The 55,810-nt window shown below is 37.7% G+C and overlaps 2 protein-coding genes across 2 annotated transcripts; one reads left to right on the plus strand and one right to left on the minus strand.

The window, feature by feature from the left end:
* Positions 1-4,510: 4,510 nt before the first annotated feature.
* On the minus strand, positions 4,511-20,983 carry LOC139700433 (oxaloacetate tautomerase FAHD2B, mitochondrial-like). Its single transcript, XM_071599032.1, has 6 exons — positions 20,563-20,983; positions 20,220-20,454; positions 19,654-19,870; positions 6,109-6,452; positions 5,287-5,374; positions 4,511-5,146 (listed from the first exon to the last, which is right to left on the minus strand). Exons 1-6 carry the CDS (start codon positions 20,780-20,782, stop codon positions 5,084-5,086), a joined length of 1,167 nt encoding a protein of 388 aa, XP_071455133.1. The 5' UTR covers positions 20,783-20,983; the 3' UTR covers positions 4,511-5,083.
* A 1,163-nt stretch (positions 20,984-22,146) lies between these two features.
* tko (technical knockout) lies at positions 22,147-51,513 on the plus strand. Its single transcript, XM_071599020.1, has 3 exons — positions 22,147-22,299; positions 22,689-22,769; positions 50,725-51,513. The coding sequence occupies exons 2-3, from the start codon at positions 22,700-22,702 to the stop codon at positions 51,138-51,140; spliced, it is 486 nt and encodes a 161-aa protein (XP_071455121.1). The 5' UTR covers positions 22,147-22,299; positions 22,689-22,699; the 3' UTR covers positions 51,141-51,513.
* Positions 51,514-55,810: the final 4,297 nt, after the last annotated feature.

Consider the following 55,810-nt stretch of genomic DNA (forward strand, 5'->3'; position numbering starts at 1 on the left):
TGATTTCTCTATTACGCCAGTCCTAAAGTGCAATTTTCAAACATGTTTCGCCCAATATTTGCAGGTTAATTTTTTTAGATATTGTAAGACTAGTTTTATAACCCCTAATTGCCTGAGTTTGAAGATTAAACTTAATAATCTTTTAATCTTCGTTGTACACGTAGCCCTGCGGTCGTTGGAGCCAATTTTTCTACAGTCAAATCGAATAGTCAATAATGTGTTACCGAAGAAAGAAATTTCCCTCGCTCAAGCAGCAGCGTTTTCTTCTCACTATTCGCCTACGATTTTTTCTCTAAATAATCTGTCATTCAGGTCGCCACTGTTACATAACTCTTCCTGGTGAGTATTAAATTAACTCGTGGTTTCATCTGTAAACTATTTTATACCAACATGACTAATGCAAAGTTTTTTATTAACAGGCTCAATTTCAAATTCAATACTCCTATCATCCAAACTAGTATCCGACCTTTGACTAAGTTTTCTTTAAGGAAAGGGAAAAGGAAAACAGTTAAGGCTGTAATAGCGCGATTTTATCGCTTGGATTGGTAAGAACTCATTTTTTTAAAGTATGCTGTCAACATAGCATCTAACAACCTAACTTCTTTCATTTGTGTTTGAGCCCTTTTATATATACCCGTTCATGAATAAATTGTGCATTGTAACTTTACCTTTCTCAGAAATGAAGTAGCTAATAAAATTATGCAGTATCGGTATAATACCAACTTTTCTTTGTTAAGAAAATTAGCGTAGCATTTCTTCTTAAAGACGTTCTGCCCTCACATTCCAGAAAATGAATGAGTATTAATGTTGCCAAGCCAGTGAGACTATTGCTGATTGTTATTTTGCAATTTTGAACTGTCCCATAGCATGAATTTACAAAATACCTAATAGTGTGGGTAAGGTAATTCCTTCTTTAGCAAAATTTAAATGCCATGTGTGCAAGACAGAATAAATACAAGAGTTGGGGAGTGGAAATTAGTGATAAATCTCGTTATTCTGAAAATTAATCCTATTCCTCTCATCGAGAATAATGAAATCTTGCATGCTGATAAATTATATTTGGTGAAATTAGAGATATCAAATGTAGAGCAGGTAGATTTAATATGCCATTTTTTCCACGAACGATAAGGGATTAGAATAACATCGTCCGACCGGAGAGCTAGGGTCATTCTCTGGTCAAAAATAGTCTGGTGTGTATTCACCTCCTGCCACACACCATTATGATGGCTTGTACGGTACTAAAATAAATCTGTTTGTGTGGAACTTTCACTTGGAGAATCTGTGTAAATACAGAAAGGGAGTTCATTATGATATTCCCGTGTTTTCACATTTTCGTTATGCCTTAAATTCATGGAAAACAGACTGTTTAGGTTTATATCATTAAGTATTCAATCAATTTCCTTTTGGAAATATATAGGCCGTTTTTATGTACCTCAAATTTTTCTTCATTGTGGGCTCTTTCCCAGAAATCTTGGGATATCTGGGAGTGGAATAAACCTATACTTTTTCATACTTAAGAGGCATCACTGGGGAAGTACTTCATACACGTAAGAAAATTGGAAAGCCAGTATGACGTTCGTGAAGAAACTAACTCCTCTGCCGGTATTTCATTTGACCCAATGGCCATCTAGAGGATGGTGGGATGTTTTACAATGAGACACAGAATATGGAAGACAACCATAGTGAAGTATGGATTGCGATAAGTTGATTTTGAACCAACCTTACTTCGGATGAGTCCAACCCTTGGTTACCGTCCATACTTTGCTGTGGTTGTTTTCTTAATGTTGAGTGTTTCATTATAACACATCCATCCCCCTTGCGATGGTCACTTAGACAAACCAAGTACAGGTATAAGAGTTATTTCTTCATTGTCATCATTTAGGCTTATATTCCTTCTAACAACTCACTTGCCAATAGCTTAAAAAGTTGCAATGCCATGTGTGTTGAGTGAATGTGTATATCAAGCATGCAAGCACCTCCCCTACAGCTGTGTGTGTAAGCATGCACTTGAGTTCAATTTTCACTTGATTATAATGCATCTACGTTGAAACCCAAGTCTTATTAAAGTTTGTTTTAAATAGTGAACAATTGCAGTTATATATATTCTGATTATTGATATTTCAGTTGTGCACCATATAATCAGAATCTTTTGAATAATATTTTAGATACTTAAATGTGGTACATTTATGTTATATGGGTTTCTTAAAAGATCAATGAATCTGATAAACCAACTATTCCAGCCAACAGTGTATGTATTAGTGCTTTCGGGGCCCAGTTAGATGGGTATTTAAGTATACCTCTGGGTTCTTCACCCGAATACTCCCGCCCCTACGTACTTGTTCTGACTACCAAACAGATACTCGCATATATGATTAGTCCTTTTAGTGACAGCTTATTTCCCTGGGTAAACGTGAAAAATGCCAGGACTGATTTGATGAATTTGTAAGTTTGCAATTGGAAATTTATATAAAACCTAGTTTGAATGTGTTTTAGCTAATTTTTTAGTACACTTGAAATACTTACAGGTACAATAAAGAAATTCATCTGTGTTGTTTTCTCTTTTAAACATTTGGAAAAAAATAATAATTTTAAAATTAATTTTTGAAAATTTTCAACTTTTACTTTCAGATTGGGAAATTGGTTCTTAATATTTTTTTTGATTTGATGATTTTGTCAGAATTGATTTTTACTGCTATTACGTAGCTTACACAAAAATGTTATTGCTTATGACCTAATTTTTAAATTAGTTACTCTGAATATCCTAAAATATGTATTAAAGTCCCATGCATGTAATTTATCAATCACACTTATGTTTGGAATAACATGCTGCACCATTAAGACCTTTCTCATATTTATTACATATTGTTCAACTTCGATTTCCCTACTTCGCTCCTCTTGCTGCACTTAGAAGTCCTATTTTTCATGTATTTTTTAATGGCTTCTTGTCTTGTCTAACATGTTCCTCACATTTGTTATTTTTTTCTGGAAGCCATTCATTTCCAAGATCTTCTATAATGCTAGTAGTAAAATGCAAAGGAGTCAGGGTTTTTCTCTGATGGGAGGTTTTCTTTGACCACTATATAGCTTTTGAGGATCATTTGTGAAAATATGTGGAAGCATATTTTTTTTAGTAGTTCACAGTCCATCTCTTATCAAGTTGTGCATGTAAAATCATATTAGATGTGTCAATGCCACCCATGTATACAACATGTACTTTTATAATTGATGGTTTCTCTAACACCTTATTCTTACCTCTGTATTGAGTGTTTACTGTTTTCTGCTCTGAAAATGGTGGATAATAAGAAAACTGGAAAACGTTGTGACTTTTTGTCGCATGCGGTAGCAGCAAGAAGAGGGCCTTGGCAGAAATACCCTTTCATTCCTACAGCTAATTTTTGTTGTCAGTTGTTCGGGTACAAATGCCCTACTTCACAAATGGTACCTGTAATGTAATAATCAAGCTCATGCAAGTTATTTGCTTCTATATAAACTTCCATTGATATGGCATCTGCTATTCAGGAAGATACGCCACAATGCAGAAAACTCCTTATGTCCTTCTAACCAAAATGTGAACATATATTTCCTTTTCATTTATTTATAAAGGTGCAAGCAAAAAAACACCTGGCCAATAGATCAGCCCACTGGCACTGAAAGGGTTAATGACTCCTTATAGGGGGCTGGAAGGGAACCCATGGTTTTTAGGATGTGCAGGTTTTACAACCCAGATTTTTCTACAGCACTCAAGTGTAGTAACATTAGTAAAACTGGTTGCTGTTAAAAATGCTGACTTACGGGATATAAGCTCTTTCCTTTAGCTAAATACTTACCTTTATATGTCATGCTGTTGACATTCTAATTTGAGTAATTAGCTATCTTATAATATGAATTAAATTGAGTTATTTACTCAGAAATTTTAAAGTCTCTTAGCTATTGCCCAAGAAAGATCTCACAATAAGAGATCACACCAGAAAAAGTTTTATTCTTTTCAAATGATAAAAATTTAAGCAACAGGCTACATCTTTAAAAATTACTATTTTTAATGGACTGCAAATAGTGTCTGGTTTCCAGCAAAAACCTATCAGAGTACAGTGTCTATCATTTAATGTATGTCCTTTTTTTCAGCAGCTTTTAAGGGATCTAGAGAATTTAGAATAAAAGTGGTACTGGACAGTTATTGAAAATTTAGGGAGAGGGTCTGGAAATGGATCCAGACGCTTAGTGTTCATTCAGCCTTATTGCTCCCAGCCAATCTTTCTCAAGGATCATCTCACTTCAGCAAAGATATAATGCATTCTTCATTCCTCAAATCAAAGTGGGTGATAAAACTGATCTTTGATATGTGGCCTGCAAAATTATAAATTGTCATATTTTTATTTTCCCCTTAGGGCGTATCCCATAAATCAAGAAGTGATTTGAAATAAATGTGTTAGACAGTTTAATTAAGTACTTTCTGTGTAAATGATGTTCCACATTGTGTAAGCTTTCATGGCCCCTGCTTTTTTTAGGGGAATTTGGATTCGGACCAAGGCAGGAAGACAGAAACATTTGTGGAGAAAAACTCCTGAGCGTAAAAGGCGACTGCGCCAGCATGTATTTTGTAATGCCACACAGAGTACATTATTGGACAAAATGGTGACACGTTTCTGGAAAAAACGTCGCTATTACATAGATGACCCGTATGAACCCTATCATAAGCGAGAAGAATTCCCAATTACCAGGAAAAATCCAATTTGAGCCAAGGACCACACCTGGTGGATGTAGTGTGGGAGAAAAAAAGCTGTTTAGTACTGTTAATGTTTCCTTTTGATATATAATAGTATGTAATCACTGCAATGATGTACAATAAATGTTATTAAAGGAGCCTTTTTACAAGAAAATTTAAATGATTGCTTTATACAAATATCATAATAACCCTTAGTCATCAATACTGATTAGCAAATAAGTATTCTGTAATTTCAATGTTAAGTAACTTTATGAAAGCCAAATTTCAGCATTAACTGAGATGACAGTAAGCAATTTTCCTAGTCTTCAGTACAACCTTAGCATTCTTCTTCTGTAGCTGTATTTTTAATCAAAATATCCTTCAGATTATTGTATTTCTCATTTTTCCAATTCCAGCCACTTCACTTTCAATAACATCTCCTTTCTGAAAGAAAATTTATTTTTTTAGTTTTAGAAGGTCAATTGAAAGCATAAGATTAAAAAAATTGAGTAATTAATTTAAAATAATATCATTTAAAAATACCAATTTTCCACTTAAAATTTCTTGAAATGGAAAAAACTTACATTCAGAAACTCTGGAGGATTCCTAAATACGCCAACACCTGCGGGTGTCCCTGTCAGGATGATGTCCCCAGGTAATAAAGTGCAGCAACTGCAAGTGTATTTTAGTACAATCGGTTAATACTTTACATATATCTCTGCAAACAATATTATACAGGATTTGTCAAATGAATTCTTTTCTCTCCCGCATAACTAACTTCATTTGAATAACAAAATCTTAACATTCATCAAATGAACATTATTATAACATACATATATAACTTTCCCTTTAAAAAAAAATAATCTTGAATACACACTACTCCAAAGAGCAGAAATAACAAATCAATTAGCATAATTATCAAATTAAGAAAAAACATTTGGAAAAGTTCTGAGTGACATCCAATATTAATACCATTCCGGCTACCATTTATATATCTACTTGGATATACAGGGTGCAGCACTTTGATTCAGACAAATTTCAATTTGAATTTCTCTCCATAACGAAGTTCCACTGGTGGTTGCGATTGGCATTCTTGAAAGCTATTGGAATCTAGTAAACAGTTATTACCTCAAAATGGCCGTGATGTTACGTACAAGTGCTGAGTACAATCAAAGAGCCACTATTATCAAAAGTATTTGCGCTGGGCATTATATTTCAAAATAGTTTGATTCTTCTGGTACCCAAGATCAACTGTTAACCATATTGAGGCTAAGTATAATGCTTCAGAGAAGTCTGGTTAAGGTTTTGCGAACCCGCCGAGGAATTCTCATGCAAGGAAACGCGTGATTGTCCGGATTTAAGTACCACACCCTGTTAATATTTATAGCAAAATCATAAATACTCACTGAGATAAGAAAGAAACAATTTCTTCAAAGGGGAAGATCATATTAGAAGTACTTCCCTCTTGCTTTAATTCCCCATTGATGTGGCATTTTAACTTCAAAGCTTTGATGTCAGAAATGCTTGATAGCTGTACCACGGCAGGGCCCATCGGGCATGAATAATTAGTAGCCTTGGCAATCAACCACTGTCCACCATTGCGAGATCCAGGTCCTCTTCCCTGCCAATCACGTGCAGTGATATCTTGAGCAACACTTAATCCAAACACATAATCCATTGCTTCACTTTTGGATACATCTTTAGCTTTTCTTCCAATGACCATAGCCACTTCCACTTCAAAGTCGAGGTTCTGGGAAAAGTGATGAACAAAAATGAATTAATTTTGAAAAAAATCAACTGATAAATTACACGGTGCCAGTCCTCAACAAATATAAAAATGAAGACCATGCTTTTGATGGCAACTTAATAGACTTTTAGACAGTTATAACTGTCATTTATGGATAAAAGTAGCACTATAATATAAGCAATTCCACATCACACATTTATACTCTTAACTGGTGACCTTAATACCCGTTTCCCAAAAAAATTATCTAATCAAGACATTCACAGCTGTGAGTAATCGCCTACCTCTACTTGAGTGGTAGGCCATAAAGGACCCTAAATTGAAGAAAATATCATGCAGTGGACCATAATGGAGGGCTAAGCAACCTCTTATAGATGATTACCCATGCAAAAGGTAACAGTTTCGAATCTTTCTCCTATTATATAAAAAAAAGTATTCCATATTAAATATGCCTAAGTTAAAATAATCCCAATTCATACAACTACACACATTTATGCATTCTCATTTTTCGCAACTTTGAAAAAAGGATCAAAATAAAAATTGCACTTCCAAAATTGTACAATGGGCAGAACTGGAGAAAAGTAAAATTCATGCAATGTAAAATAAGGTTGGTATACTTTGTGGTGTGGTTCAGCATTGATTAAGACACAAGAGTTAAAATTCTCACTTCATTAGTTCATTCTTGGTGATGTTCTTGGCACTCAAAATGTAACATTTCATTAAAATCTCTTTTATATCATTATGGACAAGTTGGTTTGATCAAAATTGATGCTTATTCTGCCCTGCAGGTTAGTATGAATTATTTTTAAATGTGAGACAGAATGCAAACTTTGCTGTGATATTATTTCTTTAGCAAAGGGTTTCACATTCATAGAGGCTACATAAACTGGATTCTATCCCTTTTTCCATAGATTACTTTCTCTACATTTCCCCAATTTAAAAGTTTTGGGAAAGAGAGCCAATCATAGCCCACCCTTGAAATATTATCCACCTATATGTAGCAGTGTAAAACTTCACACAAATCAGCATTTGTAACTTAGGACATATTACAGAAAGCACTTGTAAAGATGTTAAAAACAAGAGAAAAAAGTACCCACTGCAACATTTAATAAAATAATGCACATTTTGGTTAAATTTAATAGAAACTCTAGGTATCATACCAATCCAATAAATCCTGAATCAACAAATATTGAGGGGGTTAAACTCTTTCATGTTGATAAAAAATAGCAGGGGTCCATTTCTCTTGGCTATTTTAAGTTAAGGTCTTTACAGTTTGAGCAAACAAATTTCAATGGAAATAAAGCTGTAACAGCACTGATTTTGTTCTATTTTGAACAATGATGTTTAGAATGAATGCTTCATGATGTATTTAATGAACTTCTAAATTCCTTGCAGATATAAGGAATGAATTATTTGGTACCTCGGAGGTATCAAACAGAATCTTTTGACTGATTTGCTCTTTAATGTACTTCTTAAAATAGCAAACTTTAGACAAGAAGAAATTATATCACAAAAATATCAAAACTTGAATACATAAATCTTTCATAATCACCCATAAATTATCACTTGAGCTTGGTCAGCACTGGAGTAACTAACATATGGCAAAAATCCAAGGAAGAGATTATCGAGATGAAAATGTCATCACTACTTTGAGGTGTGTAAAAGCAAAATGGTAGTTCCAAATTTCCCTTGAATTTGGCAAAAAGATATTTTGATCTCATAATCTCTATGCATCTGTGGAAAACAATTTCAACTCACATCACTACTTTCCACAAATTCAATGGACTACTAAACAATAAACAAGGGAGCAAACATAACAAATAAAAAAATGGTAAACAGAAGTATTGTTAATATAAAACACTCCTCTAGTAAATATGCTATGTCTTTTCTGTTAGGCATTCTTTGATTGAACACTATCTCTCACTCTAGCTTCAGTCAGCAAGGCCAGTTAAAGGATGTAATGTGAACCAATTGGTCAGTTAACTGAAAGTGCATACTTCTAATGCCGATAACAGATCAAAGAAGAAAACTTACTGCATATCAGTATTTTTAAGAAAAAGTGAAAGTCATAAGGGAAAGAAAAATTTGTAGTACAAGAAAAGGGATTTCACCAGTGAAGAGTTCCTGTCCACATTAATTCACTTAAAATTGGACAGTGGCCTAGCAATGACAGCTTTCAATGTCCATCTCTCAACACATATTCCCTTTCCAATGACTGTACCTTCTTTCCACACCTTGAGACATAACCTAGTGAGATTGGAAATAGAGTTCATCATGTAATATATGCATGGAGCATTAACTGGTGAGATATGATTGCATGTTACTTTATTGACAATGATAATGGTATTTGAGTGACATCTCATCGTACATAATTACTCGTCGGAAAACATACCTTTCGGTAACATCCATCAAAGCTCATACTATGCCACAGGCAAAGAATGTTATTTTTGCTAACTATTCCGTTGCCCTGATTTTACAATAGCTTGAGTATCATCCTTTATTCACAATTCTCCCAGATATTTACTTGGATTTTAAAATTTCCAAAGATTTTCCTAATTTACTCTAATAAAGAACTTTTACAGACAGGGAAAGGTATTCGTGAAATACAAAGAAAATACCACTATCACGGAACTATGAAGACCAACATAAATTCAAAATTTAATTTTCTACTTTGTCCAGACCAGTTTTCAAATTTATCCCCAGCATCTAAAATACCTGCTTACTCTCACTTCCAATATTTCTCAGATTACTACATTATACCAATATCCTACCTATCTTCAAACTGTCAGATCAGAATAAGAATAAAATACTGGGAATGAAAACATCTCCAGCACCAAACTGTCATGTTTTTGGCTGGCCAATGCTGGTCATGTGCATCTTGGATAAATCCCTTCACACATATTTACAGTGGCTCCCAATAAGCACAAGTAAAACCTTCCACAAATATCCCTCCTTGAAGGCTCTGATAGAGGTAATCAAATGACTTGATGAGAACTACACAGAAATGACTTGCTGTGGCCAGCAGGATGAGACCTATCAGGCGATAAGCTTCCAAGTGAGCTATATGCGCTCATCAATGCAGTGTCCAGTAGAGTTAAAGGCTCTTCGACAGTGAGCACCTGGTCAATCTGGCCACGACACGTACAAGATCAGATGCAAAGCCATACTCATTGGATTCTTTCATCTGTTGAATAATCAGATGAGAGGTCATTACCAATATCATTTTATTATGCGATGGTACCTTGGTACATGGGGAACCACCTTTCTAGAAGTGTTACCCATAGCAATCCCTCACAAAGAACTAGAATGAAACAATTGCGATTAAACTTGTCAGAATTTGAGGAAGAATAATTATCCAAAACATCATATTCATTTATCCACTGCTTTCTGCAACAATTATGTCAACATAACCTTAGCAGTCAGTTAATAATAAAGAACTACGCGCTATAAACTATTCAATGCATTCTTTTCATATGAATACATATACTACACTTTAATGCAATTTCTTATTTCCCCAATAGAATTGTAATAAAAGCACTCAGTCCATTACCACAAACCTATTTTACTCCAATAATAGCCAGACCATTCATTGTAATTGCTACATCAAAGCAATTCACAATTACGAAGCACAACTAAATCGGAATACATAGCTTAGCTCTGCCTTTGTTAAATGAGTCTTAAACAATTGGGTAGCAAGGAATTGTTTTGAAGGCACCAAGATAGCCACAAGAGAATAGAGTGAATTTCTACCATCACTCTAGCACTAATGGCTCTCAACAAATTATTCACATGGAATATGGTAGCAATACGACATAATTTCATGTGCTTAAGTTTTAGCTCTTGCAACAGAATTAAACAATAGTGTGAAATGATGTGGATGGTACCTTGGGTTGACTACACAGCAGTGACTTCACAGTTCAACTGTCAATAATATTCTGCTAAGGAAACAAGTGACATCACAACACAGCCTTAACCCAGTCATTTGGGATACACTCCACTTATGCTAACACAGCAACAAGTCTGCCATTCCACATTTCAATGAGAGTCTTAAATCAATTTTTCTGATTAAGGATTTTTTTAATATCTAGCTATGGAAATAACTCGGCATGAACAAATACACAGAACTGATAACTACTACATATTATTTAATAGTGTTTTATGACAGTTCCCATCATTTTTTGTTTTCAAAATGCAATTTTTCATAGTGAAAACAATACATGCACAGAGGCCAGCTATCTGGTTCAAAATCATTAAAGATTGATGAGAAATTACTAAATTCCCATAAACAAATGGAAATGGCCAACACCCACCCACAGTAAGTTTTTATGCGGGATCACTGCACTAACAGTCTTATTCCCAAGATATTGTTCGTGAAACAGGTTATACTGTCAAAATATAAATTAGGGAAGAGGTACTATTTGAGATGTAATTTCTATTGCTGTTTATTATTTCAAAAACTAAGATTTTAGAAAGACTGATTCTGGTTCCCGAATAATGCCACATTAAAATTTTATGTGAAAATTGGTATTTTATATACAGGGTGCGATGCTTAAACCTGGACGAGCACACGTTTCCTAGAATGAGATTTCCTCGCCGGGTTAGCAAAACCTTCCCCAGACTTCTCCAAACATTATACTTAGCCACATTATCGTACACAGCTGATCTGGAGTACCAAAAGAATCAAACTATTTTGAAATATAATGCCCAGCATGAACATTTTCGATAATAGCAGCTCTTCAATTTTACTCCGCACTTTTACGTAACATCTCCACAATTTTGAGGTGATGACTATTTACTAGATGCCAATAGCTTTTAAGAACACCAATTGTGACCTCCAGTGGAACCACAATATGGCAGGAAATTAAAATTAAAATTTGTTCGGATTTAAGCCCTGCACCCTGTATAGTGTATATATTGTACATCACTTTTTAAACATTTTTTTGTAACAATACCATTAGAATCATTGGCACCATTAATGCTAACAACTCCTATTGTATTCTTACAATGAAAGATTTACAGAAAACATCATAATGATACTCCAACAAATTTGCTGCAATGAAAATTAGGATAAAACTTCAAATATTTATTTCTGTCAAAAGTATTGTAAAACTCTAAATATGGAGTAATGTTTAATTCACCATTATACTCCATATAATTCTAACAGTGAAACTTCACTATTCACACTATAAAAAAAACCATAAACACAGTAATCAACCCCAAGGTCGGTTTAGTAGGTGATGGTAGAGTTCACCCAGCACTAAGCCCAACGGCATGTGAAATTCACACATCAGGGTAGGGGGGCAGTCCCTTTCCTTGTGCCGGTTAAGATTTCCCAGGAAGAACTGGTACCCGAAAAATCACATAGCTTGGGTGGAGCTGTAGGGGAGCCCTGAGTGCCTTGCCCGGGAATCGAACCCGGGACCCTCCGGTCAGCAGTCCAACGCTCTACCCCCTGGACTACCGCGACCCCTATTCACACTATGATGTTCAATTAAATCCTGAGGATGGATTGGGTCATGAAAGTAAATAATAAAAAAAAAGGAAAACTTTTTTTAAATATTCATAGTTGTAGTTTTTAGGGGAGGCGACCGACAACCGAGGTCATTTGCTCCATAGGGGATGGACAGGAAAGGATGAAGGGTGGAGAGAAACCTGGCGTCGGCATTAGCCTACTCTTTACGATAGGCGCCAAGGGGTCCGCAGCGTAACGTCCCATCCGACGGACGGCGTACTCACTCGAAGTGCCCTCCACAAAGCACCTCAAGAGGGGATCAAGATACCACTGAAAAATATTCAACACTGCCGGGATTTGAACCCGCACCCTCTGGGTGGGAAGTCAGTACATTAGCCCCTGCACCATCTTGATCCCCTTAAAATATTCATTGATTATTAAAATACATCACCATGAAATAAAAAGACACACCAACATCACAAATACATTGTGGTTTAATAGATTACATATTATAAAATAATCTAAATGAATTTCAATACAAAATTTAACAATTTATTTTAAAATAATCTAAACATAATAATTCATAAATATTAATATTCACGTATTTCATTGGAAGTAAAAATTCATCCTAGGCACCTGGGACATCCAAAACTAAATTGACTGGTACTAACTAAGTAATACTTTCAACTTGTCCATTGTAGCTACACATTTCTTTTGCCTACATTCCACACAAAATTTGCACAATGATAAACTCTTCATCATTCAGCTGTCATTTTTGGCCGTGCACATGTGTATAGAGCTCAAAGTAGAAGTGGTATTGATGTAAGATTATTTAAGATTTCATTTACCACGACTATATTTTCTCCAGATGTGCAGAACATACCTTCTGAAGCAATCCCTGATGCTTCCTCCACAGCAGAGATTCAGCAGCAATACCATTTGCCTGAAAGAGCCATAAGAACTGCTGCATTACCAAGTTTTGTAGCAATTCAATAGATATATTTATTATTCCCCCCCCTTCCAGAGAGTAACGATTCACTTTTAAGTGTTCATAAAATAGTAGCATAAAAAATTAATTAATTATCTTATTAAAAAAAACAAAAACTCAAAATCTACAACTAGGAGAAAAATAATTATGTAAATTTTAACACCCAAATGATTAAATTATGATTAATACTTCAGTAAATAAGGATTAAATCAAAGAATAATATATTTTCCTACCTTCATTCTGATGAAAAATCTTATGGAATACAAAAAGTTGCTTAAGAGCAAAATTTAGATATTTTACCGCATTATGCCTCAAATATTTGACATTTTATGCATACAAAATTCACTAATATGTTCCACATGGTTGACATGTGTTCAAAATTTCATGGAAAACTGGTTTCCTCAAATAAACAGGAAGGATTTCAATGCAACAATTTCAGAGTGTAAAAATCATTCACCTTGACCGGGATTCGAACTCGGATCCCTCGATGTCCCGCCGAGTGCTTTAGCCAGTTAAGCCATCAAGGCGTCCTCCCAAACTCTGAAATTTTAGTAATTTAGCCTTGATGGCTAAACTGGCTAAAGCACTCGACCGAACATTGAGGGTTCCCGGTTTGAATCCCGGTCAAGGTGAATGATTTTTACACTCTGAAATTGTTGAATTGAAATGCACATTAGTGGATGACTCCATTAAAGTTACTGTTGTGGCATCTCCCGCAGTTTCTTTTAAACAGGAAGGAAATAGAAATATCATAAAACATATGGAATAAACTTCAAAAACTTAGGACCTGGCTGGGAAAGAATTAATTTTTACTCTGAACGTAACACAAAGCAAAGCCATTCAGCATTCGCCAATTATTTAAGTACTGTGGCTTTGGAGTAACTCAATGTTCAAGAATTAAACATGCTAGTCTCAATATGTGAAAGAATAAATGTCATGCAAGTTCAATGCTTGACTGAGACAAAGGGAATAATTGTAACAACATATTCACAGATGTAATTACCAATAGAAACTAAGGGACCCCTCCCCCCCCTGCCACATGGTCCTGTATTACAGCATGGATGTAAATGCAGTAGTTTAAAGCGATTGAGGTGAAACTAATTAACCCCAACAATCGCCTAGTCAAATGGAATTTAAAATACACTGTGAAGGCCTTTATAACTGTGGGAAAAACAAGAGTAAACTGGAGGAATATAGAATTGATAAACAACTTTTGCATGGGTCAGAAAGTAGCAACAAGGAATGGAGAAAATATGATAGGAAGAGGAGTGAGGTAAGGTGCTGCCTATTTCTAGCACCCTTCGATGTGTATGCAGAAGAAGTGGCAACAGAATGCTTGAAAAATTTAAAGGAGTGAGTTTAGGGGGGAGGAAGGTAGTGCGCATACCACTTCTGATGAAATGATACTATTTGTCAAAGACCTCAAAGCTGAGAAGGAAATGTCCAAACATTTAGAGAGAAAAGTATGGACTAAAAATTAATCATGCAAAGAAGTAAGGAATACAGATGAAGAGGAGGATATGGGTATGTATGTGATCTCAGAGATTTAACAGGTGAATTGATATGAATTCTCGGCAGAGAGATGAAGGGGAATTGGAGAAGTCGCAATGAGATAAAGACATGTATATAAAGATAAAAACATGTATGGCAAAAAAAGGAAACAGGAAGAAAAGTAAGATACTGGATATTAAATCTGACATTAACCTATAGAAGAGAATTGCCATGTGTTTTGTCTGGAGCCCAATAAAAACAGGCGTAAATCATGGACAGCAATAATAGAAGAAATAATAGACGCATTGGAGATGTATGTGTGATGAAGGAGAATGCTGAACGTGAAGTGAAATAGACAAGGTGAAGAATGAGGAGGCATTACAGAGATTTTGAGAGAACAATGACAGCAATAACAATTAAGAGAAAAGAATCTGATGGGTCATGCACTGTGAAAGGACTGTCTGCAATGGGATGTTATGGAAGGAGTGGCAGTAGGAAGGGCAATAAGAGGAGGAGAATGGACAAAGATAGTGGGTGGATGATCTAACAGGAAGAGGGTATGGAGATACACAGATAAAAGTGAGGAACAGAGATAAATTTAGCAGATGCACAGAGGATCTGCAGAAGCAGAGCACTGGGAAGAGGAATTCACTCTATCCACTTTTGAAATATGCAGTAGGAGAAGCCATGAATGCAAAAAAATTATACAAATTTAATTATAAAAGCAGGAATGAAAATTACAAACCTTTTTCTCAATTGCTTCATCTGGGTAACAGCCACCGTATGAATCGATTTACGAAAGGTACTCTGCACACAAGATTATTCTTCTCTCAAGATGAGCCATGACAAACAGCAGGCAATGGTCTTCTGTCTTCTACCTCGAGCATCTTCTGAAAACGTGGCCGTCACTGAATCAATACGCACACGCATTTTTCAGTTCCCAAGTCGCAATGGTAACTGTCGATATATATACATAGCCCATAGCAGTGTCACACAATACGAGAATAGTGAACGGAAGAAAATAATCTTTGAGAATAAGTAAGTTTAAGAGTAAATTTCAATGACACATCACCAATTCCCATACTTTGAGAATATATAATCAGCTGATGGGAAAAATAGGCAAGCTTCATCAATAAATCCATCATCCTCACATTACTCAATTTGTCCGTGAGACATGAGAGAGTAGGACAAGTGTTAAGGTGCTTGCACTTATGTCATGCTGTTAATTATCTCCATGGTAGACCGATTTCTGCAATGCACCTGCTACTTATGTTATGAAACTTTCAAAAGAGGATTCTCTTGTCTAAAAATAAGAGGCATATTCGAAAAGTAAAGGCTTTTTTTTTAAGGACAACTAAGTTGTATGCAGGCAGCACATTCTGTTGAATGTTTCCAAAGCCACTGAAGTAGTTGTTTTTATCCAGTAGTCATTTGCCGGTCAGTGAATGATAATGTTCACAAAAATCATGGCCCCCACCGGTTGCAAAGTGCCCGATGTGATTCAATTTTTGCATGCAAAAGGTTCATCAGCAGCCCAAACTCATCAAGATTTGCAACCAGTTTATGAACCTACAGTAATGAATGAAGGAGAGATTAGACGATGGTGTCGACACTTAATAATAAGCCCACACAAATGTGAATGATGAAGAGGGAAGTAAATGGCAAGTCCAGTGTCCAGACTGATGAAGCTGTTCAACAAGTTGACCAAGAACTGCATTCTAATCAACAACTGATGATTAGTAGTTCTCTGGCTGATAAATTCCCTAATGTAGGATGCAATATTTACATAACTGTTGCGGAAAAGCTCAAATATCACCTATATTTGTGCAAGGTGGGTACCAAAAATGCTCACCGACCAACACAAGAGCTAAGAATTTTGAGAGGACCAGTGCTTTAGGACTCCTATGGACAAGATTGATCACCCACCCTATAGTCCGGACGATGGACTTAGATAATAAATCATCTTCTTGTACTTGAAAAAGTGGCTTAGTGGAAAATGGTTTGAAGATGAGAAGGAACTCAAGACTACTGCTGTCAACTGGTTTGATTCCCAGGTAGCAAATTTCTTGAACTGAGGAAAAAAAAGCTGGCGCAATATTATCAAAAATGCTTTGAGTGGACAGTGACTTCTCTTATTTATTTAATGACTTTATCAGGGCAAGGTAGAGGCTTCATAGCCCCTTCTTTCATCTAATCCCTGTACATTACATTGAAGGCAATTACAAACATCCAAGCCCTAGGTTGAGGAAAACCCACATAGGCAAGAATCGAACCAGCAACCTCTGGGTTGGCAGGTGAGGACGTTACCCCACCGTCACCCCTTATGTAGGAAAGTGAACTAAGGGTGTAGGAAACACCATCAATGAAAACCTTTAATTGCGAATAAATGTTTTTTTATCACCAAACAGACCTAACTAACAGAAATAACCCTTTTAGCAGCTGATGGGCTCAATGAAATGAAGAATAAAATATGTTGTGCTACTCTACATTTTTACTGAAAGGATGGAAAATATCCTGGAAAAACCTGTTGGAACTCATGGTAGATTTATTTCCAATACTATCCATGTCTAACATTTCTTTAGATTCAAATAAAATGAATTTTCTTTTAATGAAGTGCCAAAAATATTATTGAAATAATTATGAGACACACACATATCAGTTAATTTAATTTTCTTCATGATGTTAATTCATACTCTCTAACGAAATACAATAAATGAACTTGCTTTAATATTTATGAGTTAAAAAGGCTCAGCTAGGGCTTCAAATAATCTTCATTCTATCAACAGAATCACTCTCAATAAGTTGTGTAATGATGGGTGCAATGGCTCCACCTTGTGCAACTATTGTAATTTATCATGAGAAATAACTGGCTGGCCAACATCTTTCTCAATTTGGAAATAATTTATAGCATTGTGAACCATCATATTCAATTGACTGTGAAGAAGCAGATTCACTCTCCTCCATACTCTCACGCAAGAAATGATTACTCTTGGCAATACTGCCCAATGAGTAACAAAGTTCACACAACCACACCCTCCGCCGCACACCCATGTGCCAGGTGGGGGGTGTGGTTCTCACCACTTTCAAATGATTTACAAAAGTTGAACTATCATTCAAGATGCTGTGGATTACAATTATGAGATGTATGAAGAAAAAAGATCGAAGCTCAGCATGTTCCTTTCAAGAAAATATCAGTTATCACAACCCAAGAAAATGGTCCTGACAATTCACAAGCTAACACAAGAAAAGTTTAAAACTTGATTTTGTATTTTTATAAACACTGTGAATAAAAAACCAATTAAGGGATCGGGATGGTGCAGTGGCCAACGTACTGGGTTCCCACCCAGAGGGCATGGGTTCGAATCCTGGAGGCAGAAGATATTTTTCAGTGGTATCCTGATCCTTACTTGAAGTGCTTTGTGGAGGGCACTTTGAGTGAGTACGCCATCCGTCGGATGGGACGTTAAACTGCGGACCCCTTGGCACCTTTCGTTAAGAGTAGGCTAATGCCAATGCCGGGTTTCTCTCCACCCTTTATCCTTTCCTATTCTAACGGCACAAATGACCTTAGATGTCAGTTGCCTCCCCTAAAAACTACTACTATAAACAAATTAAATTATCGGGAGCGTTTGAATTTTTACAACTAAAGAGAGAGAGATCGTCTAGGCATAGAGAAAAGGCATGTGCAGTATCACAAAGTAAATGATAACAACATTATCATAATTGAGTTTAAAGGAAATATTGATAAAAATTTAAAAGTTTAAAAAATGAATAATAGAGTTGATAAAAAGATTAAAATTGTTAAAAAATAGTGGTAATAAATATATGGCCGAGAGAAAACTAGATTGGTTTATGACCTGTCAGAATGGAAGTTGGTCCTAACTCCATGGCCAATATATGAAGTGTATGGCAAGTTTATGAAACATATAACCACATTTCTGAATTTAATTTGTAGATACAACACCAGGTTATTATTTTCTTGTGACTATGTCACAATTATGAATTTTAGAAAGGGCATCATTACCTCACTATATCTCCCATTAATTTCTTTCCAATAAATTGATACGTCAAATTGAATGAAGCAATATCACAAAACCTACTAGATGGCATATTTCTTCAAGTGAAACAATGGCGTTGACCTATACCCATGATTTGTGTGTATCAAATGGCTGTGTACCACCACTGGTTATTTTCATATGGTTCAAACCACAAAGTATTTCTTGGAGGTGACATCATTCACATAGTAATTTATCGAAGATATTATGCATCAATTATTTTTAAATGTGAATATTCATCACAATACATTCATCATTACTGTGAATGCATCGATATCAGTAGCCCAACTCTATTGGATTCCATAGGGGCAAATGTTTTGATACTCTACAAACCCAGTCGAAATTCAATGCATGTCCTTCAAGAGCAAAAATTAACTTTAACACTTCCCATGAAACTAGAGATGTTGGAGGTTGAACATCATTTAATTATAAGCAATTGTGACGTGAGGCGGAAGGAACAGAGAGAAATATAACAAAAAAAGTGTTGGTAAATTTTATGAAATCTAGGTATATTTTGATTTGAAACTAAATATTCTTCAAGGATTTTGATTATCAAAAATGAACAAATCCATAAATAATGTGGAACTTGGAAAGGGGCCAGGATTCATGACCCCATGACTAGGAGAATCCTTTTGATTTTTATTTTATTGGAAGGGTAGGAAGAGGCTGAGGGGTTTAAATTAAGGGTCCATTATATCTTTTCCTTCTAACATGCATTACCAGGAATATTTCTTTGCTTTCAATAGCCAGCCTTCTTCCATCAAGCAGCATTTATTCTTTTGTTATTCTTATTGACGATAAAATTAAAAAGCTCATGTAACATTTAAAGGAAACTACCCATGTATTTATAACAGCATAAAAATGCTCAATGAAACTATTTACGTGTCCCACATAAAAAGAAAGGTCCAATTAAACATAAAAAATGGCAATAACTATGAAACTTGGCATAAAAAAATCCACATTACTTAGCCGGCTCTTTATAATTGGTGTCTTTCAACTTCAAGTAAAAACGGCATGCAAAAATATGCACTACCAGAAATTCAGTCAATTTTCGACAGAGCTTTTAGTGCCTTAACTAGTTGGCCCTTCATAATAATATCGCCATTTTTGCACTTAGTGTTTCCTACACGAAGCCATAATTGATAAATCAAATAACTATTAGTTTTAATCAATAAAGCATATTTATCATTAATTGTATGTCACATATTAACTTTTTTTCACCTTTGTGATGGACGGATATTCCACTTCATCGTAAGCGCCTATAAGACAGCTGGGCCACTTGGAAAAAAATATGGGTGCTTTTGGAAGCGGCACTTTTTGTTCTTCACAGTGATCTTTGTAGTTCAATCCTACACATGCCACTTTGTCGGGCTTAATTACCGGGGGTAGTAAGCGGACTTGTGGCAACTGGAATATCGACCGCCCTTCAGCTACAACCCTAAATTCACCAAAGAAATAACATTTAATATTGATAAAGTAATTGGCAATTCAAACGTCGAAGTTTGTACCATTCCAGAACAGTTTTAAATATATGGATCAATATACTATCATTGGCCGCCAAAAATGAGATCTGTAGGGAAAGAATTATGCCAAGATCAGAACTCTTGTAATAGAAAAATAAAATATCATAAATAACACCTTTTTAGAAAATTGCCCGCGAAAAGGGAGCTTCTCCGTTGGTGTATTGTCATAAAGTTGAAAACCAAAGCAAAGAATTACACAATCGCTTTGAGGAAAACTGAAGGCGGAAAGAAGCAACGATCGAGTCCCTTTTCCTATGACCTCACCTCTGGGCTTTTCTTAATTTTTCTGGGCCTGCCTTAAGGAATTCAATCATGTCGTTGGGAATTGAATGTTCCACACCGCTTATATCCACTACTACGTCCTCCCCTCCGTCGTGAGCAGCCATAAGAGCACCCAAACGTCTTGGGACATTTGTATGTTGTTCATGTGGAATGATGAACTGTACAAATCGCATTTCTTTCCTTGTCGAGGTTGAAAAGCAACGTAATGCTGATCTTCCTGAAAGGGTACATGGAACATACTGATTTAAGGATATTGAAACATGGGTGAAGTCAATGAAACCAAATGATCACTAAATTTTGGCGTCACAACAAGACATATTCTGACCATTCATATACTTATAAGCCATCGTCGGTGGTGAGCGACGCTGAGAAGCATGGTTCGATGGTACTCTTTGAGGAAGCACGGGGTTGTGAAAACCGCTGAAAAAACTCATCTTTCGCAAGTTAGTCTGCAGTGGTAGGTTGTTAATTCCATCAGAAAGGGAGAAACACAAAAGTCGCTTCCTTGCGGAGTAAAAGGTGAGACACTTCCCACATGTTGGCATTTTCACAGTGGATACCGATCAACTCAACTTAGGAAAGTAATATAACGAGAATCAAGCACTGAATCGGCAAAAGAATTCCCCGATGTCAACAGTCTAGCAGCTATTTGAAGACTACACTGCAGAAGACACCTACTAAATTATCCGCCTTTCTTCGAGCGTACGTGCGTTGACGTTAAACCGCTGGTGCTTCCTCAACGCGTTCTTATCTGACAATCCAGAAAAAATGTACATATTCGCTTATATATATTTGCGCATGCGCGCAATTTCCATCGCGAGCTAAATATAAAATTAAGTGACTATGAAAGTTTGTTTTCAGGAAAGTTTATTCCCGGCACTACATTAGTTTCTCATGGCTCTACGATGATAGAATTCGCAAATCCGAAAGAGAAACAGATTCACAAAACTTAGGAATTTTCAAAGAAGTTAGCCTAATACAGAAATAATGTCACATCCTAGACGAAAATGCCCCGACCATTGAAATTATTCAACACAGAATTAAATTTTTCACAGCCCTCCTATGATCCTTATAATATGTGAGCATATAGCTCCTCTCCTAATATGAAAGATACTACCTTCATGAGACAACCCACTGCTAACCATTTGAAATAGTTACTGGGAGCTTTAATTAATTGAAGTCCCTTTCACCCTAAGATAGCTGGAAAGAGTACGTTGCTGTAGTAGCTATACGAAAGAGGTTTTTCTACTCATTTTTAATGGAAAATATCAATGACTTCTGCTCTGCTATTTAAAGCTAAAGAAGCATTAATTAAACAGGCCTCGACGAAATTCAATAGGTTGACACCAATATTCATCTCTGCATCCCATTAGTCTAAAATACACATTGGTTTTAGTATGGTCCTTGACTTGCTCGTAAAGCGTATTTCTACTCGCATAGATCGTTTTGGTCGGGTGGCTCAGGCCAACTTTTAAGATTCTGTTTTTCCCAATCTTATTTAGAATCAGCATAGACAGCTAGGTCTTTCCAATGACTGTCTGCAAAATAATCAGGTTGCCCTAAATGAACACATAATGCACTTTTTGAATTTAGTTTAATAATTGAGAAAATTATCCATGAAAACCTTTTATACAATAGCGAAATAATAACAGTTTGTAAAATATCTTGAGCTTGGAGAGTTTGTGATGTTGTACCAAGTGATTATCTTTCTTTGCCAACTGACAGATCCCATTCAATAGGAAATTATAGCATTTTTACTTTTAAGGTACATTATATTGATATTCTAGAAGCCATGGTGTCAATTACGGTAGGTTGAACGTCATTTACATTTAAAAAGTTAGGAATCTTCGGAATGCAATTTTAGTTGAATCACTAGTCAATGCTCAATTGTTTTCAAATAATAAGACAATAACGTAATGCGAATGTCGTCTGGCCAGAGTGCCGGAATTTTGCTAAAATATTGATAGTAATTTATTCGTGAGAAAATAATGAAGGTAGAAGATCTGCAAGTCTGACTTTCTGTATTTTTATTTTATTTATGTCCCCGATTGCTTATTTATTGGTAAGTATTTCAAAACATTCTCTTAATAATTTTAACCACCCACTATTAGTTTTTGTTCGTTTAGACTTTAATTCGAAATTTATTTCCCAATTAAAAGAAGCATTATAAGTTGGTGTGATAAGAAATCAATATTTCTATCCTGCGCTCTAAAGAATGATTTACTATGTACCTGATGGGAATTGGAAATATACGTCCAATTTTTTAATTTCCCTATCTTCAATGTATATTTTCTACCAATTTTATGTTATTGCTCTGGCTCTTTTATGGTACTAATAGTTCTTTCAATATCATTTAAGCGAAATTCGCCGTAACCATTTCTGTTTGAAGTATATATTTATTGTCCTGGCAATGCTGTGGCATAGTTTGAAATGCTAATTTAATTATTCCAGGTGATTTCGACATGACTTTTAAATTGATGCAAGGTGTAGCGCATCTGCTGCAGAAATCTTTGTTTAATCCTCTGAAAAATGGTGAGTTTTATACGTTTTGCATGTAAAGTGTGAAACATATTCCCCTAGGAATGACTACCTATCATCCATTGCCTATAATGTGTTCAGATTGCTTTCAAGTTTGTCTTTTTCATGGCTCATAATTTTTCCATTCATATGAAAGAAACGTTTATGGCTTATACCTTATTATGTATGTGCATTGTCTTAGCATAAAGCAAATTATCATCTTTCTGAAAACGTATTTAGTTTAATGTGTTCTCCGAATTTCATGCTATCGAGTAGGTTTTCATGTCCTGTAGAATATGAAATCAGAGCATTGTAATGTTGAATGCCATGGTCTCACCTGGTTAAAGCCCTTTAAATGTAGCAATTTAGGTCCTCATAGTTTTGAGCATCTGGTGAAAATCTGAACTGGAATGTGTAATGGATAAAAGATAAATAAATTTGAAAAGTGAGAAACGCAGCTATAAATACCCAAGCCTTAAGTGAATGAATATCCACTTGGGTAGGATAACCCATAGGATGTAGATTTGAAATCCACCTGGTGGGGACATTACCCTGTTATCACTGAGGCTAGCAAGTTTAGGCACTTACTTATTATTTGCTTTTGATGTAATCCAATAAGGATATGGGAGGGAAAAGTTAAATTAGCAACTTTCACATTTAAGAACTGAATTTATAGGTATTCAGGAAAAGTAGTTGATTTCCTAACATATCGCCTCCTCTGAAACATACATTCCCATTATTTTGTGAGAGCGGTTTTAAATAAAATCCAATTATCATTTGATTATCACTTATTTTTATAAATTTTTCTCCTTTTGGTTTTAATTATAGCGTCTCTATTATATTTATTCACTCATTATCACTATCGTTATTCACTTATGAATGAAATACATTAGTGGTTAGCTTATGTATTAATAAAAGATGAACTTTTTGTTCATATGCAGTATAACAAAGCTGTGCTGAATTTTTTCATTCTAAATGAATAATTATTATATAGTTCTGTTGTCATGAATAATAAGTTAAGAGACATTTTGATTCAAGTTGTCGTGTTTGCATATTACTTTGTTTGATAAATTTAATTCATCACCAACCTTCAGGAAAGAAAACTAGCAAAGGAGTAAAAACAGTAAATGTTGAAGTTGAGTGAACATGCAAACATGGTAGCTTCCTGTTCAATGAAGCTACCATGTTTGCATGTTCACTCAACTTCAACATTTACTGTTTTTACTCCTTTGCTAGTGTCCGCTATTATATCCTGCCATAAACAGGGAACATTAGGCAATAATCTCAGTCTTCTCACTGGATTTACATTAATTTAGGCATTTTTTAAACTATTCTAAGCTTATCCTCAATTTTTTCATCTACTTATGAAGTATAATTAATAGTGATAGATAATAGTATTTCTCAATATTTTAAACCAAATTAACTACCGCTAATTGTAAGTATTCATGATGCTACTCAATAGCATTAGGTATTAGCGGTATGTATACTTCAAATATTTTTTGGAAAATTTTGCCCCAATGCGAGCAAATTAAATCTTCCAGCTTGGAGAGCATTTTCAATAAAAATAGCTCTGCATTTATTTTTCCGTAGTAAATGAATATGAGCGTTATCATTATATTTCCTCAACATAGACCAATATCAAAGAAGGGCGCACCATAGCAAGTAATGCATTTTTAATATGTTATCATACAATTATTCTAATTAAATAGTATTTTAAAATTATGTTATTGGTAAAAATGTAGCTCTTTACCTTTCCTTTCCATGCATGTTTTTTTAATAATAAGATAGCAAGATTATAATTATTAGTATTCTACCTTTTAAGTTAGGTTTCAGATGGTCACAGGCTGAGCAGCAATAAAGTTCTTTGCCTCTCCAAACAAAACACAACCTGACATTTGGACTTTCAATAAGCCGCTCTTCAATTTCACATACTACCTTCCTCCTTTCATTGCATCCAAAATGCTTATCCTATTCCCACCTCTCCCTCCCTTGTCTAACGTTCACCCCTCTATCACAGTCTACAGCATCCCATCGCCAATCACAATGGAATGCATCCATCTTTCTGCCTCATTTGTATTTCACCCAACAATCCCTCCTCTTTCACCTTGCCTAACACTTCCTTGTTTGTATTTCTTTCTGTCAAAGTCACCTTTTCCATCCTTCTCCACGCCCACCAGCAAAGTTTCTTATTGAAAATAATTAGCTGACAAGGCTGTATAAGGCTATATTTCTGGAAGTATTCAGGTTTAATATCCTTTCATGTGGACTAAAAAGCAGTGCTGTGTATACTATGCAATGTAATTGTTATATAGCTTCTATCTTCCAACCTCTTGAATTCATATATTTTTGATAGCTGATAGATGCAGTTCTATTACTCCTATTTTTAATTCATGATGGTGAGACATTAGGTAATTAATAATATTAGCAATAGTCTGTTGTTATTTATTTCTTTATGTCAATGATCTTGAGTATGGGAATTTTAGGAACCCAAAATTATAAAATGTTAGCAGACTCATGGTTGTCCAGTTGGCTTCATCTGGCGACCTACCTGGGAGTCAAATTACACATCCAAAGTAACCTACACCATTATCTTTCTTAAAATGGCATAGTGGCCATTTCAATGTAGTATTTGTAAATGCTTAAAACTTGTAATTCCTAAATCTGGCGTCTATGTTAAAAAATTAACTCTTCGCCCTCTCAGAATTAAATGCATTCCAATTTAATCGGTAAGTGAAATCCATTTATTAAATTTGAGACTGAAAATTTAAAAAAAATGGGAGTCCAGTCAAGGCGAATGATTTTTACAATCTGAAATTGCTGCATTGAAATGCACATTAGCGGATGACTCCGTTAAAAGTTACTGCTGCGGTATCTCCCGCAGTTTCATTGGAACAAATTTCTGGTCAAATTCAATGGCTAGGTTTCGAGGGCAGGCTGAAAATTAGCAAGATCGGGCAAAAAGTGCATTGTAGTACAATTCTTAAGTTTCGAAACCATATGTTTATTTTTGAACCTAGTCACCGTTAAGGCTAACACATTTCTACCAACGTGTATAGGTTTTTCATTCCGTCCCTGAAAAACTCTTCCGACTTTTCTCGAATCCAAGACTTGACAGCTGCCTTCACCTCATCGTCTGAGGTGTAATAATTACCCTTGGTAGTAGTAGTAGTTTTGAGGGGAGGCGACCGACAGCTAAGGTCATTTGCGCCATGGGGATGGACAGGAAAGGATGAAGGGTGGAGAGAAACCCGGCGTCGGCATTAGCCTACTCTTTACGAAAGGCGCCAAGGGGTCCGCTGTTTAACGTCCCATCCGACGGACGGCGTAGTCACTCAAAGTGCCCGCCACAAAGCACCTCAAGTAGGGATCGAGATACCTCTGAAAAATATTCAACACCGCCGGGATTTGAACCCGCGCCCTTACTGGTGGGAAGCCAGTACGTTAGCCACCGCACCATCTCGATCCCCATAATTACCCTTGAGGGGTCTCTTGAGTTGAGGATAAAAAATAAAAATCACAAGACGCAAGATCGGGGGAATAAGGAGGATGTGGAATCGGTTCAAATTTTATGTTTTGCAGAGCCTCTCCAGTTGCGCGCGAGGTGTGTGGACGAGCATTGTCATGTTACAAGATTATTGGCGCCAGGCTGCCTTCAACACGACAAACCTCTTCCTTGGATATTCTAATATGCTTTGTTATACGCTTTTGAGTGATTTGCCGGTCATTTTTAATTAAATCTTCGACGATTTGGCGATGTATATCGTATGTGGCAGTGATCGGACGTCCACTACGTGCTTCATCAACAATCATGGCTCTTCCAGGCTCGCAACCACGAAATTTTACTACCCATCGATTTACAGTTGACCTATAAACTACATCGTCACCATACACAGCCTTTAAACCACGATTAATCTCAGTAGGAGTCACTTTTTCAGCAGTTAAAAATTCGATAACAGCATGCTGTTTAACTCGCGTGGACATATCACTAGAACACATCTCCATACTTCCGCTTCTTGAAATACACTGGATGAAAAGCAACGATCTCAAACCTACGCATGCGTGTTGAGGGGGAATGTTACTTCCACATGCCACCAGGAGTGCTTCTGAAGGTCATTTTGGTTGTGGTCTACAAGCATGGGTGTATTAGTTTTCAGCCTGCCCTCGTACATACATTTTTGCGCCATATTTCTTTGAATCAATATTTGTTATGAGGATGGTAATTGAGATGGTTTCCTGTAGCCTTCCTCATTAGCGTAGAAAAGAATAATGTAGGTCAAGCAATAGAAAGTCTTCACTAAGGTTGGAAGTATATGTTTGTTAGGGGCTGCACAAAATCTGTCTTTAAATAGGTATAATGCCTTAATGAATTGACCACTACTCAGTGATCATCCAATAAGGGTTCAATTAATTATTTTTACAAGAAACAACCTTGAAAGTGTTAAAGCGTTCATTGTGCGCGTTTTAAATTATATTTTTGTGTTCATCGATGTTTTATACATCTATCTACATCCATAGACTACCCCCCAGGCCATCGCAAGGACGTGTGGCAGGGGGTTGTTAGGTTATCAGCCATAGTTCACCTGCTCCAATCCGCAAACACATGGCACATCGTGATCCAACGAAAAGGCACGTGAAAGGGGCAAGACCGGACACCATTCATGCAAAAAATCCATCGCATACACATTACGAAATAATGCACACAGTAAATACTCCACTGACTGCAACAAGAAGACAAATATGGGAAATACATTATAAAAGGGCTGGCCCACATGCAACGCAGTCACTAATTACCAGGTGCTATAATTCTATTTATGCTTGTATATTTCGGTCTCTCTCTTTTTGTTACAATTGACTGTCCTTCCGATGTGATTTGGGGGCTGAATTATTTCTTCTAATTCGGATGCAAAATCACTTAATTCGTATTTTATGCAATTGGATCGCTTTGACTCTTCGTATATATGAAGGTTCCCCATCTCATACCTTTTAGTAAATATGTGACGTGTTCTGTTCTTTCGTACAAGTTTTTCGCTAATTTGTCGGTCAATATCTATGCCTTGTTCAATTATGTAATCAGTGTTTTTTCTTAGATGGATCCAAATTGCTCGCCGCATACCCTATGTGGGGTCTTACGAGAGAAAAACAGCATGTCTCCTTCACTTTTTCATCGATTTCATTTTCCAACTATACGTTTGACGATAGCCACCTTCCTTGGGACCTCTCTGCAAATAGGGCGTACATATGTGCTTTGTGTCGTTATGACGTTAGGAGAAGGATAATCAATTGGAGAATACACCAAATAAATTGCAAAGCGAACCTTAATAGAAATGTTGTACCCAGTAAAAGATACAATTAAGTATTTGTAGGAAATGTACTCGTACAGCGATTGACTGCATTAAGGGGTTTGGGCAGAAAAATGAAAAGCTAGAACTTTAAATTTTTTGCTGTTGAATTGGCCGATTCTTGTGATAAAACTACGGAGAAAATTGGAAATTCCCGCGAGTGAATTCATTGTATTTCGTATTGTATTTTCTTACACACGTTGCGTCTGCAGTATTTGGAAATTTCGAGCTGAGAGAAAATTGCCGCAGTAGATCTCCTGTTCAGCGCCTTGAGTGTGCGTGTGTGTGTGTGTGGTTCAGAGAAAAACCATATGGAGCGGGCACGTCGTTTACTACTTCCGCACGGTACCCTGAAAGCAATTGCTAAGGTGTGGGGCAGGAGACAATTCAACACCTGGAATTGCAGCATCAAGATGCAATTTTGCCTAATTAATAGGAAATAAAACTGTTTCTTGCGTGAATTGGTGGAAAATCTTAATATTGAAATTGAAAAATAAATAATTTGACTTTTCCACATGGAAAATTTATTTACGACCCAGGTTTCGTTATAGTATAACATCTTCAGGTTATCAGTCAGTCAGTATAGCATCATTTACCTGTCAGTCGGTGTTACATCTTCTAGTCAGACCTGAAGATGTTATACTATAACGTAACCTGGGTTGTAATTAAATTTTCTATGTGGAAAAGTCAATTTACTTATTTTTCAATTTCAATAATTAATAGTAACCAAAAAAATCCGTAAAATATGTCAAAAATGGAAAGATAAGTCATTTACACTTCGGTATATGAGTACGAAATACTACTGCTCTACGCATGGGAGACGACCTGCTAGTAACAAGAAGGGAAATGAATTAGAAGTCAGAGAAAATTAGGACAACATAATAAGTTACTTAGAATTTCCAAAATACTCTTTTCCACTTAGCGTGGTCGTTTGTCGGATCCCTTATTGATCGCGGGTAAAATGACATCCTAGATTCTGTTGGTTCTACACTTGATCTTTCTAATCTTATAGTCATAATCTCCCCTAACGCAATACGATGGGGTAAATTAGACTTTCTTTATCATCGCTAAAGAGACCTTTCACAATTTACGTCAGAGATTTAATCTGCAATTTGACCTTCGCACCGTTAGTGATTCGCAGTTCCTGCAATAATAACATTTATACAAATCTCGTTCCCATACGCTGAAGGCGATCTAATTCCGCATTCAAGACGCCTCATTGAAGCGAGCCTATTTACTACTAGCACCATATTCTAAATGATGCCCAACCTGCGAAATATAGCGTTGCTTCTTGACCTTGTGGTCATATTTCTCTTTTTATCCGTTTATATTTCCCCCAGAGTGGTCTTAAGGTTAACGCCTAGTATTTTTTAATTGGGCCTGCACATTCAATTTCGGCATTTCCGATGTGGTAGGCGTTCGGGTGAGAATTACTCGTATTCCATACCTGCCTACTTTCTCAAGTTTTATTCTATTTGCGAATTGTTTAATTCTAATGGCGTTTTATTTATATAACTATGAATTGGGTGGGTTGTGTCAGCGATAAGTCTGGCATTTTTATCTCTTTATTCCTGAGATCAATGAATTTTGCTAACCGCTTCTTATTTCAGAATGGAAAATGATATTATGAAAAGATGAAATGATTTCTTGTCGTGCGAGTCTCCCGATGACCTAACCTGAACTACTCGGGTTCTCTGTCACGTAAAACTAACACGTGTTGTAACTTCTTTCTCCCTGTGGTCAACCAGTGCGTTTATTACATATAATAAATGATTTTTCTAGTCTCTTTTTCCTCGAAACTACAATGAGGTTTGCACGGGAATAATTGTTAGCCTCGCCTATGGCACTATTTTTCCCGCCAATCGGTGGAATTTCTCCATTTAAGGACCACAGAAACACAGCAGTTCCACATTATTAACGTTTCCTGATTACCATGGTTTCGCCTCGGTGTGACATCATCAACTATTATCTGTTTTCCATATAATGTTAAAATTAATACCATGTATTAATATATTCCCCTTGTGCTCCATGTGTATATTTTCAAACGTATACTCTAAGACCATATTTTGGTTAGTCGAGCAGAAAGCGTTTCGTGCCGATTAAGCCGTCGCAGAGGGAAACAATTTAGCTCCCCCGTGTGGAATGTTTCACTCTCAAACTTTTCGAACATTTATCACCTTCCCTCATATGCTCCCTTACATTTTGGCCGTAGTCCCGTTGCAGAAACCCTTGGCTCAGGAGGGGAACACCATGGGGGTGCACAGAAATGGTGGGCGTCATTCACGTCTAATTCCTATAATCCTGAGTGAGTGCCCTGCGATCGAGAGATCCCTATCGCTCGCCAAAATCCTATCCCTCCATCCTGCCCATCTATGAGAGTAATTCGATTTTCCGAGAAGTCCTAAATTGTGCTTCCAAAGGTGACCCTTTCAGGTAAGGTCTCACGGGATGAAGTCCGAAGGAAAACCCTTTTGTTTCGAGAGGGTTTTCTGGCCCTCTCTCTCTCTCTCTCCCTACCCACCACCCCTAAAACCTTTTCGAACGGGGAGATGAGGTCGTCGTCCTCGGAGAAGTCCACGGTCACCGTGACTCCCGCCACACCGCAGATATGCTATACCGCAGCCTTCCCTTAAGGGTCGAACCCCGTCCGAGAACAAAAGGTCTTAAAGCACGCAATGATGAGTCCCACCGTTCTCCTGTTTGAGGGTGCCGCGCTGTGACGACTCTCCCGTCAGCCTTTTACTCGGATTACGCCCTCTACCCTATCCCGCCACGCCTTGTCCCTCCTTGTTTCCTTCCCACCCTGAAAGGATAAAATAAGTGAGGAATATCCAGAAGGGGGCATTGCCCTTCGCGAAAAGAGAAAAGCAAGGATTTGCCGTTTAAGTATGGTGGTGTTAAAAGTACCGTTATAAAGTGTTAGCTCAGCATTCCTCATTGCCTCAATTTCACTAGTTCCCCTCTTACTTGTATTAAAACCTAATTGACGTTGAAGTGGAAGTTGGTCCTTTTGTGTGATTTCTTCGCCAGTTTTTCAGTATGTTTAAATTTGACTTTCGCAGCTGCGGGAGTATAATTTTACAAACGGTGGATTCCCTCAGATAGCGGGGAATGGGAACCGGCACGTGCAGGCGTTGTGGTAGGTCAGTCAGTCTAACCAACTAAGTTCTTAATTGCACCACATCTACATAATAACCAGCAAGCCGCCACAAGGGCGTGTGGCGGGGGGGTGTTAGGTCACCCCCTGTAAAAGGGAACAAAACCACATGCACAATCAACACATCCATGCAAACCTATACCCAAAGTGGCGTATACATTCATGCAAAAATCCTTTCAACTTACACGCATGCAAATAAATATATTATCTTCTAACAAACAATTCCACCTTAGGATGCAGTAGGAAATTTATCCAATAACGTGCAAGCTGGATTTTGAAAAGTAAGATGGCGTAATTGCGCTACCACACACTTCACAGTTAGGTATTCACAAATGAAGTACACAGCAAGTTACACTTCCAATTTCGGAAAATCCGATCGCATTGGATAATCTGAAAGGAGTAGTGACTTGTTTGAAAAATTATTTTTGCAGAATTTTCGTAAAAAGTTAATAATGATTGAACTACTCCGCCAGTTTACCTATATTTTTATTTTTAGTACAGAGTTGAATTATTCTTGTTTTGGAAAATAAATTGAATACTTTATGTAAATAGGTAACTTTGTGGCACTCACAGAATTACTCCTACTGATAATGGTTACTACTTATGAAGGTTTTACGGAGTGCGTACCAAGTCTAAAGTCTCATCATAATTTTCTGACAAATAACGTGTACCAGAACTTAAAAACTTCAATTAATTCCTGGCATTATCTCCCTGTTACTGTTCGCTTTTTTATTTTATTTATTTATGCCCTGCAATTTATTTATGCACCGCCAGGGTGTGTGGCAGGGGATGAATACACTGTGTGCGGGTGTTATCTATTTTATTTTGTGTTCTGTTGTGCCGTCCAAATGTTATATATCGTATGTATATTTTATAAATTCGTTAGCGATTATTCCGATTCTTGGCAATCAGTAAATCTTTAAGCTTGATGTTTAAACCCATGTTACTCTTAAATCATGCCTTATCTATATGGAATTAATAATGTTTCTGTGAATAATTTGTTCGTGCGTGTGGTGTGGTATGTCCCTGAGAATCAAGTATCGATCCGAGTCCCTCCTACATTGATTCAAAAAAGGCGAGGAGAACTGAAAATCAATATTAATCTTTCACTCCCGATTATTTTCATTGGAGCAAAGATAAGATTCCTTTAAATTTTCCACGAAATTGATAATCATGTCAATGGTGTGTGTCCTTGGCCTGTCCTTTATAGTAGCCTAGTTCATTATACGACATGAAATAATGTAATTGATTATGAAATAAATGAAGATCACTCGTATAATTCATTGGAGAGCCTTAGAGCTGTTCCTTACTCAAACTTGCGAAAAATTTAATTCGATGTGAGCAATCTTATGTTAGTTTAAGGATCTCATTCCCCATGGGAAGTTTGGGAAGAGCGACGGCCGTTGAATGTGGGTAGATAGAAACTCCTTAAGGAAGATTGATAAGGATATTTAATTTTCGTAAATTGATCACAAATTTATATCATAACATAAGCTCCTTAATTCAACCAATTACGCAGCCGATTAGAATTTAATGATTACCTGATGGAATCGTGTTTACAAGTCATATTTACTCCTGATAGACATTGCCTCCATTTTGCAACTATTGTCGGAACTTTTGTTGACATTTGAATCCTCACCAATAACTACATCTACATAATACCCTCCAAGCCACGGGGAAGGTATACGGCATGGGGTGTATCCACAACAGGTATGCACGACACCCGTATAGACAAAGTCACGCACCATTCGTGAGGCATAATAACAGGGAAAATATGTCAACATCCTATTAAATGGTAAACACTTGTCATTCTTAAGAAAAATCCACGTAGTACCACCAGCACATGTGGATAAATCTTGCGACAAGAGAGGTATGTTTGTTGTTAAGTATAGCCTCGACTACTTTAAGGATGTTCACGCGTACATGCGTATGCATCGACGTACAACCAAACTGAACCAACTTACATACTCGGAGGTGTTCGGATAAGCGTCGCGGATGAAGTAAAATACTTGGGAGGGTCACCATTGCATCGGATCTTTCTTAACATATACGCACGATTTGTGGAGGGGCGATAAAAAAGCTGGCATTCGTCAAACGTATGGTCGGAAGGTGTAGCGACGAAAAAGTGAAGGAAACGTGCTATTTATCTTAATTAAGGCCTCACCCTGAGGATACGGCGAGCGTTTAGGATCCATTTAAAAAAACGTTAATTACAGAATCGAATAGGGTTCAGAGAAAGGCCGCTAGGCTCGAGATAAACCCGTACCAAAGGATACAAAGTGTCACGCATTTAATAAAGAATCTGGGGTGGGAGCATTTAGATATGCGAAGACTCGGGGCTAGTTCAACATATTACATACATATAAAGCGTTTGGTTTTGCATCCGACATTGGAGAAATGATTAGGCCCCGTAATTACATTGGCAGGGTCAACAATTGTCACAAAATTAGAGAGTTAGACTGTCGAACTGATATATTCAAGTATTCGTTTTTCCCGCGCACTATTTGTGACAACAATAAAAAAGAGAACATCTAAGAAAATAATAGTTACGCGCTGTCGAAAATAGGGGTATGCAAGATTAAATTTCCACAAAATACTCTCAAAGTATGGCGTCCTTACACCCCCCGCCGTGCGCCCTTGTGCCAAGTGGGGTGTAGGCGAATGTATACTCGTATGAAGTCAATTGTGTTTGTGAATTGTCCGTCCGGAATGTGTGGAATACTAACCGGTAATAAGTGTCTGAATTGCATGTGTGCCTGCCCTCTTTTAATGTTTTTTTGACCTTTTTGTGTAGCCATAGGTATAGCTGCTAACCATCTAATACTCGTAATTAGTATATGTAGGCATGTTGCAAGATTGGTGTTCGGTCGTCCCCTTTCCACACGGTTTTTGTGCATCGCGGAGTGTCAGAGGAAATAGAGGGAGTATATGTAGAATAGGTAGTACCTACCACCCCCTGCCACACGTCCTTGCAACGGCTTTTGGGGTATTGTATAGATGCAGGTACGCAAACTGATGCAAACATTCATTTTCATACCCTTAAATACGTATGCATATACGTACCTACCTATGTTTATATGCGTAATGATGAATCTATTTATCCCTATTTACTGTGAGCAGTTGTTGTTACGATCACTATCTCTAAGCAATACCCAACAAGCCGCCACAAGGGTTTGTGGCAGGGGGGTTTGGTCACCACCCGTAAAACAGTAAAACTACATGCAAAACTGAGAAATCCTTGCCAATTCACACTCACAGATATGTTTTTATTCATGCAGAACCCATTTTAACTTACACACATGCAAATACGAGTACATAATTGTATACTAGCAACCGACATAAACATGCACCTGCAAATATACCTTATGTCTATTCAGCGTTTAATCTTGTCCTCACTGGTTAATCGAATGTCTTTGCTATTTCTGTTATGACTTTGTTTTCTTAATTATATGATTCCTGTTTGTCCGAGGAAAGAATGAATATTTGTATGTCTGTATGGAGTCTTATCTCCCTTGTCTTATCTCTGTGGTCTGACGTACCAGAATAATGTGGGGCCATGATAATTCCTTTTATATTATCTATATTTTTATATTTATATAAATCTATCGGTCCTGCGCTTGATCTATCTAATCTTACTGTCACGATTTCTCGTACCGCAGTTTGATGGGGTTAATTATGCAATTTCGGCATCACTGCTTAAGAGACGTCCTTCCAATTTATGCAAGAGATTTAATCTGTAGTTTAACCTTCGCCCCGTGGTTCCAACGCAGTTACGCTGATAATTTCGATGCGCAACATAGTTTATCATAGTAACGTTTCGCGAATTTAGCTCCTCTACACTTTCACGCGATCTAACTCGGCCGTCAATCACTGTTAAAGTATATGAATCATAATCTCCGTCAAGTAATGTTAGCGTGATGTATTTAATGTAAGTTTTCTTCATTAACAATGCTCTTGGCCATAAAAATGATTTTCTTTAAAGGAGGGTTGTGCAGGATATGTTGGTATCTCCAGTAAATTCTCCGGCTCAACTTCAAAGAAAGGCGAGGTCAAATTAGTGAAAGAAATGTTCTTATGTGAAATCAGTCCTTTTGTTTATCTTCCGCGATTTGTTTTTATAAGTAAGTGTGGTACTCTTCTCGGGGATTTAACATTTAGTAGCATTGAAACTAAGGATTGTTAAAACTGCGTGTATAATTCAACGAGTATTGTTTTTCTATTGTTATGTCATTAATTTGATTTGACCGATGTTTTCATTGGTAAAATTCAATTAATGAATTTGGTAGTTAGTGACTTAGTTTTCTTCATATTATTATGTGAATTATAAGTAAAAATAAGCGTGTTTTGAACAACATGTTGAATATTAGTATTGCCAGCCATTATCCAACATCTACTGGTAGTTGATTGTACATTATGCGTTTAGTTTCTATGCCGGTAGGACCGCTTCGTAATAGTCCTGTAACATTGTGCATTTCATAAATTGTTGAAATATATTAGTTAAATTTTATTCAAATGAATATGCTTTGAGCCTTTTTTGTCCCCTTACGCTAATGCAGGATTTATTATGTTATACAATTGTCTTAGCGCCTAAATAAATCTGAGCCTACTTTGGAGGAAAATAATTCGATATCGTTTTGTTTTTTAAAATGAGATTGAACTCCATTTGATTTTAAGTTTCATTAAATTGCAAATGATCAAGAATCTGATTCTGATGATGACGGCCGTGCCGTCGAAACGTCAAAACATGTGAGTGTCCTTTGTTTGTGTTTCTGTGTTTTTAAAATCTATATATATATATATATATATATATATATATATATATATATATATATATATATATATATATATATATATATAATATTATATTTGTGTGTGTGTACGAGGGTGGTCCCAGAAGTACCCGACCCAACAAAGAAAACCAAAATTTTGTAAAATAATTTATTTATTTTTTAACACAATCTACTTTTAGCTCTATACACTTTTCCTAGCGATGTCCAATAAGTTCGATAGCCTTTTTATAATAAGAACTGTCTTGCTCCTCAAAATAGCCATTAACTGCCGGCATCACTTCTTCACGGTTGGATAATCTTTGACCACCGAGCCATTTTTTCAAGGTTGCTAACAGAAAATAATCCGAGGGGGCTAAATCTGGCGAATAGGGTGCACGAGGTAGCAATTCAAGCTTTAATTCATGAATTTTGGCCATTCCAATAACGGATTTGGGAGCTAGTGCATTGTCTTGAAGAAACAACAATTTCTTCTTAGACAAATGCGGCCGCTTTTATTTGATTTCTTCGTTCAAACGTTGCAATAAGTTCGCGTAATACTCGTCGTTGATATTTTTTCCTTTTTCAAGATGGTCAATGGAAATTTTCCCACGCACATCCCAAAAAACCGACGCCATGACCTTGCCTGCAGATGAAACGGTCTTCGCCTTCTTTGGAGCCGGTTCTTCCTTCTGAATCCATTGTTTTGATGGTTCTTTTGTCTCGAGTGTGAAGTAACGGACCCGTGTTTCGTCCATGGTTATGAAACGGCGCAAAAACTCTGCTTTAATGCTGTGAAACTTGGCCAAACACTCAATTGAAACATCTTCACGACACTGGTTTTGCTCGACTTTGAGCAAAGGCGGCACCCATCTTGCACACAGCTTTCTCATGTCCAAATTTCCAGTTAATATGCGATGAACCGCACTTTTTGACACGCATACTATGTCTGCTAGCTCGTGCACTGTCAGTCGACTATCATCCAGTATCATTTTGTGGATTTTCTTGACCGTTTCTGGAGTCGTCACCTCATTTGGTCGACCAATGCGATGCTAGTCTTGACAGCTCGTACGGCCTCGTTAAAACTCTGCTATCCAATATTTTACTGATGTTAACGAAGGGGCAGACTCACCCAGAATAGAATCCAGTTCAGCTTTTATATTGGTTGGGCTGAGGCTTTTCAAATACATCTACATCTACTTAATACCCCGCAAGCCGCCGCAAGGGCGTGTGGCGGGGGGTGTTAGGACACCACCCGTAATTTAGAAAAGAAGAAAAACCGCATGCAAGAACCACAAATTCATACATCCACAAAAAAAACATGGCATACATTCATGCAAGAGCACTTGCACCCCACACACATGCAAACACTAAAACTACATCTTACATACACCTGCACCTGAAATTGTTCATAACAGCTTCGCAGTGTTTAACTTTGCTCCGACTTGTGACAAGTGACTTCGGTTTCTTACTTTTATGGTTTCTGATTGTTCGGGGAAAGAATGAGTATTTGTATCTATCTGTACTGGAATCTATCTCTAAATAAAAATAAATATATCTATCTATCTATATAAAAGTATTGTATCACATAACAATGACCAATTATCTCCATTTTTACAAATTCACTGAAAAAGTTCATTGTTGACGGCTGCCAAACAAATACTAAACAACGTGGCGTCTTCAAACTTGAAACATATGCTTTATAGATTGCATACTTTATGATACAGTGATGTTTTTTAAACAACTACCGCCATCCCAAGGTCAAGCAGGGTACTTATGGGATCACCAACGTGTACATACGAGTATATATATATTTAAACTGCTCGTAAAAAATATCTCGCTCCGAGAGCTCCCCTCAGTGATCGTGAAAGGCAAAAATGTTTTATTCCATCCGTTAACGAGCGAATCGGCGTTTATTTGTCTCTGCGCCCGTAAAGCTGAGACCGGCTTCTCGTCCCTCGCTGTTGCCCCGGTTTCGAAACCTCTTCGGTCACTTACGAGTGCCAACGCAACAATGTACCTGCGCTGTTTTAAAGACTTAAGAAATCTGCTCCCATCCAAGGACTGTCTCCTGCTGATGTGGCGAAGACATCTTGGCAGGGGAGCCAAGGATATCTTTGGCATTTTCCCATCCGAATATTCATCGTTGAATGCCTATCCATGAATTTATACGTAAACATAAATATATTTTTGCACGTACATGTAAACACGAATGGACTTACACACGTGCATGCCATTCTACACCATGTAACATTGAGTGTGCTCGAGTAAAGCACAATCTTTTTGAATATTGCTCCTTATATTAAAATGTAGGGTGGCTTAAGGTTCGATTTTGAAATGACTTTTGAGGGAGAAACGAGTACTTATGGGTTTGAGATTAATTTCTACGTTGTTACAAGTTACAGGGTGCGTTCCAAAAATAATGCAATTTTAAAAATAATTTATTGAACAGTTTTTCACGAATACTTAGTAGTGTCCTTGGGTCTGTAACTAATGTATTTTCTACCTTTAGCGAAATGGTACAACGATCATGTATATATGTATCTATTCATATCATCTTGTACAACGATCTTGGTTCGGCTATTCGTCGCAGATATCCTCATCAGTGGTGAGATAATTTGTTGATAAATGGCGTCGTAATGGGAAACAGAAGAGAATCGTAGGAGGGAAATTGCCTCCCCGCTCCCTATCCCATTCACGCTTACGCGTAGACCCCGAAATGACGTCGTTGATGGAACAGCACTCTCCCCTCGTCCCGGGGTTTCATGCCGTTAGGGAATGCTCTGCCTTTCAAAGGATACTCCGAGTCCTGGGGCGTGTGTAGCTCACATTGGAAAAGTGGACTCGTCTCGAGTGTGATTTGCAGCGAGAGGTTGGTTAGGTTGTCTATTGGCCTAGTTATTATCGGTGATAATGGAGACCCACTAGGTTAGGCCTTGGGGGCTCTTGGTTAGTACTTAGTATTACTAAATATTAGTAATAGGAGCCCGTCTTTTCTCCAAGAGAAATTACGAACCCTTACCCGGAAGCTCAGTTTCTAACTACGGTCAAACCACAAAATGACCTTGATTGTCGGGGCACCCTAAGTATTACTAACGCTCAAAATACTATGAAAATGAATTGTCAGCTTTACGCAGCATATATTTTATTAGTAGTGAATTGTTTCACTCAAATATTATACGTCTGGCATGATAAAAGTGATCGCCATTGCTTTACAATACGTGAGTTTTGTATATTTTACTGGCTTAATAATTTTATTGACCATAGCCGTGCTCGAAGTCGCTATCGACGCCGAAATGGGCGTCAATTGCAACTTTGATCGAAATTGGTCATCCAGAGTTTTACGTATGCATCACCCGCACGTACTTCTTTGACTTTTGCAAGGGATTGGCCGTTCCCCGCAATCGATCGTTCAATCACTTGAAATTTTCTCAACCTTGTCGTTTCAGCCTCGGTTGGAAAGCTCATTGGCCTTGGCATTCATATCATAAAGCTTGGGGTTCATGATCTGCGCGTCGATTCCTTTTTTACTAAATCGCAGGGCACGTATGTTTCTTTACCTGCTGCATTTCGTATGTTTTGCGACTACCTCAAATTATATGAATTAATACTTGATCAGTTATTTTATCGTTTTTAAGTTTTGTTGCTAAGCGGGTTGCAAATACATTATTTTAATCTTTCATCAATCGAAATCTTTACTACGTTCTTAGCAGAATAAGTATTTTATTGTTTCTTTTTACGAAGGCATAAAATGACATCAGCACGACAGTATTTTATTTTGATTACACTCGCATATTTTGTTATAAAAACAATTATTGGCTCACTCGGAATAGTGGAAAGAGTCGCACGTTTCTTCTATAGTGATTAATTCTCAAACATTTTGCTAAGCAAGGTCATTTAATGATAGCTTTTATAACTGGTTTTGAGTGGAAGCTCTTGTGAGAATACTCTTTGTGTTTTGAAGTACGATATTATATGGGAATATACGATAACAATTTTGCTATTTTCCAGCCTACGGTGATGATCCCATTCTGATGTTGCCCATGGCGCACCGCGTAAACGACCTTGATTCGCAAGCATTGTTAACTCTGCCCTATTTTGTCCTTCGCGGTTAGCGCTGTTTGTCAAATGCAGTGTTGGGCATCCTTCTTAAATCAGGACGCGAGTGGTCGCTGGTCTCTGGCGGCTGGCTCATTGCACTATTGCAGGTCGAGGAAAACAAGTCTCGCGACAAGGCACCGGAGAGGACGTGATGCCGGACGTCAGCCTCGGTGGGAAGATGGTTGAGCGGTAGGGTAGCTAGGTGTGCAAAACAGAGATAAGGTCTTGGAGTTGCGCCCTGGGTCTCGTATTTTACAATTACCCTTGTCTCCTCCCCCCCCCCCCATTTCCCCCCCAACCGCTACCCTCTTCCCCCACACCCTCGAAGTTGGGCCCCCGAATCTCCGAACTGATATCCGTGACCTCTTGAAATCCGTGAGACTGCCCCCGGTATTCGCCCGTCCTCCTTCGCCTTCTGGGCTTGTTGGGGCGACTCGAGTCGCGATCTTTTGTTTTTGTTTGTTTGGTTCGCCGATCGTTTTGAGGATCTCGCAATCCATCGGGTCACGGCCGTACATGCTCTATTTTGGAAAACTTCGGTGTCCCTCCCTCTTCACCCTCATCCTCCCCGCCCCACCCTCCCTTCCGAACCGCGGCGTTACTTCTCCTCTCGCCCGACGTCGGGAATTATTCATCCAGCCGTTAGTCAAACGCGGGAGGAGTCGGCTGGGGTTATCAGTGATGTGATGTAATGCGCGGTTTGGACGTAAAATAATGATCACTCTAAAGTGTTGAGAGGAAGGGGGAGAGAGAATGTGGATCTCCTTACATTGCTGCAAAATTGCCGCGCATTGTTGCGATACTTGGCAATTAGAATTAAACTTAAACGAGTGCGTAGGGATGAATTTTTGGAAAAAGAGCTATCACATCCAGAACGCCTATTGTATTGGGAACACCGAAATCGAATGTGTAGACTCAATTAAATACCTAGGCGTCACCCTCACTCACAATCTCTCCTGGGTGAAACACACACGGGGAATATGGGGACAAGATAACGGAAAATTAGGTTTTATTAGAAGAGTACTTGGTAAATTTGTTGAAAGGTGAAAGAGAAATGTTTTCTTTCGCCGGTTAGGCTTCATTTAGAATATGCTGCTAGTATATGGGACTCTAACGAAGTCGGATTGATTGCCAAATTGGATCGCGTGCTGCGTAGAGGAGCTGGAGTTGTAAAACGTTGTTATGATAAACTGAGTAGATTATGCAAAATATTAAAAGAGCTTGGCTGGGATTCACTAAACGGAGCGAAGGTTAAATTACAGATTGATACTCCTCCATAAATTGGAAGGAGGTCTCTTTAGCAGTGACGTTGAAAATGTATTATTACCCCCATCGTACTACGGTAGGAGAGATTATGTCAATAAAATTAGAGAAATTAAGTGTAGAACAGATAGTTTTAAGATACCGTTTTTACCACGAACAATAGCATTGTCGATCAGGATAACATTTTCCGACCGCCGTAGGGTCATGTTCGGGTCAAAATTAGTTTGATGTATATTCTCCCCCTGCCCATACACCCTAGCGGTGGCTAGCAGGTTGATAGAAAATCCAAATGGACTGAAATTGAAAAAATCTGGCCAAAAGAAGTCCAATAGTGTTTTTCAAGGCTGAAATGTGACTCATCAAATGGCGACTTTCAATTTTTTATGCAGTCTAGTACCTACCGCATGTCCCTTAATCCATTCCTTCCCAATTGGAAAGCAGGGGCTCATGTTGACTGAATTCTTAAAGAAATCCAGCGTCACAATTTAATCCGTGAGAATGTTGAAATTTAGGTTTGTGTGAAAATAAAACGTCCTTTGGCGAACGTCCGAAAAAATCCTTTGAATAAAACGGGTGTAATAAAAATCATCGCCGATGGAGATAAATCATAAGATTGGGTTAGCACCCCTTCGCACTCAGTACCAACATCGTCATTTCTGCTTATTTCTCTGCTTTAGCGTATTTCATTTCAAGTATCTCAACTTGGATTCTCCTCAGCGATTTCTTCCATTTACTTTTCCTTCAACGACTTCCTTCGTTGCATTTCCTAAAGTATCCGCTAAGGTTAGCTCTTCAGAGTTTCCATAAGAATTCTTTCTTTTTCCGTTATCAAATAAACCTTCTTGTTAGTTATTCAATGCAATACAATGTGACCTCCATCATACTTCTGAAGCACCCTAACCTTTATTCTCTTTTCTGCTGATGTTTTTGTCCGTGTTCCACTGCCATAGAAAAGCATGCATGTTTTATTTAAGAGTGTTTCCTTACTTTTAAGGCTTGTGTTGGTAGCTTAAGGACATTTTTCTGGTGGCAAAACAGTGTCTTTTCATGGGCTCTTCTACTCATTATTTCCTTCTTTTCATCCTTACTGATTTTCTTTTACAATAACAAAACTCTGTCCCTTCTTCTAGCGTTTCATTCTTTATTTAAGTGTTTGCATGCGTTCTGCTCTTATGTCGGAGACCATAATTTATATTTTGTTTTTCTTGGCCGATGCCTTGACGTGCGTCTTGTGTCTAGCGAAATTGACTCATCGAAACTCGAACATGACGATTTGACTTAAACGGTGGAGAAGTTAAACTTAGATTGGTTGAGAAATGGGAAGAAGAAATCCTGTGTGTTAATGAATTAATGCGCAAGAGTGTGATGCTGGAATTGATGTCAATGTGGGTATATGTTGACGATGGTGTATGTGGTAGACATGGGGTCCACTTAGGTGCGCTGAATGAGGAAGCCAACATACGACGCGGACTAAAGCCCCGCCCACTAGCAGCGATAGTTGCCTGAAACCCAATGAGAAGTCTCTGCTTGGCGGATCGTCGAGCTGTGCGTATGGTGCCAGTTATGTTATTATCTTTTGTCCTTGTTTTTACTGTTTGTCGAAAATGGAAATTGACGAAACCACTTTCCAAGTGGATTAAGCATTTAAAAGATGGCCGACAAGACGCCACGGATGATGCAAGGCCGGGACGACCTTCAACCACCTGTGTAGACGACAACATTGATCGTGTGCGGTCCCTTGCCCTTACCGATCGTCGAAAAACTGTCCGAATGATAGCTGATTAACTGAATTTTGGAAAATCAACAGTGCACACTACTTTCACCGAACATGATGGATGGATGCTTCACCATGACAATGCATCTGCACATTCAACATTGATTGTTCGCCAGTTTCTGGCAAAAATCACCATCCTTGATCATCCTCCTTATTCGCCAGATATCGCCCCCTGCGACTTTTTCATATTCCCCCAAAATGCAAAAATGTGATGAGGGGACATCACTGGGAAGATGTGGACACAAGAAAGGAAGAAACGACGAGAAAACTAAAAAGCCTAACTGTCAAGGACTTCCAAGGGTGCTTTAAACAGTGTAAAAGAAGATGGAATAAGTGTATAGCAACGAATTGGGAGTACTTTGAAGGGGACAAAGTCGATGTAGACTAAATTTTACAAATCAAAGGTTTTATGGCCTCAGTTCGTGTATTTATTGGACAGTCCTCGTATATGCAAGGAACATTTTCCGCGAAAGCCACTGTCTGCTACACTTATTTGAGTTCGAGTGAAATATTCGAAGAATTGCTTGTGGTTGTGATACGATTGTAGATCGAAATAATGAAAGCACGTGTGAATTTATATGTTGATGGTCGGTCGCGAGGCGAAATTTCAAATTCCAGGCTACGAGAAAATAATGTGGCCTTTGGAATGTGACTAGCATTTTTCGATTTTTAAGCGATATCCTGCTGTAATCCCCCCTAGCCCTCTACCCCATTCATTAACCTTGACTTGTTATCATAGTTATAAGAATTGTTGTTGGAAATTATTTTAATAATTCGCTGATTAATATCCTGTGTTGAATTCAATTTAATCTCGGGTGAATAACATCGCTGTTGACGAGTCGCGAGTCATCGATGGAATTCATGAGCGTAGGCATAACGTTTCTAGCTAACACTTATTAGAAGCTGTTAGTTTTTATTTCGTGTCTAAATTATTCATCTAGTAATAATAAGTGCCAATTATTTTATGTTTTTTGAAAAGAAAAATAATTAAAATATTGTCAAATAGTTCTTGTTTAACATTTAATAGTTCGAGAGAGAGGGAAAATTATTTATTTGTAAAAGCTTGTAGCTGAGCAGGACGTGTGTAGACCCTTTCACCAATCATACGATGTTAAACATGTATTAGTTGGCTGCGTAGATTTTCGCGGCGGTGGCTTGAAGAATTCTGCATGTCCGGGTTTTCACCGCGTTGTTGTCGGCTTCAAACAACAACGCGGTGAAAACCCGGACATGCAGAATTCTACATGTATTAGTTCTTTAGAAGTTAGTTATCACGATTTATGTCCTTTTAAATAGGAATGCGGAGATTCTTTGTCTAGTCTGATGTTACACACAGTAATTGCAAATTTAGGGCCTTACCGAAGGTCGCGCATGGATTCGTACTTTGGTCTTTACGAAAATGAAAATATGTTTCCAGGGACCATCAGGCTTCTTGGAACACTATGCTGTTTGTCATATATCTAAGACTGGGTCAAACTAATTCAGACTAGAGTCGGGTGAGTGATCAAATGCATTCAGTGTGCGGTGACTAAGGTACTGGCTTCCCGTCCCCCGAGGGCCTGGGTTCGAATTTCGGTGGTGGCCGGATTTTTCAGTGATATCCTGATAACTACTTAGGGTGCTTTGTAGACAGAACTTTAAGTAAGTACACCGTCCATCGGATGGGACGTTTAATTGTGGACACCTTGGCGCATTTCGTTAATAGTACGCTAATGCCGACGCCGGGTTTCTCTCCGCCTTCCCTCCATTCCCTGAATACCCTACCCCTACTGAATTACCCATCCATTCTCCTTGGTGCAAAGGATCTCGGCTGTCGGTCGCCTCCCCCTAATAACTACTACTAACTGCTAGGTATCCAGTGTGCTCTCAATCATGAAGTTTGCATTCTATAATGTCATATCGGCCGTCTTATTCCTTTATCTAATTCACCTTGCAAATATCCCCAACTTATGCATTTGTTTGGTGTCATTTAAGTTGGGTATACATTATGTCTTGTAGTTCAACTCTGAGACCCTCACCATTGTTCTATGATATCCCTTCTTGTAATTACATGAAATTCTTGGAGGCAATTTAAGTTTTATTAGCCGATCGAAAAAAATTTTGGGTGTGTTTAGGCCCTGTGACGCGGTATAAATAGACGAACACAATGGCACTTTCCCAGTCATTGTTAGAGATCTTTACGCAGATTATATAGCCAGGATGCAAAAAGGTTACAAGGATGCAAAAAGTGATTAATCGTCAAGGCGACTGTGTAGGAAAATAGCTAAATGCTCAGACTTGCCTACGATGCACACGAAGCTGAGAATAAATTTGATTTTTTTATGAAAAAAATAGGAGACCTTACTTTTCGAATCGCCCTCGTAATTCCTCATGTTAGTGGCCTTCAACCCCGTAAATTAGTGCTATGCACCTCACGATGAAATTTAACTTTGTGATATTATTATTATTATTTTAAAACTGATTGCTCGATATATACGATATGTTTTTGTGCGTGGTGCACATAAAATGTGATGCATGTATGTGGGTCGTTCAATAAGTATTTAGAAAAAAAATAGAAGACCAAATTATGGGTAGATTTTTTTAATTTTTTAACACTATCCCCTTTTAGCTCATCACACTTTTCCAAGCGTTTCTCCAACTTTTTTAAGTCTTCCGAAAAGCAGGATTTCGGAAGGTCCTCAAAATATGCATCTGTGTTGGCAATGACCTCATCGTTCGACGCGAATCCTTTTCCGCCGAGGCATTTTTTCAAGTTTGGAAAATTAAAAAAAGTCACTGGGGGCCATATTCAGTGAATACGGTGGATTTTGTAGTAATGAAAACTGTAATTCCATTCCTTTCGCCTGGGAAACTGCGCTGCAGAAAAAATTCTCTTCCATCAAGAGAATGCACCCGTGAATTATGTTGATGGAAGAGAATATTATTCTTTGTCAAATAGGGACGTTTTTCTTGGTTTCTCTACTCAAACGTTGCAACGGTAACGACGCATAATACTATCCAGTTATCGTTTGTCATTTTTTTAAGTAATTGATGGATATGATTCCGCGTTAATCCCAAAAAACCGTGGCTATCACCTTTTCGGCCGATTTCACTATCTTTGCCTGTAGAAACTCACAGTTTCGTTTGTTTCTCTGTCTCTGTAGAGCAGTAGTGCATCCGTGTTTCGTCTACGGTTATTTATAGGTGCTGAAACTTGTCAGAATTGAGACGAAAAAGCGCTAAACCAGCCTCCGAATAGTCCATAAGATTGCGTTTATTCTCTTCTGAGAGCAAATGCGACGCCCATCTTGCTGATATGGTTTCACACCCAATTTTCGCCCTAAATAGAAAACACTCTACCTTGTAATATGCACTCCAGAGCATATAGTGGATTTTGTCAGTCATTTCGGAGGAAGACACTTCCACTGGATGTCCCGAACGATGGTCATCATTTTTGAATGTACGGTCACGTTTTAACTCATTTTCCCAGTTGTAAACAGTCGCAAGCAGAAGAGCTGATGAGCCGTGAACTTCTTCCAACTCGGCTTTGATCTCTTTTTGGTGTTAAGGCTTTTTAAAAGGTGTTTAATCACCGCCCGAAATTCATTTTTCTAAATAAACAGAAATTTGTTGCTTCAATCGACTCCGAAAATTAAACCCCGTGATTGATGTAGCTGAATTTTTAAGAGCAGTCTAGTGAGAGATGAAACTTACTAAATTTACTCCCTTTCTAATACTACCAGCGCCATCTCTTAGATTTTCTAAGGTGTTATTGAACGACCCACCTTTATTACATACTGGGAACATGATAATTTCCAACAGCTATTGGCTTGTGTGTGTTGTTTTTCCGATTTAAATTATTTTTGTGATTTCGCGAGCTATGTAAACATTTTTTTCGGGCGTTCCGGTCAAACCACTTCTCGCTAATCTAGAGTCTATGTGTAATGAATTCCAGCATTTTACGTTTATCTTCTAATCAATTCCGTTTTTTTTGTATTGTTATTAAAAAAATAAAAGTATCATACCGTATGCAATTCTATCCTTTTACAACCATTATATTGAGAGTCCAGAACACTGAAAAACTCCGGTGATCGGGATTGCTCTGCCCCTTGCTCCAACATTTTCCGTAACTTGCGCCTCATGGTTCAGCCTTGGCCTTCCCTTGAAATTTTTCCCCTCAACGTTACCTTCAGTAATGTTCTTTGGTAACCTCTCGTGCCTCAGGTTGTGTCCAAATAGTTCCCCTCTTCTTCTCGTAAGTCCCCTCCACAGACTTCTTTCATTTCCATTCAATCATCGAAGTACTTAGACATTTGTCATTCTATCTATCCATTATATTTTCGTAATTCTTCGGTAGACGACTAACAATTGAGAAAAACTTAATTTTTGATGTTTCATGCCTTCACAGTTTTATCTTTTTCCACCTGTTGATCCTTTCACCTCCTTATCTCTTCCTTTATCTCATTGATTACATCATCAATGCATGCATTAAATCTCAAGGGGGATAATGAGTTACTCTGTCGAACTCCTTTCATTGTTTTAGCTTCTTCCTCCGTTTCTAATCTAATCACACCACTGAACTCTATATGTAAAACGTTCAATCAATCTCCTGTTATAGTTCATTCCAATTTCCTATACGCTGTCTAGCATCAAAATTGATTCTTTATTACTAAAATTTACTTTAGTATGTTAAAAATTTAAGTTGTTAACGACATCACCCATATTGTTTACGTAAAGTTTACCAGCCAAACCTTGCGAATTATATTGCTCAGTGTTTAATGTGAGTAATATTTTTATGTATATTCGTCATTAAGGATATGCTGGTAATGCATGCGATCATCATAATGTCTGATTGATTGCCGAAGTAGATCACTTGTTGCATAGAGGAGCTAGATTTGTAAAACGTTGTCATGACAAACTGAGTAGCGCATCGAAATTATTGGAGGAGCTACGTTGGGAGTCACTCAAGGAGCGAAGATTAAATTAAAGATTAAAACTCATGCATAAATTAGAAGGTCTACAGATATGATGCTGAAATTGTATTATTATCCCCATTTTGGAAGACGTATTTTACTTTTTTCATTCCAAGTAGCCTAGTGTCATTATCTCATATAGCCGTAGTTATTGTCCTTATTGTTACTACCAGCACCTCTGGTATGCGTAGATAACGCATTAACGATATCTCTTTTAAATACCATAGCGCATGTAGCATACGTTAAAATCATATCCATTATTTGAATTATTTTGCATTTTTATAATTGACTAATACTTAGCAAAACTTAATCTTGATGTTGCATGCCTGGTGTGTTGTCACCCCCTGCCACACACCCCAGCGGTGGCTTGCAGGGTACCGTGATTTCTCGAGCTTTTTTAAAAAATAGATTCCACTGTGACGCGGAAGGGATTTAAATTACTTCATTGGGTTATGAGAAATTTAAAAGGAAGTAGGGTAGCCACAAAAGAAAAAGTATATAAGGTCCTGGTTAGCCCTATCTTGGAATACTCGTCCATAGTACTATATGGGGTCCATACGAGGTGGGGACATATTACAAAGATAGAATAGGTTCAAAGAAAGGCAGCAAGATATGTCCTCGGAAGGTACAAAATGTCAGATAGCGTAACGGAAATTTAGGGTATTCTGAAATGGGAGAGTTTGGAAAATAGAAGAAAAAGATTGGGTGCGATGTATAGAATTGTTAAAAATGACGAAGCATGGGAAGATTTATGGAAAGAGATGCATAAACCGAACTTTAAGAGAAAAAAATATTAAAGTTAAAAATAAAAATAAGAACACACAAAAACAAATACAAAATTTTAATCAGATGCATTGTTGGATGGAACCAGCTGCCTGGAGGATTTCTCTTTCAATCACATTTTAGGAGAAATTCCAAAGGAACTGCGGGAGTACCAGAACAGTAAATTTTAACGGAGTCATCCCCTAATATGTATGTTGAACGGGACCGGAATCCTCGTCAAGGCGATTTGTTGAATTGAAATTTTAGGAGTTTCAAGAATATGTGTAATGCAGCCTCAGGACAAAGGATTGGGTAATAAACTATGCGAGGGTGGTCTGAAAAGTTTCCGACTCAGAAAATTTCTGAAAAAATGTCTTGTATCTTTGTTAGGTCCGTTGGTTTGACCACCCATGTATTTGTCGGTGATTATTATATTATTTTATTTATTAAAAATAATGTTCTGCACGTGACGTGGACGGTGTGAGAAGTTGGATTGTAAAAGTGTGTGGTGTCATCACGGTACGTGATTTTGGAAGGATTATGATGTACAAAAGTGTGTGGCTTTGAACGGAGTGTGATGTTGGACGGTGGGTTGCTTTGTGTGGTGTGAACCTGGGTCATTTGTGATGATACAGTTCAGTTAAGAATCCCGAAAATCTTTAAGTGCCATTGTTTTTACATGCATTTTGTTTCATATATGTTCTTCTTTGTAAGGGTGCATCACTTTTGCCCCATTTTCCCTTTGTAACAAAATGTAAATAATAATATATACTCCGGAACTAAGTTTTAAAACGTACATTATGCCCTATATAATTCAAGCAAATGCACAGATTTTTTTTTTTAGCAGCTAATAACCGACGATTCATTTTTGACTAAAACTGAGAAACACACCCAACAAGCACAAAGGGATTTTAATCAAGACGCCATCTTCCACATCGTGAGGAGCATTTTGAAAATAATCGGAATGGGAATTTCAATGCAACAATTTCAGAGTGTAAAAATCATTCGCCTTGACTGGGATATCCCAGTCAAGGCGAATGATTTTTACACTCTGAAATTGTTGCATTGAAATGCACATTAGCGGATGACTCCGTTAAAAGTTACTGTTGCGGCATCTCCCGCAGTTTCTTTGGAATTCGGAATGGGAAGCCCGACTTTCTCTCGCGCTAACTTCGGAAGGTACAGGGTGCGTTCCGAAAGAAATGCTATAGTTGTTTTTTTATAAGTAATTCATTGTACATTTGCGCGAACACTTAAAATTCTTCAAAGCACTGTCCCTGGGCCTCTACACATTTTTCCAGCGACTCTGCCGTGACCGGTACGCGCCCTGAAAGGTGTCTTCGGGGACCTCTCAGGCAAGGTTTTCGTGACGGGAAATTCAATTGCATTACTTTCAGAACGCACTCTTTGTGTATTTTTGTCGTCAAACAAATATATATTCAATACAACAATTTCAGAGCGTAAAATTCTTGCGCCTTGGCTGGGATTTCGCCCTCTGAAATTGTTGCATTGAAATGCACATTAGCGGATGACTCCGTTAAGAGTTATTGTTGCGCCATCTCCCGCAGTTTCTTGGAAATATATGTATATTCCATTAATTTGTGAACTATTTGTTATAAACTGGTTTTGCATAATATTTTCACTGGAATTAACATTGTTCATAAATGCCCATGTTAACCATATTCCTTTTAAGAAATATTAACGGGATGTGTAGCGTGGGAAGCGCAGTCGTTACAATTTCCAATAGTTAAAACTCCCTTCATAAATGCTTTGGTGATTTTTTTATTTCGGAATATTTCACTGTTCATCCGGCTTGAATGTCCCGCCACCTTAAACGCTTTCTTTTGACGTTTCAGCCTGTAGCTCATCCGTCTTGAACCACGGCATCCAGCTGGTCGGCCCCTTCCTGCCGCCCTCGCCCATCTCCGGGCCCCTCCGTCTGATGGCTTCTCTCGCCCAGATGCACCGCACGGGGCCCCACATCAAGAAGAGGCCCCCCCGAAAGCCCCTGGACGGCCGCCCATTCGCCAAAGGCATCGTCCTCAAGACCCTCATCCGGAAGCCTAAGAAACCCAACTCGGCGAACCGGAAGTGCGTGCTGGTGAGGCTAACGGGTGGCAAGGAGATGGTGGCCTACGTCCCGGGCATTGGTCACAACCTCCAGGAGCACAACATCGTCCTCTGCAGGGTGGGCCGCTGTCAGGATTTGATCGGCGTGAAGATCAAGTGCGTGCGGGGAAAGTACGACCTGTCGCACGTGATCAAGAAGTAGCGATGTTTCCGCAACCGTCGCGTCGAACATTCTTCATCCTTCTCCGCCCCATGGACCAAGATGGAGACGCGGTTTCCCGAGTGACTGATGCTATTTAAGTCCTCCGAGAATTGTTTCTTGACGACTCAACTTGTCGCTCGTCGTTCGGGAGAGGACGAAGCAGTATTTTTTTTATCGGACCCGTTGCTTATCTTAGGTCTCTCTCCTGGGAAGATAATAGAAATTACATGAGACCTGTTACAAAACACTTTTTCTTCCATTAGGAGGATTGTTGTTGTGTTACAATGAAGGACGTAGTGTGTGAAGCATTAAAAATATTCACGTTTTGTTGAATCGTCATTGGATTCATTTATAATAATTCCACCAACCATATTTTTTTCTTCCTAGGGTTTTTTTTTACTTTGTTGATAGTAAGCTTTCCTTCCCTATTTTCTAAAATCTCAGAATCTGGTTGCCAGAAAGAATTGACTTTTTGTGTGAAAATTCCCTCTCTTTACGGATGTGTTATAAGAGGTACGCTCAACATGTATACTTATCTATTATTGCTGGAATTTAAAGAATATTCTGATAATATGTTTCCTATGTAACCACAGTTCTCAGACCTAATGCTGCTATGGTGAGTGAGGGTACATATCCCATCCTGCTAAAAACCTGACCTTATTGAATGGTGAAATTCACCTAATAGCAGTGTAATGGGAGTCTACTTTTTCATCCAAAGTCATCCGGATTTTCTGATCGGAAGCCGAACGTTTTACCCGCTTAAGGCACGACGCCAACTGTTATTGTATAAGTACTGAACATATTATTGCTTTTCATAGTAATTCAACGAAATAATTGCCTTGATTATAATTTTCTCTCGTCAAGAATATGTTTTATCGTAATCAATTAAATCAACTAATCAATTGGATTATTGAACGCTGGTGAATCTATCATTCGTTTCTTGAGTTGAATTTTCCTCTGTGCAAGTAATTAGCTATCTTCTGCTGTGAAATAGTCAACGTAATAAAATTAGAAGTTGTGGCTTATGTGAGTCATAATAACCTATGATATTTTCCTATTTTATGACTACATTTAGTCACGTAATGAAAGAAGAGGCGATTCAATGGCTTGATCGTATATTAAAATTGGTAGTTCGTCTGGAGATGACTGAAAAATAAAAGTGTCCTATTCCTCAAGTTTGTAGCAATATGTAAAATGATCGACTCCAATTAAAAGCAATATTGCGTTCAGTATGCTGGATGTCGCCCTCGACTGCTAATCCGAAAGTTGTGAGTTCAAAATCTGATTTTGGCATCACCTGACTTGATTTTATTTCATTGTAAATTACAGATTCAGGTGTGATGCGATGGAACTGTTCCATGATAGCAGAGAAAAAGATTATTACAATTTTCCTCTTAATAAAGATTTATTCCAGACTAGTTTCGATCCACTACATCATTTTCAAGAGAAGCTCTCAGTCTACGGAGTCCTATATATATATATATATATATATATATATATATATATATATATATATATATATATATATATATATAAACACAGTAATCAACCCGAAGGTCGGTTTGGCAGGTGATTGTAGAGTTCACCCAGTACTAAGCCCTATACGGCGTGTGAAATTCACACATCAGGGTAGGGGGGGCAGTTCCTTTCCCTGTGCCGGTTATGGTTTCCCAGGAAGATCTGGTACCCGAAAAATCACATAGCTTGGGTGGAGCTGTAGGTGCCCAGAGTGGCTTACCCGGGCCCCTCCGGTCGGCAATCCAACGCTCTACCCCCTGGACTACCGCGACCCATATAAATATATAAAATACAGGAGGTGGGGAAACCAGGGTGTCTCCTCGAGCTGGGAGGAGTTAGCGAGTGGGAAAAACGGAAGCTCTGGGGATGGGCGAAAAAAACCAAGTTGAGGGTTGGTGGAGGAAGAGGGAAAGACAAAGGAATACGAAGAGTCCAGTTGGTTGCAATGAGATGGTCTTTTCCTCTTATCTGAATTCTTAAAGGTGTCCGTCTCCCCATGGTTTGTGGGGGAGGAGGATGGTGTTGGCTCGGGTCCGTTGGCCGCTGAAAATGATGTAGTGTATCGAAACTAGTCTGGAATTAATCTTTATTGAGTGGAAAATTGTGGTAATATTCGTCTCTGTTATGAATTGATTTTTTTATTGTAACGCTTGTACGGTGACGTCAGTTTAGCCTCGGCAGCTCCCAATACATTTAAATTGCACTATTACATAATTGACTTTTTTCCTCGTGCTTTTTGGAACATTCATTATAATTGTTTTTATTCATCAAAATTGTGACTCTTACACGAAACACTGAAAGTCACTAAAAGTTGCTATCTTTATTATTCATGTAGGATCATGCTAGGTTGATACCTGGTTGCGGGTTCTAGTGTGCCCTATGATTTGAGTACCGAAACAAAATCACAACAGAGACCTTCCTTCCGAAAATGATAGCTTTTATGTCCTCCGAACGAGTGATTACCAGATAAGGGGTTTTGAGGATAAATTATGATGTAATTATGTGTCGTGACCTCTAATTAACCTTTATTTTTAGCCCCTGTTACATTCGTTATTAAAATATGCGTAACACATGCGAACACAGCTCGTAATTTTAAATGCCCCGACCAGATGCTTTTGTTGCTGTTTCAGCATGTATTTGAATAATCCTCAGCCGCACATGTTGCTGCAATTGGGGTTACATAGCCAGTGGTGCATGAAGCTACCTCCTCATTTCTGTGGTTTTTCCCGCACCTCACCAATGCACAATTGTGAGCATCTTTCTTCGACTTTCTAAAGTTTGTGAGGCCTCAATGGCGTTGAATGCAAATTTGTCCGAGAAATCCCAATTGAGTTCAAACTGCTGGCGAAGAGTACAACGCGCTAGAATCCCTTCTTTCCATTTTTTTCCCCTCGGTGTAATTTAATGATTTGCCCATGGAAGTTCAGTGCCGGTGGTCAAGTCCACAAACTGCCACCATCTGAGAAATCTGAACTTTGACATGGACTGCTATGATGTTGCGTAGTAAAAATCTCATGAAAATAAATGTTTATCTGTGTTATCAAAATACGTAAGAAGTCGAAGTTTATGCACTCAGATAGACTTTGTCTTTTTTTTGTTAATTCTTCGCTCGAATCTGCAGAAAACGTCGTTTAATCTTTTTTCGCTCATCGTACTTTTGTTCAATCACGTAATTTTTCCTCGATGTAATTACTAAAAAAAATGCTTATGGATAAATACGTCAGCTTCAGTTAAAGATGATTTCTGCAGACGTCACTATCATTTCAATAAAGAAAAAGCTAAAAATATTATTTTTTGTATGTATACCAGAATGCTATGTACTCGTAGCATCATAATGAAAGTAAAACGATCATTATCTTTCTGGCACTTTTAAACCCTGTTATCTCTTAACAGTGTTTAAGGGTGGCAGAATTGTGCATCTCACCTGTGTGAATCAAAAGAACATTCGTGCAGTCAATCGAGATAACCAAGTGTTGTGCTAGGTTACAACCGCCTACCTCCCGCAGTAGTACTCTATGGTAAGTAGTAATCGCTAGGTACTACTTTCAGTTAAAACATTACGGTAGATAATAAGTACTTCATAATAGATATGGTTTATTTCACGAATATTTGGTGCTCACTGACATTCCTCTATCATCGAGTAGGTATAGAATATTTTCCAATTTATAAAAAGAATTCGATGCTATGAGAAAAACAAAATTTGCACTTTTCCACAGATTTAAATCTAATTTAAATGCTAAATTTAAATCTGTGAAAAAGTGCACATTTTGTGTGTCTCATTATGACGAACTTCCATTACATCTCGCCTGAATCTGTTGAATATATTAGAATTCGATACTCTTGTATCATTGTTTTATAACAGTAAACCATCAAGGAAATATTAATTCTTAGCATGGTGATATGGTCCTAATTTACTTTAAGCGTTAGTTGTTTACATGAATACGTATTTGTATTTCCTGAATTCTGGCTGTACAAAAACAGTGTCAAGCCGATGAAGTGGACATTCATTAAATACTTTAAAATGACAAAATCTCCACAAAAAAGGACTCCAATCGAGATATCTCTCCACAGTATTCGGGAATTTATTTTGGTGAGTTCTCATTTATTTGAAACCATTTTTAGAGGTAATGAGCTACCCATTAATGCCTATGCTTTAGCTTAAAAAAAAACAAATTTTTATCCTTGAAAACCAGGAATACGAAACCTAAGTCTTACTTATTAAGTTTATAATCTGCCCACTATAAATTTAATTCTTTCATGTTAATTGAGTTTTTAGTTTATTTTTAAGCATTTATCTAAAACGGTGAGGCTAAGGATGTACTAAAAATTGTATTTGTTCTCATGATAAAGTTAGCGTTAATCCTTTACGGCTTAGGCTACTAAATTTATTTCGATTTTTGACGATTAGCTGATTGAATAATTTTATAAAATTCATTAAGCTATTCAAGGATTACTTCAAAGTCATGAGTCCGAATACCGTCAATGGCTTTTAATACACCGCCTAATCAATGATATTCTTTTCAACCAAGTTGAAGGTGAGGCATGCCCACAGATTATCTTTTTCGCTCGAATACTATGTGTGGACAGTAGATTTCCACATAACTGGAAAACGTAAGTAAGCCCCCTGTTTTTGCCCATACCGTGGTGGTGGT

This window comes from Hetaerina americana, unplaced genomic scaffold (genome assembly GCF_022747635.1).
Source record: "Hetaerina americana unplaced genomic scaffold, ioHetAmer1.1.p SCAF_100, whole genome shotgun sequence".
Taxonomy (NCBI): domain Eukaryota; kingdom Metazoa; phylum Arthropoda; class Insecta; order Odonata; family Calopterygidae; genus Hetaerina; species Hetaerina americana.

Bases quoted from the DNA above. Each gene is read 5' to 3' on its own strand.
- LOC139700433 (XM_071599032.1), bottom strand. From the start codon at position 20,782: ATGCCAACATGTGGGAAGTGTCTCACCTTTTACTCCGCAAGGAAGCGA. The intron at 19,871-20,219 runs GTGAGGTCATAG...TGGTGAATTTAG, and splicing joins AAATTAAGAAAAGCCCAGAG to GGTTGTAGCTGAAGGGCGGT. The intron at 6,453-19,653 runs GTGAAAAAAAGT...CACTTTTCCCAG, and splicing joins AATATCCGTCCATCACAAAG to AACCTCGACTTTGAAGTGGA.
- tko (XM_071599020.1), top strand. From the start codon at position 22,700: ATGACTTTTAAATTGATGCAAGGTGTAGCGCATCTGCTGCAGAAATCT. The intron at 22,770-50,724 runs GTGAGTTTTATA...TTGACGTTTCAG, and splicing joins GTTTAATCCTCTGAAAAATG to CCTGTAGCTCATCCGTCTTG.